The sequence below is a fragment of the Nicotiana tabacum genome, chromosome 22 (assembly GCF_000715075.1).
Source record: "Nicotiana tabacum cultivar K326 chromosome 22, ASM71507v2, whole genome shotgun sequence".
NCBI lineage: Eukaryota > Viridiplantae > Streptophyta > Magnoliopsida > Solanales > Solanaceae > Nicotiana > Nicotiana tabacum.
Genome location: NC_134101.1, coordinates 213,112,857 through 213,184,243, shown reverse-complemented (window position 1 = coordinate 213,184,243; position 71,387 = coordinate 213,112,857). Strand labels below are relative to the sequence as shown.

The 71,387-nt window shown below is 37.4% G+C and overlaps 1 protein-coding gene across 1 annotated transcript; it reads right to left on the bottom strand.

Annotated features, from left to right (window-relative positions):
* Positions 1-32,382: 32,382 nt before the first annotated feature.
* On the bottom strand, positions 32,383-69,778 carry LOC142176255 (uncharacterized). Its single transcript, XM_075243384.1, has 4 exons — positions 69,644-69,778; positions 69,207-69,602; positions 69,023-69,104; positions 32,383-32,477 (listed from the first exon to the last, which is right to left on the bottom strand). The coding sequence occupies exons 1-4, from the start codon at positions 69,776-69,778 to the stop codon at positions 32,383-32,385; spliced, it is 708 nt and encodes a 235-aa protein (XP_075099485.1).
* Between the last annotated feature and the right edge of the window lie 1,609 nt (positions 69,779-71,387).

The following is a 71,387-nucleotide window of genomic DNA, read 5'->3' as shown; positions in this document are numbered from 1 at the left end:
AATCAAAGAAAATTTTGTTAGTTTAAATACATGGTGAGCGGTCATGCCACTCCTGCTGGGGATGGTTTCCTCTTTCTCCTTTCCCCGCTTTGTGTTCCATTATGCTATCAAAACTTGCTGGGGATGATATTAATTGCTGACATTGGCCCATCCCTTTTATCAATCTCATCTTGATGAGGATACCCTTCTTGACGCGGGCTTTGCGCCTGTTCCTTCCTGACTTATACCACTTGGGTGTACTAGTAAGATCCCATCTTGCATAATTGGAAAGCTGATGGCAAATTTTGAAGTCATTTCTCACTTGTTTTGACCAAACAGACTCTACTAGGGAATTTTTCTACGAAAGAAGAAAGATAAAAAGGAACAGAATAAAAGACAAAGTAAAAAGATGACTCTTTAACAAAAGAAACTATAAATAAAAATCTATCAAACGCATATACCGACTCTAATGGTCATGACATGCATATGTGGCCTATCCTCCGCCGTCAATCGACTTTCAAGACCTTCCCTTGACGATTCCCCATATGATTCCCAATCTTATTCGACTTGTAGTGCCCGAAGGGTTTTCACTATCAAGCCTCTCTCATTTTGGTTTTTCTCTTAGCTTTCATCGCCTTATGGTGCCTGTGAAGGTTTTCACCGATAAGACTCTCTCATTTGTAACACTTTCCAGCTGGGGATTTGGAGTGTTGCCGGTATGACTCTTTCTGCTGGGGATTAGAGTCCTTTCTGCTGTGGAACAGAATGTTATGTTCACCGGTAAGACTCTCATTTGTCTGACTTGGCATCTTTTGAAGACTGATCAGAAGGTCTTTCTTTAGACCGTAATGTGGGTTTTGGATAGGCTAGAAAGAAAGGGTATTTAAGGCTCAAAAACAAAATAAATTTGGGGTTTAAAATTACAACCTTCAGAATCATATTCGTTTACAACAAACGCAACTCTTGCCCCAATTTCTTGCTTGGGGATTATTTATTTATCTATTTATTTATTTTATTATTTTTTAATTTTTTAACACCATGACCGAGCCGTAAGGCGCCTACGTATCCTCTTTGAGGAATCAGGTCGAACGTAGTTCCCACTTCCTCTTTTTCATTCTGACTTTTTTTTTTTATCATTTTTCTTTTTTTTTTTTTTTTCTTCTTTCATTTTTTTTCTCTTTTTTTTCGTTTTGTTGTTTTCTTTTCTTTCTTTTTTCTTTCTTTTGTTTTCATGCCATGCTTGCGTTTTCTAGTCGTTTTTACTGATTCTGAACGAGGGATACGAAAGACAAACAATAAGGCTCAAAAGGGGTTAACGAAGGATAAAGTGTTTAGGTAGCAGAATAAAATGCCTTCGTCATTCCAGTCTTCAAAACATGCCCAGTGCAAACAACACATTTAAACAAAGATTTGTAGCCTCTTCCGATGGTGCTGGACCTGACAATTATATTCACACATTTGCTTTTTCATTTGTCATTTCCAAAGCACCGTTGGGCGACATTCTCACTTCCGACCCTCATGCCAATTTGGCGAACCTTGCATTTAACAGTTTTCTTTATGTTTTACTTGCCCCTGTTCCACATGACTCAGGCATCAAATAATCTCAAACCGTTCTTATTTCCTTTAAACGCTTTGATCACCTTCCCAGGGTTTTATGATTAACTTTTAAGATTAGGCCCAAACTGTGTGCGCATGTCATGTCACTAGAATCGGCGTTGAATAACAATGATAAAAGGACTAAACAAAAGAAAACTGGAAATAAAAAGGACCGGATTTTGCATTAGATTACCGGTGAAATGGTTTGAATGACAAGACAAACAAAACAAACCAGAATAAAATCCTAAAACAAACTGGACAAAACTTAAACAGACCGCTATGACGACATGGAAAGATAAGAAGGTTTGACACGAGACAATATCCGGATTACAATCCTAAGAATAATCCAGACAACAGAAATGACAACAAAATAAACCATCAAAGATCCTCTCCGGCTAACCCAAAATGGAGTGTCTTTCCAACTATCCAAGCACGGCATCTCCGGCCGACCCAAAATGGAGTATCTTTCCAACTGCCAAGCATGGCATTTTAGCCATTGAGCTCTATATCAACATTGCCAAGACCATCACCAACTTCAGTATCATCAACATCAGTCAACAAGTTCTCAAGAGGATTCGCGCGCTCTCTGCCACTGTCATCGATCATAATTGCCCCCTCCTGAATCATTCTTATTTCCTTTTTCAAAGAACGACAGTCTTCAATGCTATGTCCTTGGACATTAGAGTGGTACATGCATCGTACAGCAGGATCGAATCCTTTTGCATATGGGTCTGGAGTATAGCCAAGGAGCGGCTCAATCAGGCCTGAAAGCTTTAGCTTTTCAAACAAACTTGTGTAGGACTCCCCAATTGGCGTGAAATTGTTTCTTTGCCTTTGTTCCCCCCCCCATGCCCCTGTTTTCTAGAGTCTTTGGGTGCTTGAAAACGTTGTGAAGGCAAGAATGCATTATGTGGCGCTGGATCTCGCCATCGGGGGTGACCTGATGATTGACCCTACGACCGGACCTTGTACGGAGGATAATACTGAGGCGGATTATATGGAGCTCGGGGGCAGGTTTGGGCATGATGGGCTGAAAAGAGTGGCTTTGATGGTGGGTAGTAGGGTTGTGGAAGGTTGTATGGAGTGTGTGGATAATTTGGATGACGGGGTCTGGGATGGTAGTGAGGGGAAGGACCTCTAAATTGGGACCTAGTACCTGCTTCGACTGTTGCGACCTCGAGCGCACCTCCCGCGCCGCTCTGAATGGCCTGGGTCGTTGCCTTGAGCGCTGAGTAATTTAGGATTTTGTCAGACCTTAGACCCTCCTCTATCATGACCCCTATCTTTACCACTTCATTGAAGGATTTCCCAATCGTCGTCACCAAGTGACCAAAGTAAGTTGGATCCAGTGTTTGCAAGAAGTAGTCCACCATTTCTCCCTCTCTCATGAGAGGATCAACTCTGGCTACTTGTTCTCTCTAGCTGAAACCAAACTCACGAAAAATTTCCCCAGGCTTCTTTCCGGTCCTCAGCAACGTGAGACGGTCAGGGACTATCTCGAGGTTGTATTGAAAGTGACCTGCGAAAGCCTGCGCCAGGTCATCCCAAGTGTACCATCTGCTGGAATCCTGCCTGGTATACCATTCTAGTGCCGATCCACTCAGACTTTGGCCTAAATAAGCTATCAGTAGCTCATCTTTGTCGCCTGCCCCTCTCATTTTGCTACAAAAGCCCCGCAAATGTGCCATGGGATCACTGTGCCCTTCATATAAATCAAACTTAGGCATCTTGAACCCAGCCGGGAGTTGGACGTTCGGGAAAGGGCATAGATCCTTGTAGGCCACGCTGACCTGGCTGCCCAATCCGTGCAGGTTCCTGAAGGATTGCTCCAGGCTTTTGAACTTCCTCATCACCTCATCTTGTTTTGGGACCTTAACCGACTTCTCAATCTCTGCTGGTACCTCCAAGTGCGGATTATAGGTATGGGGTTCTGGTGCATTGAATGTGGGCTCAGGGGGATAGTATTGCGTATCATGAGCCTGAAACAATGGCTCGCTGGTTGATCTTTGCAGGGTGGCTGATGTGGGTCCCACAAAAGTGGGAAAATTTGGTGTCGGAAGAGGTTGATGGGATGGTGGAGCTTGGAATCATGGGGGCTTCTCTCCTGAAGACAACGGTGATTTGGGAGGCTTGTTGAAGGGCCGGAGTGGGGGTATTCGGGCATGTGCCCCAATGGCTCAGGGCTCTTTTGCGCTTTGGCTAGTGCTAACTATATTGCATTCATTTCTAGTACCATTCTTTCTATCTTCTCCATCGCTTCTTTCAACAACTGGCTCAACGGCCTTTCTTCCTCGGTACTATTTTCTGAAGTAGTCATGCTCGTTGCTACCGGTCCTTTAGAGCTGGTTTGGTAAGAGTGTGTTGCCAGAATGCTTTAACAACTAACTGTTTGTATTTTTGTGGAAAAAAACAAACTTGTTAGCGTTAGAGTTTAATAGATTTGATAACAACACATTGGGGATGCAATGCTCCTAGGCAGTTAACCGTTTCTAACATGCTTTGCTTCAAACAACATGCGTCATCCCCGCTTGCTTATTTGTCCCTTTAAAGTACTTTGGGAACCCCTGTATTTTTTTTTCTTTTCCTTTTTTTTTTCCTTTTTTATTAATGGCGGTCGAATCTTATGGAGATTGCCTACGTATCATGACCCCGCATGAATCAGACCTTGCGTAGTTCGGACCAATAAAAGATAAACAATAATAAACATTTTTTTCAATTTTCATATTAAAACAAACTGGGTTTCAAATGTTTGAAGATGACCAACAGACTCAAAAATCAAATAACCCACATATTCTAATCAAAAGATTTACAAACTTCAAAATAAATGGCCAACTTCCTTCCTCCGTTTGCTAATTTTAACCAAATGGTTGTTTTTGCAAACGTGGCCCCTTCCAACTTTCACATGAATTTTGAGGCCGAGGAGGATTATTTTGATACTTTACAAACTTGTCCATTCTTTTACGAAAATAACCTTTCGACAATTGAAAGATACTCTAAGGCTATTTCGGCAAGAACGGTTTAAGACCCTGCCGAAGCTGGCTCGACTTATTTTTGACTAAAATCCAAACGGTATTCACCTGACCGCTGACACTTTGATTTTTTATTTCAAATTACAATAAAAACTTGGTGTTGCAAACACGGCCCTTCAGCGCCTCGGGGACGAAGCGTTTTAAGGCTGTGTGGGTCAACTGGATCAAAATCCCTAAAAAAATGACCCAAAGGTGGCTGTTTATGCAAAGTTAGCCTTTCGGGAACATTTGGCTATTTATGACAAAACAACATCACCTGACTTATTCATGATTCTTTTTATCGTTTTTCAAAAATAGAAAACTCAACATTGCAAACACGGTCTTTCAACGCCTCGGGGACGAAGATTTTTTAGGCTGTGGGGGTCAACTGGACCAAATCTTAAACATGACCCAAAAAGCAGCTGTTTATGCAAAGTCAGTCTTCCGGCGTCCCTTTCGGGAACATTCGGCTATTTTTGACAAAACAACATCACCCGACTTATTTATGACCCTTTTTTAAAATTTTGACATGTTTTTTTTTTGTTTATTAGTTTTTGGCTATTTTAGCAAAAGGTGGGGTTGGACCCGATGAGGGTTGCCTACGTATCTCACATCCGGTGAGAATCAAACCCGCGTAGTTCGGGTAAATAAACTATTTTTGAGAAGACCCTTTTCCATTTTCTATTTTTTTTTCCACAACAATCAAACAAACTATTATTTTTCATTCATAATAAACAAACAAACTAACAAAAAACATAAAACATTCCTTCTTTTTTCTTTTTTTTTTCAAAATTTCGGCAGAGTTTCGACACTACTTGGACATTGGTTTTTTTTTCTAAAAATAAGTAGTTATATCTCTACACTGTTATTTTCTCCTCTTTTGCACGATTTTCTAATTTGTGGAGAATGATGACAACATACAAAATCTTTTTGAATTTTCAATGCTCCTTTTTATTCATTATTATTTTTGTTATTATTTTCAAAAGTGTGGCATGGGGGGACATAGGGAATTCCAAGACTTCTTGGATTCCACAAATGTTCCCCACGTGCTTTTTCCCAAAAATGAAGCGTGGGGGACATAGGGAATTCCAAGACTTCTTGGATTCCACAAATGTTCCATGTGCTTTTCCCAAAAATGAAGCATGGGAGACATAGGGGATTCCAAGACTTCTTGGATTCCACAAATGTTCTCCATGTGCTTTTCCCAAAAATGAAGTGTGGGGGACATATGGAATACCAAGGCTTCTTGAATTCCACAAATGTTCTCCATGTGTTTAATTAACATAATAGCATGCTTATCTAAAAAAAAAATCGTGCAACTTTCTTATTTAACGTGATCAGCATGATAAGGAGTGCCATTTGTCCTCAACTATCATTGGTCCGCCGAATGACCCATTCACCCTTGAACAAATACACCATGTAGCACATAGGATGCCAAAAGATGGTCCATTATTTTCAGGTTGCTTGTCCTAGACGGACCCAACCCCTGTGTTGAGTCTCCTAAGTCAAATGCACATGATGCAAATAAACGTTCCTACTAGGGATCCGGCATGAAGCTGAGTTATTCTAGGTTCAAACCTGGGTATGTGTTCTAGACAGTGTACCCGAGCAGACAACTCGAATCGAGGAGGGGGCTACGTACCGGGGACCCGCGGGGTCGTCCGGCTTTGTAACTTGTCCGACCTCTTTCTTATTTCAAGGTATGACACTAACAGAATAGGGAGTCTCGACCAGCGAGCTTCTCCCCGGAGGTAAGAAGAGAAGGGTTTCGGCACAGTTTATATACAGTTCAAATAATATCAAAGCGGTAAAAGCATCATTTAGCACATTGAGCCCAAACATATAACAAAATCAGATAAAACCAAATATAACAATTTATCTAAGCTCGAATTTCTAACCCTGAACCAATGGTTCTGGGCCAGGACTCCCCAGCAGAGTAGCCAGAGCTGTCACACTTCCTTTTTCCGCCCCCGCAAGGGGCGTGGGAGTTTTTTCCAATTAAAGGACACTCGAAATGGGATTTATTTATTTATTTCAGAGTCGCCACTTGAGAGATTTAGGGTGTCCCAAGTCACCAATTTTAATCCCGAATCGAGGAAAAGAATGACTCCATGTTACAGTCTACGCACCAGAAATTCGGATAAGAATTCTGTTAACCCGGGAGAAGGTGTTAGGCATTCACGAGTTCCGTGGTTCTAGCACGGTCGCTCAACTGTCATATTCGGCTTGATTATCTGATTTTATACAAATATGAACTTATGTGCAAATTTTAACTCTTGACCGCTTTTATTATTATATTTTATGAGAATTGCAACGTCGTGGAAACATATCTAGAACCACGTTACATCAATGCGCCCGTGGTTGTTGACATATCTCGACTCAGTTGAGATTTGGATTTGGGTCACATAAATGTGCACCCGAGTTAAGGAAAATAAATTATTAGAGGGCGCGCCTAAAGCAACTAGCGTATTGTTATTTTGGGGAAGGCCGTAAAATTCGCTAAACGGCCTGTCTCGAATTCTAAGTATTTTAATATATACCTTTAGAGGGCCCCGCAGCTTGTGCATTTTTTGTTTGTCGAGGCTCGTCTCATTTTTATTATTTAAAAAAAAGGATAAGGCTAAAATAACTACGTTTTGCTACTTTGCGAGGTCATGAGTTGTAGATTGAACTTATTTGATGAAACGAGTATTTTTCCGCGGAATTAAAATTACTACTATAATTTTAACATTACTACTACATGTATAAACAACTATTAAGACAAACTAAACTAATTAACACCTTTCAGAATGTGTACAAACCCCTATTATGACAAATATTTGGATAACAACAATCTAAACATGAAGAAACAAAATGCCAAATAGCTACTTAAAGTAACGAAACAAAGGAAAAGACGTTCACGGCCAAATTTCAATACCATACGGAGTTAATTAACAAAAATAGCAATTCGAACATCATGTATGTATGTCTCGTTCAATTCGCGTACTATCCGCATGAACTAGGATTGTATTTCAAACATCACATATACATATTACTAACAACAAACATGAAGGACATGGGCCGAGGTGACCTACTTGTGATTAACGTCTGATGCGTTGGAACTACGACGAAACCTCGGACAACAACCTCGACGTACCGGACCTCGACGAACCAAGGACGACCTCAACGGACTGCGCTACGTCAGTGAAGAAACAACGGTAACGGGGCTGATTGGTTAGAGACCTGGGGGGGCTGGTGTTATGGTGTTCGAAGGAGAAGAACCTGAAGCAACATCAGAGCTGCTCAACAACGCAGCAACGCAGCAACTGGACATGCGAGTGGCGATTGGATAATCGCCTGGTATGGCGCACTGGTTCGTTGCTGGGGAAAGAGGCGAGCTGGGGTTGGTTGATTGGTTGTCGACTGGTGGTATTTGACGACGGGGGAGTTGGGGAAGCTGGACGGGATGGAGGGAGCTGGTGGCGCGATGCAGCAGCGCAGTCACAGCTACTGCTCGAAGGGAGATGGTGAAACTGCTGGTTTTTTCCGGTGGTGTTCGCTGGTTGATTGGTTGTCGACTGGAAAGTGACGACGAGGGGGAGGGGGGCTGCTGACGGGCCTGTATGGTGGTGGCGTTTGGACGTGAGGGAGTGGGGTCGAGGGACAGTGATGACGCAGCAGCAACAGCTGCTGCTCGACGGGGCTCCGGTGGTCGTTTGTCTTGAGGAAGAAGCAGCTATGGAGGGTCGTTTGGGCAGTAGTCGACGATGGAGGGAGCTGGTGGTTTTGGGTAAGGGTTTTCCTTCTAGGGTTTTCTTTTAGGAAGAAGAAGCCAAGTCAAAAAATGTTTTTTCTAAAAAATCCACCCCCTCCTGTGTTTTTCCCGTGCATTTTGTAGCTCTTGCCAAGAAAAATGGACCCCACGTGTGTAGGGGTCCAAGGCATATGTCCCCCATGCGTGGTGGGGTTACCCGTGTGTAGGGTTCCGTCCGTGTTCCCCACGCGTGTCCCCCATGTATGGTGGGCTCGGATTATTATGGGCTAGGTCCGAAAATTAGGCCTAAAAGACGGGTAGTTTGAACCCAAATATTATTCTTTTGCCCGGACCTGAGAATAAGAACACGACGTTGCTCAACTAATCCTATGTAAGCAAAATAACTACCGAAATATAAATAAAACTATTTTTGTCATTTTCGTTTTTATATAAAGATAAAATATAAAGTACTATTTTTTGTATTTTTCAAGATTAAGATGGCTACAAAACGTTAATAACTTTTTTTTTTGTAATTTTCGAAATTATACAACGATAAAAACATAAAGTACTATTTTTATATTTTTAAGTTAAAATGACTACAAAACATTAATAAAACTATATTTTTTATAATTTTCGAAATTATATAAAGTACAAAAATAAAGTACATTTTTTTGTATTTTTTTCAAATTTATGAGAAATACATAAACTAAAATTTATATATATATTTTTGTAATTTTTCTTTTGCGACGGAATAAAGTTAAAATAGTCAAAATAGCTATAATAGCTATATTTAGAACTAAATTAAATATTTACGCTAAAAATGTGAAAATTCTCGGGGAGGGTCAAAAATCACGCGTCTACAGGTATCAATGGGTTTCTTACTGTGAGTAAGTACAAAGAGAGGCGATAATATTGGGGTTCAGTGGCTTTCTTACGGTGATGATTTTGGGTAAGTACAAAGAGAGCTGATGATTTTGGGTAAGTACAAAGACAAATATAGTTTTCCTTAGAAAAAGGAAGAGTATCTTAAATGTAGGGGATTATGTGTAACAGATACCCAATATTTAAGGTGTGTTTTATTTCCTCCTTTTTATGATTTTATATAAAACTAGTAAATATAGGTATATAAAGTAATTAATAAGGAACCTAAATAAAGGTAGTAAATAGGTTTTTATTATAGTATAGCTAGGTAAAAATCTCTAACTGACACAAGGTAAGAGTCTGAAACCTAAATAATGGTATTTTGGACTCAAAATACCTTTATACAGTTAAAAAAAAGTTACATTTCTAACTAAAACGCAATATTATAATGTGCTTTAGTTTAACGGAAAGTTAGCCGTTAAAGAAAAACATAGTATAATACTGCGTTTTAATGAATAAATCATTTTTTTAATGTAAAACGCATTATAATACAACGTTTTAGTAAAATATTGTATTATAATACGTTTTACTTCAAAGTCAAAGTTTGTTCAGAACTTTAGCGAAATAGTCATTTGATTTTAGAACTTTTTCATAACTTTCCATGATGGACTCAAAGTATAATTGCTAATTTTTTTTTTGTATTTTATGTAGCACTTTTAAATTGTGTGAATCGATTTGTAATATTTTGAGAAAATCTTTGGCTAAATATACAAAAGTTACACAGTATTATTTTGAGAAAATCTTTGGCTAGTTATCATTTTATGAAACACACAATTGGTCATTGTTGGTAATTATGACATGCCATATTCAACTTATATATCTATCTATACTATATTAAAAGCACGAAGGCTTTTAGCGAAATATGAGTATTTTTTTAGAAGAAATTTATTTACTTCAATTAGTATTTGCGACAAATTTTAAAGATTTATTTACCACGTAATTACTGTAAATTAATATACTTTGCGACAAATTTCAATGAATTTTTAGGTCCTAAATATTAGGATAATCAAATGACTATTTTGTCTAATATGAATTATATTTTAAAGGAGTAAAAAATGAGAACGATATTTCGCTAAAGGCCTTCGTGCTTTTAGTATAGTATAGATAGATTATAAGTTGAATATGACATGTTGTAATTACTGACAATGATCAATTGTGCGTTTCATAAAATGATAACTAGCCAAAGATTTTCTCAAAATAATATTGTGTAAATTTTGTATATTTAGCCAAATATTTTCTCAAAGTATTACAAATCGATTCACACAATTTAAAAGTGCTACATAAAATACAGAAAAGAAAATTAGCAAAATTATACTTCGAGTCCATCATGGAAAGTTCTGAAAATCAAATGACTATTTCGCTAAAGTTCTGAATGATGGCACTTTGACTTTGAAGTAAAACGTATTATAATACAACGTTTTACTAAAATATTGTATTATAATACGTTTTACATTAAAAAAATAATTTATTCATTAAAATGCAGTATTATATTACGTTTTTCTTTAACGGCTAACTTTCCGTTAAACTAAAACGCAGTATAATATTGCGGTTTAGTTAGAAATGTAACTTTTTTTAACTGTATAAAGGTATTTTGAGTCCAACATACCATTATTTAGGTTTTGAACTCCACAAGATAAAAATAAGGTATGCCTACACTCTATCCTTGACAAGAAGCCACATATAAAATCGCACTGGGTAAGCTTATGAACACACAACCAAACAATACAAGTATAAAAAATTGAAAGAATCACGTTTCCATTTGAGTCAAAACCCTTTGAAGCTACCAACAAATTCCACAATTTTTATGATATCGTGAAGTTTCATAAAAAATAATCAAAACATTATTAATTTGGGTGACTACGACTGAAGATTGGGTCGTACCAAATTTTGTGGTCTCCTAAAATTCACCTAACTTCTGTTAACAAACCTGGTTCATTGCTTCGTTTAATCTAGACAACTAAAACTTTAAATTGCAAAATAATAAAGAACACAAAATTTTTAGATAGAAAATCACCCGAACAAAAGTCCTAAAAATTATGACCTACCCCAGAAAGATTTAACTCCCTAACTTCACTAAAATGAGCCAAAAATTCAGATTACATCACTTGTAATTTAAGAGTCTAAGCCTTAACCCCAACAATCCCACAACTGTTGTACTCTTAGCAAGTAAACTCTGATTTGAAACAAATATTTCCACAAAACAAGAGCAACCTATGAGTATTTCTGAATATGCAAAAATAATTACCACTCGATAGCCTATGACAATAGATCCCTTTTTACAACTTAAAGAGTTAGGAATTTTTTTTTGTGTAACTATAATATTATTCGCATTAACTAGCAGATACACAATGATTTCTTACTAAAACATCTCAGCACAAACGTGTCTATGACCATGCTTACCTGTACACTCCTACTTTACACTTGCATCTTAAGTACTTGATTCTTAACACATTCAGTCCAACAACACATAAGCCCAGTAATTTCTTATGTTGGGAACTATGAACCAAATCCATGTTATATACTTTTTGTGGACAAAAATTATCTTACACATTCAACCTTTTAAAAGTGTGTCTAAGACACACTACTTTTAAGAGTTGGCGGGCGCGTGTTTTATACATAAAAGAGGCGAGTGGAATTAAATCTTTTGGGTCTGAACCATTATCTAAATGCCACATATCCAGCCTTCTTTATTTTTTAAATTTTTTAGAGTCATTTGGATGACGTTTATTCTTAATATTCTTAATATTCCTTACCTTCTCCTATTTATACCACACTAATGATGATTAATACATATAATATTACACTAATTTGTCCGCAAATTAACAATTGGCAGATTGTTAAAGAATGAATTTGTTCAAGTTGGAGATGTAAGCAAAGTATTATGTGAAGATCTCAGTTGATAACATAAGCAAGTCGGCAATCGCCGGAGCTCCGATGGTAAGGCAACCATGAAACAAACAAACGACATCAAAACTATGGGTCATCAGAGTCTTTAATTTTCCAACCAATATTCAGATGAAACAAAAAAAGTGAGAAGAAGAGACACAAAAATAAAATAAAAAACGATAGAGAAGTTCCGTCTCTTGTCAAAATTTGGCAGAACTAGCAAAGATCTGACCATTCTTCGGCGAGTTTCCTCCAGATCCGATTATCTGGAATCGAGTTGTTTGGTGGCTAATAGTTGTGGCAGAGGAGTTGGCCAACTATTGGGTGTGAATTGAGAAGATGATGGAGGAAAATGGAGGACATGTGATTTGGAGGGATTATTCCAGTGGATTCTAACGGAGGAACAAATTTTAATGGAGAAGTAGACTATGAGTAGGGTAGGGAAAGATGAGAGCCGGGTTGGGGAGGGGGGGGGGGTCTTTTGATTATTTTTATTTTTTAAAGAAAAGATATTAATTAGGGTGGAAATGAATATTTTTTTTTGAGTTATGACATGTGTCAAGACTTAATTGGTGCGTGATATCACACATAATCTGACAAACTCGTGAAGAAAAAAGTAGTGTGTCTTAGACACACTTTTAAAAGGTTGAGTGTGTAAGATGATTTTTATCCACAAAAAGTGTGTAACAGGGATTTGGTTCATAGTTCAGGGGGTAACTTATGTATTTTGCCTTGGGAATATAGTAGATATGGGGAGAAATTTAAAAATTGCCACATTTACAACTGGTCGTTCAAAAATAGCCCAGTTTTAAAAGTAATTGAAATTTAGCCACTTTTCATGTAAAGATAAATCTGAGCGAAAACACTGTTCAAAACCCGAAAAATACGCCAGTATATTATACTGGAGTTCCAGCATAAGTATGCTTGAACTCCAACATATTATACTGGAGTTCCAGGATAAGTATGCTGGAACTCCAGCATAATATGATGGAGTTCCAACATAAGTACACTAAAACTCCAGCATAATATACTGGAGTTCCAGCAAGTATAATTGTCCAGTATAATATACTGGAGTTTGGAGCACCGGTGCTCCAGTCTCCAGTATATTATACTGGAGTTAGCAAAGTATACCGGTCTAGCATAATATGCTGGAGTTCATACACAGGTGCACCGAACTCCGGTATATTATGCTGGACCGGTCTCTGTTGTAGCAAAATAGTGGCTATTTTTCATTGACTTCGTAAATGCTGGCAATTTTTGAATGACCAGTGTCACGACCCCAAATACCGATCGTGATGGCGCCTATCATATTTCTAGGCAAGCCAACTGATCAATTAACCACAAAGCTTTTTCCTTTAACATTAAGCCATTTTCTAACACAAGTTTTAGGTACCAAATTCATTATAAGCGTTTAGACAACAAAAGATATGTGGAAGTCAAAATAACAATAAACTACACAGCCCCAACAATCTGGTGTCACGAGTCTAGAGCCTCTAATATAAGTTTGAATACCTAATACATCAATAGTCTAGGAAATGCGGAAAAGTAATAAGATAGGAGGGAGAGAATAGGGCTGCGGACGCCATGCAGCTACCTCGAAGTCTCCGTCAAATACTGGAACAGCTGAAAGCCCTCATTCGGCCGCTCGGGCACCTGGATCTGCACACAAGGTGCAGGGAGTAACGTGAGTACGCCAACTCAATAAGTAACTAGAGTAAATAAGGGTTGAAAGTAGTGACGAGCAGTTCAAAAATACATAACTGAATAATCAACAGAATATCAGGTCATCTTTACGGTTTAAAATTAGTTTTTTATTATAAAATCATATCTCCGGTTTAAACGTTTGGAATCAAATACTTAGCGGTATATCAAACAGAGGCTTATTTAAAACAAGAGTGAAATCAGTGAAAACATCATAGCAAGGTCTCTCGGGCAAGGAATCACTCAGAATATGGCCCCTCGGGCAGCCTCTCAGTCACTCGTGACTCAACCCTCGTCACACAATACTCACTCTCATCACTCGGCTAATTAGTATCTCATAATAATAGGAATCATAGTAATCGCTGCGGCGTGCAGCCCGATCTATAATTTATAGTCGGCTATGCTCACTGAGGGTGTACAGGCTCCGGAGGGGCTCCTACAACCCAAGCGTCATATCGTTGGGCGTGCAGCCCGATCCAATATATATATATATATATCGTTGTGGCGTGCATCCCGATCCATACAAGTATTGTTGCGGCGTGCAGCCTGATCTATAACTCACATATATAAATATCCTCACATTTGGGTTCTCAACCACTCTCGGTCTTTAACCTCACAGCCTCTCGGTCACAACAATGAAAATTAGGAAACTCAGCCCAAACAGTCCTCACAATTGGGAGTAGAGTAATAAAGCCAGTTTTAAACATTTAAGCACGTAAAACATGACTGAGGATTTGCTTCTAGCAAGTAAAGTGAGGAAAAATAGTAAAAATGCCCCTAAGAGTTTCTACAGGTCGGCACAAGGCCCCAAACATGGTATACAACCCATAATACAGTATAAATATCCAAAATACTGAATAACATAATATTTCCAAATCAAATACGCAGCTTAATGGTCGCTACGGGATGGACCAAGTCACAATCCCTATCGGTGCACACCCACACGCTCGTCACCTAGCATGTGGGTCACCGTATTTATTAAAACAAGTCAAATACCGGGGTTTTGTACCCTCAGTTCCAGATTTACAATGGTTACTTACCTCAAACCGATGAAAATACTACTCTGCGACGCCTTTGCCCCTCCAATCGGGCGTCGAATCTATCCAAAATCAGAACGAGGACGTCAAAATATGCCAAGGGAACGAAGCCCAAGCGAAAATAATCGAAAAATACCAAAAATCCCGAAATTGGCCAAACCCGACCCCCGGGACCACGTCTCGAAATTTAAATTTTTTTACATCAATGGATTCCTCGTCTCCCCACGAGTTCATACATATAAAAAGTTCTCAAATCCGACCCCAAATGTTCCTTCAAATCCACAATTAAAGGCCTAAGTTCTTAAGCCCTAGTTTCCCCAATTTTCACCCTTAATTTTCCATGATTTCTAGTTCTAATCCATGAAATAATAGCATAGGAACGAGTTTTAGGTCCAAAATCTTTACCTCAATGAAGTCTCCTTGAATTCCCTCTCTCAAATCGCCCCAAAATCTCCCAAGCCAGAGTAAAAATGGTGAAAAATAGCTCAAAATCGCGAAGAAGACAATTTATATGTTCTGCCCAGGGGTGCCTGCATATGCGGTACCGCATTTGCGGTCCACCTTCCGCTTCTGCGGAAATAACTTAACGGACCAAATACCGCATCTACGGTCCACTCGCCGCATCTGCGACTCCGCAGGTGCGGTCCCTCTACCGCATCTGCGGTTCCTGACTCTCTCTTCCAAAACCGCTTCTGCGGTTCATCTTCCGCACGTGCGGCGCTGCACCTGCGGTCACCGCAGGTGCGAAAACACCAGAAGCAGCAAAACTTCAGCAGCTGCAATAATTTTCCAACTTCTCCTTAACTATCCGAAATCACTCCGAGGCCCCCGGAACCTCAACCAAAAGCACAAACATATCCCAATTCCTTATTCAAACTTGTTCCAATCATCAAAACACCTCAAACAACATTAAATCACCCAAAACACATCGGATTCAAGCCAAACTTTCTAAAATCTTCCAAATTACGTTTTCGATCAAAAACCCAACCAAACCACGTCTGAATGACCTGAAATTTTGCACACACATCCCAAATGACACAACGGAACTACTGGAACTCTCGGAATTCCATTCCGACCACTATATCAAAATCTCGCCTATCAACTGGAAATCGCCAAAATATCAACTTCGCCAATTCAAGCCTAAATCAACTACAAACCTCCAAAATTCATTCTGATCGCGCTCCTAAGCCACAAATCACCTCCCAAAGCTAACCAAACCATCAAAACTCATATCCGAGCCCTCTAACACATAAGTCAACATCCAATTGACTTTTTCAACTTAAACTTCCTTAAAAGAGACTAGGTGTCTCAAACCCTTCCAAATTCCTTCGAGATTCAATCTGACTAACCCGATATCACATAACACGGGTAAACAAAGCATAAAGAAGCAGAAATGGGAAAAATTGAGCAGTAACTCATGAGACGATTGGCCGGGTCGTCACAACTAGTCTGATCAATTTACTACCGACTTAGTATTGAACCTATGGGGTCGCACACTAACGAGTGTTCTGATCTTTGCTAAATGATTAATTACTTTATTATTTGATAATTAAATTAAAGAATTTAATTAGTCAAATAAATTTAGTTATTAGTCCAAATAAAATATTATTATATTCTTTGCTAGTATAGAGGATATAATTAATATTGCTAGCACAGAGGATATAATTAATATTGTGAACAAATTAAAAATTTCTATTTTGAATATAAAATCAAATTATTTCTTGGTTGAAATATATATATAAGGTATGTATATAATATATTATTAAAACTTATTTGGAAATCCAATTTAGAATTGGACGGACACAACATGAGATTAGTTAAAACCCATTTAGAATGGGATTGCTTTTTTAAAATATAAAATATTAGTTAATTCTCATAATCCAATCCAATTTGGAATTGAACTGGAACGTCCTTAAAGGACAAGCTGAGGACGGCGCACGTATCCTATTAGGAATGGTATATACGTTTCTCCAATGGAAAATTCCATAAGTTTATTTTGGAATAAACTTTTACCCTAACTAAATCATTACCTCAACCAAATAGGAAAAGGGTTTATAGGTGATGCTATATAAAGGATGATGGAAAAAATTTGTTGTATTGTCAATTCTTGAGAAGAAAAACCACTTTGTGAAAGTAAGAGTATAATACAAAGCCAAGAGAGAAAATACAATTTCAAGAAAAGTGTTTCTTGTTCTTCTAATTTGAGTTGAGAATTTTGAGAAAAATTTCAGCACAAGTTTTTCGTTCAGTTTGTTCGTGGGTTTCATTGATCAAAGAATTGATAGCAAGGATTGGTCTCGGTGTGGATACGCATAAAGTCTTCGCATTATCGAAGAATTCTTGAAACGGGACTCTCTTCACCAGGTACGTCTCAGATCTGATCTTTGACATGTAAATAAATTGTAAACACGAAAAGATCTTCCTAGGATTGCTATTGTCTTCCGCTGCGTGTTACGAACATCTATACGCAATCCTTCAGTGGTATCGGAGTCGTGGTTTATTGTGTCTAAAATTTATTTATGAAATATTTTAAGATTATATTTGAATAGTTCAAACCATAATACATGTGTCTTGTACAATAATCAAATTGTTCGAATGCATACAGATTGATATAACTTTATTGTGAATAAAATATATATATATATATATATATATATATATATATATATATATTGAGATAGTTCGCAACTTGTATTTGAAATTTTTGTATTAGATACGACGGATATCTATAATAGGTTATTGGATTCTGCTGCTATTTTAATTATTATTAGTTCATGATATGTTAATTAATAATAGTTTTCTGGCATGAATTATTTTATATGTGATATATAAGGTAAACATGTTAGAAGATGTTGAATTTCATTTTTGTTGTCACGTGCTTCTTCATTACATAATTTTGAATTTTTATTACATGTGATGTAAATTAATTTAGGACTAAGCATGTAGACAACTTGAACTAAATTCACATGCTATAAAAGATTTGATCTTCATGTTATTAAAAACTGTTTTAGTAACAATTCCCTCTTACTAAAATTTGAGTTCTTAAATAATAAAATATAAGATATTTTATTATAGAGTTATCCATCAAAGTAAATAATTTTACTTATTTCTTGTTTATAAGGAGTGACCTGACTACCAGGAGACTTATAGTTCGAGAATATGTTAAAATTATTAATTGCATTAGATGCATGGATTGAAAGAATTATTTAATTTTTTACTAGACGCCTGAACTAACCGGGGAGTATAAAATTAAATAAATTCTTTGCTGTCATGATGGTTGAACTCAACTATGCCAACAGGATCGACCTGACTACTAGAGGACTATTTGACATAGAGCTATTTAAGGAAATTGTATGGGGATACAATTGGTAAGAGTACCTACCTTTAAAATATATGTGAGAAACGACTTGACTTCCAAGGGCCTCATACATATTGTTAAAGGATTTCTTTACTCCACTAACAGAAATAAAGATTTCATAAACTATAATGAGGGTAAATAGTTTAAAATAATTAGTGAAAATATCATTTAGATAAAAGTCCATGTCTTTATGATATATGCAAATATATTCTTATATCATTGTCTTTTCTTTTCTATATTTTAGATTTCTCAATATGTTTGTTATATCACTACGTGAAATACTTGAGACCAACAAGTTGGTAGGACCAAATTTTGATGACTATTATAGAAATTTGAGAATTGTTCTCATGCATGAAAAACTCATTGATGTGATCGATAAGCCTGCAAAGATAATTCCGCCAGAGAATGATGTTCAAGGCACCAAGGTTTATCAGAAACACTTGGAAGAATACGTTGCTATTAAACACATCATTCTCGCTTCTATGAGTTCTGAACTCTAGAGGAAACATCAGAATATAGATCCAACTGCAATCATTGAATATCTTAAGAAGATGGTTGATACACAGTTGGACCCCTTGTCAATCATATGATTGTTCTTACCGAAGAACATGAGAAGTTGGGGTACAAGCTTGGTAAAGAGCTTTCTGAAGATTTGATCTTGCAGTCAGTATATGATGCTGAATGTTTTCACTGTAAGAAGAAAGGGCATTGGAAGAGAAACTACAAGGAGTATCTTGCAACTCTAAAGGACAAGAAACAAGGTGAGACATTAATGAAAAATATTTTCAAGGTTTCTTTAGCTACTACTAATTCTTCACTATGGGTATTAGATACTGGCAGTGGTTATAACATCTTTAATATGTTGCAAGGATTCAAGATAAGTAGGAGGTTAAAGAAAGGAGAAGTTAATCTACAAGTTGAAAATGGTGCAAAAGTTGCGGTCGTAGCTGTAGGATCAATTTCTTTAATAATGCCTACGGAAAAAATACTTATGATGGATGATTGTTATTACGTTCCTAAATTTGTTTCGAACCAAATTTCAGCTTCTATGTTAGACAAACGTGGTTTTTGCATTAATATAGGCAATGGTAATTGCTCTATTTATTATAATGATAAATTTATATGTGAATGGCTATCTCCAACATGACATTTATGTCTTACCTAATGTCAATGCTAATTCGATTATGCACGTTTCAAGTCTTAAGAGGAAAAGAGATGATCAAGTAAATTATACATACCTTTGGCATTGTAGGCTTGGTCATATTAGAGAAAAAAGAATTAACAAGTTGTACAAGGAAGGGTACATTGACAGGTATGATTTTGAATCATATCCAACTTGTGAATCTTGTCTCACAGGAAAAATGACCAAATCTCCATTTACTGGAAGTAGAGAAAGAGCTTCTGAATTATTGGGACCAATTCATACAAATGTTTGTAGGCCCATGAAAATTCAAGCTAGAGGTGGATATTCTTACTTCATCACCTTCACTGATGATATGTCAAGATATGGATTTGTGTATCTTATGAAACACAAGTCTGAATCTTTTGAAATGTTCAAAAAGTTCCGTAGTGAAATTGAGAAGCAGACGGGTAAAAGTATCAAAGTACTAAGGTCTAATAGAGGTGGAGAATATTAGTGAAGACTTTACCATATATCTCAAAGAGAATGGGATTCTCTCACAGTGGACACCTCCAGGAACACCACAACACAATGGTGTGTCTGAAAGGAGAAATCGAACCTTATTAGATATGGTGAGATCTATGATGGGGTTCATTGATCTTCCAATAAATTTATGGGGATATGCTTTGGAAGCAGCAACGTACTTACTTACAAAATTTCTCACTAAGTCAGTCTCTACAACACCATATGAGATATGGAAAGGATGTAAGCCTAACCTTAAACATATTAAAGTTTGGGGTTGTCCAGCTTATGTTAAGAGAGTACAGTATGATAAACTTGACTCAAGATCTGATAAGTATAGGTTCATTGGGTATCCCAAGGAAACAATGGGATATTACTTCTATCACCCTTCTGACCATAAAGTGTTTGTGGCCAGAGGAGCAACCTTTTTGGAACAGGAATTTCTTTTAGAAGGAAATTATAATGGAGAAATAGAACTTGATGAAGTTCAAGAACTAATAAATCAACACAATACAAAGATCATGAGACCCAAGTTGAAGAACCTTTATTGGATGTTTTGAAGTTGCCAAGGAAGTTGCTATATTCAACGGTTGAAGTTCAAGAACAGGTTAATGAACCAGTTCCAAACCAAATTGAACAACAACTAAATTTAGCACAAGGTGAACAGGTTGTACAAGTACCTCTTAGAAGGTCTACACGATAACGTCATATACCAACTAGATTAAATTTAATGGTACAAAATGATGTGTCAAATGAGGTTGATCATAATGATGATGACCCTAAGACCTATGAAGAGGCTATATAAAGTTCTGATTATGAGAAGTGGCAAAAGGCCATGGAATCCGAAATGGAATCAATGAAGAAAAATAAAGTATGGACTTCAGTTGAACCTTTAAAGGATATAAAACCTATAGGTTGTTAATGGGTTTATAAGAAAAAGATTGTAGCAGACGAAAACGTGGAGACCTACAAAGCCCGTCTTGTTGCCAAGGGATATCGTCAGAAAGAAGGAGTCGACTACGACGAGACGTTCTCTCCCGTGGAAATGCTCAAATCTATTCGATTTTTGCTTGCTATAGCAGCATACTATGATTATGAAATATGACAAATGGATGTGAAAATAGCTTTCCTTAATGGTGAGCTAGAAGATGATGTGTACATGACACAACCTGAAGGTTTCACATCTTTGTCTGATCATAATAAAATTTGCAAGCTACAAAGATCCATTTATGGACTAAAGCAAGCTTCTCGAAGTTGGAATATTCGCTTTAACAAGATAGTTGAAAAGTTTAAATTTGTTAGATGCGAAGAAGAACCTTGTGTGTACAAAAAGGTTAGTGGGAGCACAATTATATTCTTAGTGTTGTATATTTATGATATATTGCTCATAAGGAATGACATACCGGCATTGCAAAGTACCAAAATTTGGCTATCTGAACAGTTCTCCATGAAAGACTTGGGAGAAGCAGCTTATATATTAGGAATAAAGATCTATAAAGATAGATCGAGGAAGCTGCTTGGACTTTCCCGGTCTTTGTACATTGATACCATCTTAAAGAGGTATAATATGGATAATTCCAAAAGAGGCTATCTACCGATAAGTACTGGAATTACTCTCAATAGGGAGGATTGTCCTAAAACACCTGAAGAAAGAGAACGCATGAGTAGGATCCCATATGCTAGTGCAGTAGGAGCTATCATGTATACCATGACATGTACACGTCCTTATGTGGCTTATGCACTTAGAGTGACCATCCGATATCAGGCAAATCCTGATGAGGAACATTGGAAGGTGGTGAAGACCATTCTTAAGTACTTAAGAAGGACTAAAAACTAATTCCTCATCTATGGAGATTTTGAGTTGAAACTTGAAGGTTATACTGATGCAAGTTTCTATTCAAATAGAGATGATAGCAAATCTAAGTCTGGTTATGTATTCACCTTAAATGGTGGTGCGGTGAGTTGGAAAAGTTCCAAACAAGCTACAGTAGCCGATTCAGTGGCTGAAGTAGAATATATAGCAGCTAGTGAAGCTGCTAAGGAAGTTGTATGGATGAAAAAGTTCTTAACTGAACTTGGTGTGGTTCCTCAATAGAAGGTGTGGTTCCACTGTTGTGTGACAATACCGGAGTCATTGCTCAAGCAAAAGAACCAAGATCACATCAAAAATCCAAACACGTTCTGCGAAAGTATCACTTGATAAAAGAGATCATTGAAAGTGGAGACGTCGAGATTCAAAAGGTTGATGGAAAAGATAATGTTGCAGACCCATTCACTAAAGCTCTTGGCGCAAAGGAGTTTAACAAGCACAAGTGAAAATTGGGAATGAAGTACAAGAGCGATTGGCTCTAGTGCAAGTGGGAGATTGTTGGGGATATAGTAGATATGCCTTAGATCCAATATCATATTTGATGATTTGAACATATTTTTGTGAACGTTATTTGATATAAAATATATATGGCATTTGATATTTTTTTTATCATTGTTATTAATTGCTTGATTAATTTGATAAGGTCGTTGATTAAATTTGAAGACTTGACATTGTGATGGAGATCATGATAATGAGAGTAAAGTTTCTTATAATTTAACCTAAATTTGTTCTTGATAGTAGGATTATTAATTTGGACATTAGTAATCCGGTTAGATCAATATTTATGTGATCATGTTTATGGGATAAAGATTAGTTGATCTCATTAACTAAATTACATAGATAGATGATGCATATAGAGATATGATCATTGAACCGACTCATTGGATAATTCCTAATGGTTAAAATTACCATAAACTGTCAATAAGAGACTCTCTTGAAGAATGTGATGTAAAAGTTTCCTTTGACCTGAGATCGTCATAGTAATTGACAAGTTATTTATTGTGCTTTGATATCAGACAACAATGGCCCTAGGGCGATAGTTGAAAGGATATTGGGTATGATTAAATGCTTGTAGAATTAGTGATTGATCAAGATGGAATCTGTCAACTCTTGGTAATGAGTTTAAGCTCCATGTTGTCATGAATTATAAACGACCAAATTAAGACCATGACAAGGACAATTGAATGAAAAGAAGAAAAGAGTTTCTTAGGTCATTCAATGGTCGATTATATTTGACATGAATACATAGTTGGTCGCCTATTAGGATTGACAGTTGAACCATATCCTAGGGTGACCCAGAGAAATAAGGACAGAAGGAATTACTACATTATTCTTCTACGGGTTCTTGATAGTAGATTGTATACTTCATGTTATCCGGCTGTTAAGGAGTGTTGCTAGACGCCACCCTTGATTAGTATTTTGATGTGATCAATTTACTACCGACTTAGTATTGAACCTATGGGGTCACACACTAACGAGTGTTCTGATCTTTGCTAAATGATTAATTACTTTGTTATTTGATAATTAAATTAAAGAATTTAATTAGTCAAATAAATTTAGTTATTAGTCCAAATAAAATATTATTATATTCTTTGCTAGTACAGAGGATATAATTAATATTGTGAACAAATTGAAGATTTCTATTTTGAATAGAAAATTAAATTATCTCTTCGTTGAAATATATATATGTGATATATATACATAAAATCAAATTATTTCTTGGTTGAAATATATATATAAGGTATGTATATAATATATTATTAAAACTTATTTGGAAATCCAATTTAGAATTGGACGGACACGACGTGAGATTAGTTAAAACCTATTAAGAATGGGATTGATTTTTTAAAATATAAAATATTAGTTAATTCTCATAATCCAATCCAATTTGGAATTGAATTGGAAAGGACAAGGTGACGACGGCACACGTATCCTATTAGAAATGGTATATACGTTTCTCCAATGGAAAATTTCATAAGTTTATTTTGGAATAAATTTTTACCTAAGTAAATCATTACCTCAATCAAATAGGAAAATAGTTTATATGTGATGCTATATAAAGGATGATGGGGAAAATTTGCCGTATTTTTAATTCTTGAGAAGAAAAACCTCTTTGTGAAAGTAAGAGTATAATACAAATCCAAAAGAGAAAATACAATCACAAGAAAAATGTTTCTTGTTCTTCTAATTTGAGTTGAGATTTTTGAGAAAAATTTCAGCACAAGTTTTTTGTTCAGTGGGTTTCATTGATCAAAGAGTTGATAGCAAGGATCGGTCTCGGTGTGGATACGCATAGAGTCTTCGCACTATCGAAGAATTCTTGAAACGGGACTCTCTTCACCAGGTATGTCTCAGATCTGATCTTTGACATGTAAATAAATTTTAAACACGAAAAGATCTTCCTAGGATTGTTATTGTCTTCCGCTGCGTGTTACGAACACCTATACGCAATCCTTCATCTTACCCATTAAATAATACTTTAGGACTTAATCCAGACACGCACAAACTCACACTTCATTTGTTAATCATCAAAACACATCAGTACTCAATAAATTTCTCTATTTTTGATAATGCCAAATAGATGTGTTTGTTCACCATATTATTGGCATGTGAGTTGTCTGTGCGGTACGTGAATTGTCTGTGTAGCATGTGGATATGAATCCATCCCCCTAGGATCATTCTCTCATATTTATCTTTTGATGGTGTACACGCGGTATGAGAAAAGTTGATCAGTGGTTTGGGTCGGTTACGGTATTTCTGAGAAAAACTGGCCAGTGGTTGTTTTGGTTATTGCATTTCTTCTCTACTTGCAATTTCCTTAGATGTATACGTGATTTTACTACATCTCTTCTCTGTTAGCTAGTTTCGGAGTGTATAAATGCATTTATGCATATCTTCTTTATATGCCACCTTACTTGATTAGATGAGACACGGTTCATATCTTCTCTATATGTAAATCCATGTGACTTGATTTGTTTATCACGCATATCTTCTCTATATGCAAGTTGGATGATTTAAAAATATTTGGACACATATCTTCTTTATATGCTGAATTATTAACTGGAAAGGAGCACGTTACATTATCTTTGGGCATCAAGGAGTCTTTATCTGTGATTTATGACTTGATAATATTTTTGCTATATACTTGTGAGATATATGACACTACAAGAAATCCGGTAAATACCGACCACAAAAAAACGATCAAAATTGGACTAAATATGCTTGGATGGTCCCATTCTCGAGACTGCCTGGTCCCATTCACATTCCGAAGCTCACTAGCTCTTTTTAGCTTCGGAGGACTCAAAGGTAGTTGTCGCAGTCTCTCTCGAGGCGTTTCTCCCTCTCAACCTACTGTTTTGGTAGCTTGAGTATATTCTTGACTCAAAGGTACTTCCTTCTGAGCACTTCTTGGAAATTTTATATGTTAATGTGGACTTTTAAGCATTTTGCCAAAGTAATAAATAAAGTGTGTGATAGTATTTGTGATCTTTTTATTTCTCAGATTAAGGTCGTTAATGATTTCTCTGTAAGCTTGTTAATGAGCATACTATAAACATAAATCTCATATAAAGAGGAGAATATTTGAAGGTAAGATTATAAAATATTGATAGTAATTGATTGTTGAACAATTATATGGTGCTTATTGGTCGTCAGATATTTCGAAATTTCACCCTTGTATTTATGTTGCAAGGGATATCATCTGTCAAAAAGTAATTTTTGTGACAATATTAGAAATGGAACATTACCGGTAGGAGCAGAAATGGAAAACATTGTGGATACATTATTGATACATAATTATACATGTTTATAGATAGTTATGCATAGTAATATATATATACATTTTTATACATCATATTATATAAATTTTAAAAATAAGAAAATAAAAAAGTAAAGAGCATTCTATAATAGCTCGAGGGAGACACTAAAATATTGAAAGAGATTTGGCTTCATAAATTTCAATGCAAACATATATGTTGGCTATCTGATTAAAATTTATTTGGCGATGCTAAATATAAACTACTTATTTGCGTTGTACATATGAGTAAGAATTTCTTTTTTTGTTAAGCCAATGATCTATGTAGGTCAATCATGACATGCATGATGACAACAACAAAAATGGATATCGATGTGAATTACAACTCTAGGAATGATTCTGCTCATATGTTAAACGAAAAAAAAATTATTCTTAACAGTGTATTAAACAATGAATGTTAATATATTTTTTATAAATTAACTTATATATAAATTATTAGGTTTGTATATAGCTTGTGTTAGTTCGAATGTTTCCATTTACCAGACCAAATTAATTGTGTTACTTTTTAAAATTTATAAACTAAATCAAACCAACACGACGAGTTTTTCAATCTTAGATTTTTTTGATTTTTTTTTCCAAGTAAAATCTTCATAGCACAAATCATGTAGCCCATGCAATAAATATTTAGTTCTAGTAAGATACAATAATTATAAGGTATTTTTCAAGAAAATAACACAAAATAAGATATAAGCCATGGCACTGTACCAAAATATAGTGTCACCAACAATAAAGATAATAAAATTTCAGAAAAAAAATATTGCTACTAAGACATAATAAAAATGAACATAGTCAAAAAATATTAAGCCATGCAAAAATAAATGCTGCTAATAAATATTAATTACATATCTAAACACTAAAGAAAAAAAGTAAAACTAAGTTATGCATTTCACTATCAAAATCAAAAAAGGATATCCTAACAGTATTGATATTCTTAATTTTTTATTAGCATTAGTACTAATTTAATTTTAGTTTGAGCTTTATTTGACTTACTAATATCTATGAGGCATAAAACTTATTGGACCATTCTTTTAAGTTCATATTTGAATTAATATGTTAAAACACAAAAAAGTTTAAAAATATTTATAAATTACATAAAATACTTTCAAAAAAAATACCCTCGGAGCCACTTAAACTTGCACCAGTTTATCATCCCGGTAAACAAACTTGCACATTTCTCATTTGAACACTTTAACCCATATATTTGTGAATTAAATTAAATCCCTTTGACCATTGACCATGCACATACATCAACCATAGTGTTAGTGTGGCCGAAATGTGTACATAAGAAGCGTGCATTTGATGATTGTAACGACCCGGCCGGTCGTGAGTTATACCTCAGATCCCCTATTTACTGCGTTTTCCGTATCTGTTTCAGCTTATGTGACTTGTCGGGAGGTTTCGTTTTTGGTTTTGGAGTGTTTTGGGACACTTAGTCCCTAAACGGAAGCATAAGTCTTAGAATTTTGACCATAGTTAGAACTATGTGAAGACGACTTCGGAATAGAGTTTCGTCGGTTCCGTTAGCTCCGCAAGTGATTTTGGACTTAGGGCGTGTCCGGATTGTGTTTTGGTAGTCCGTAGCTTATTTAGGCTTGAAATGGCGAAAGTCGAATTTTTGGAGATTTTGACCGGCAGTGGACTTTTTGATATCGGGGTTAGATTTTAATTCTGGGAGTTGGAATAGGTCCGTAATATTGAATATAACTTGTATGCAAAATTTGGGGTCAATAGGATGTGGTTTGATAGGTTTCAACATCGGTTAGAAATTGAAAGTTTCAAGTTCATTAAGTTTGAATTGGAGGATGATTCGTGTTTTTAGCGTTGTTTGATGAGATTTGAGGACTCGACTAAGTTCGTATGGTATTTTAGGATTTGTTGGCATATTTGGTTGAGGTCCGGGGGGCGTCGGGTGTGTTTCGGATGCTTAACGGACTGAATTTTGGACTTATGCAATTGCTGAAGCTATCTGAGTTCTGGTGTTTTCGCATCTGCGGTGGGGAGACCGCAGGTGCGTGATCGCATGTGCGGAGAGGCAAGCGTAGAAGCGGAAAGGAGAGGAGCTGCCTGGGGTCGTAGGTGCGAGGGAAGTGTTGCATCTGCGATGCCCGCAGAAGCGATCAACGACCCGCATGAGTGAAAGAAGACCGCAGAAGCGGACCAGGTTCCGCAGGGGCTCACTCGCAGGTGCGGCCCTTTTCTTTGCAGATGCGGACCCAGCCCTTTAAGTCATTTTCGCACCTGCGAGGGGAATTCCGTAGGTGCGGCGTCACAAGTGCGATTCCTGGCCCGCAGATGCGAAATCGCTGGGCAGAAAAGGGCGATGTTTTCATGGATTTCTAGGATGATTCTTCAATAAAATCATGTATTTAACTCATAAAACTTACCTCCAATCGATCTTAGTTGAAACTCCCTTCAATCCCCGTCCAAAAGCTCTCAAAATGACTAAAAATGATGGAGAAATTGGGTGTTTTTCTCGAATGAAATGTAAACATTCTGCCCAGAATTTTTTGAAATTACTGTTCACCCCGTGTACTGTTCACCCCGTGTTACTATTCACGGATACTGTTACATGGTACTGTTCACGGCACTATTCAAGGATACTGTTACGGGGTACTGTTTACGGTACTATTCACGGATACCGTTATGGGGTACTGTTCACTGCATTATTCACGGATACTGTTACGGGGCACTGTTCATGGGTACTGTTCATAACTACTGTTCACAGTGTTGTAAAAAATGTAGCAACTTTATTTTTTTCGTGCCTAAATCGATCCATTAACCTTCCGAAATACACCTGAGGCCCCCGAGACCTTAACTAAAAGCACCAACATGTCTTAAAACATTATCCAAACTTGCTCCAATCGGCAAAACACCTCAACTAACGCCAAAATCATCAAATTATATCGAATTCAAGCCTAAGTTCTTTTAAAACTTCTAAAACACACATTCGATCAAAAACCCGACCAAACGATGTCCGAATGACCTGAAATTTTGCACACATATCCCAAATGATACAATGAAGCTACAGCAACTCTCGGAATTTCATTCCGACACCCGGATCAAAATCTCACCTATCAACCGGAATTCGCCAAAATACTAACTTCGCCAATTCAAGCCTAATTCAACATCGGACCTCCAAAATTACTTTCGGTCCTGCTCCTAAGTCACAAATCACCTCCCGGAACTAACCGAACCGTCGAAATTCACATCCAAGCCCTTTAACTCATAAGTCAACGTCCGGTTGACTTTTCCAACTTAAACCTTCTTAAAAGAGACTAAATGTCTCATTTCTTATCAAAATCGCTCCAAATAAATTCTAATGCACCTAGTACCGATAATGAAACATGAGGAAGCAGAAAATGGGACGAACGAGACAGTAACTCATGAGACGACGGGTCGGGTCATCACAGAAGGAGCAGCGCACGATAGACGTATATTTGGTGAAGCCCTTCGTAGACCGAAACTTAACTTTCCACGTCCAATTGGAAATAAGTATTATCTAGTTGATGCAGGATATCCTCACATGAAGGGATATATGCCTCCATACAAAGGAGATAGTGTGAGATATCACCTAGCACAATTCCGCCGCGGTGCAACAAGACAATTGCGAGAACCAACAGGGCGAATTGAAAAATTTAACTATTTGCATTCTTCTTGTAGAAATATTGCAGAGTGCACATTTGAGGTTTGGAAAGCAAAATGGTCTATTTTGCGAGACATGCCTTTCTATCACATTGACACTCAAAGAGACATCGTACTTGCTACTATGGCCATTCATAACTATATTAGAAAGAAATGCAATATGGATGATGCATTCCGAGCAGCTGAGAATGAGAGATATGTTCCATCTGTTGATCCTGATGTTGGTACATCTTTGAGAGCTAATAACAATATAAATGCGAAAAATGTGGAAGAGCAAAGTGATCTTGTTTGGATGGGTCTTCGCGATTTGATTGCTAATGAAATTTGTGAAGCTTGATACTTGTAGTTGTATGAATCTTTTAAAACACTAATATTTATTATTTTACATTCCAATTGAGAAATGTTATTTTGTTTCGTTCTCTTGAAATATGCATATAATGATCTAACTTTTTATATAATTTGAGAAATCAGTGTATAACTTCAATTTGATTAGCATGATGTATAAAATGGCTTTTTAAGTTTGTGATTGACTTCTGTCGCAGCACTTTCTGAGCCAAGGGAAGAAAAAAAAAGCAATTGATCAATTAGATTCTCATACAGATATATACAAAGCAAAAACTATTCTTTTTATTTTCTTGGCAAACAAATAAAAAAAATATCTTAAGTAATTATTTAAATTAAAATTAAATTAAAATATAAATTATTTTTTGTTTGCATTGCTTATGAATCAAATATATTGTAGTAATCAGCTCCTTTTATAATGTTAACAACTTTAAGGATATTTCTGTCTTTTTAACAGAAAAAAGTTCTTACCAGCACTTGTTTACCAAACACTTCAACAGATTTTTTTAAGTTTCAACACTTTTATTCAAACAGGTAACTGCTTATTTATAAAATAAGTTTCAGCACTTAAAGCTACTTTTTTTCCGCTAATCCAAGCGGCCACTAAGAACTAATAAACACATATGAATGTGGATATGTCTCAATCGCGTTGACTTGGATTACAGGTCATATGCTTTGCCTTTTATTACTTGACACATGTAATTGTGTGGCCCACCTTTTTTAAAAACTAATTTTGCAAACTTTATTTAGTCAATCTTGAGTTCCTCTTCACCGTATTTCTAGTCTTCTCCCACCACTGTCTCATTTCTTCTACCTCCCTCTCTACTTCTTTTTTCTTACTTCAAAATCTATAGCAGCTTCACCACGCCACAACCGTATTTTATCCATCTTTATGGATAGAATTTACCAAATCCCTTTCAGTGAGGATCTCTCTGCTGTTTAATCATCATCTTTATTTTCCTTCCATTATTCTTTTTTTAAAAAAATCTTTCTCAAAAAACTCATATCATTAAACAAAAAAGTCCCAAATCGAAAATCACTGGAGCCGTCAATGCTACCAAAGAATCAACCTCAACTCCACCAATTGTTGCCACCACATAATCGATTGTAAACAACCCCACCAACTACAAGACAAGATAGTCCCTTCGTAATTTATGGCTTCAAGAATATTAAAATATTCCATGAAATCTTTATGAGATTTGTAAAAGAGAACAAAAAAATGGTAAGTAATGATGTTCATGAAAACTTAAACGAGGAGGAGGAGAAATTTAAAAAAAAAGAAAAAGAAAAAGAAGAAGAACATTTTTTCGGGAGGGGGAGGGGTAGGAATGGGGATGGGGACAGACAAGGGGGACGAAGAGTGAGGCAAAGCTTTCTTTTTTTCTTTAATTATTTGGTCTCTCTTTTTCATTTATTTTTCCTTTTTTAGTTACAATAATTGTTGTCACACCTCCTTTTTCCGCACCCGAGGGGGTGCGAGGGAGTTTTTCCAATTAAAGGACAATCGAAACGGGATTTATTTATTTATTTCAGAGTCGCCACTTGGGAGATTTTAGGGTGTCCCAAGTCACCAATTTTAATCCCGAATCGAGGAAAAGAATGACTACATACTATAGTCTGCGTACCAGAAATCCGGATAAGGAATTCTGTTAACCCGGGAGAAGGTGTTAGGCATTCCCGAGTTTTGTGGTTCTAGCACGGTCGCTCAACTGTTATATTCGGCTTATTTATCTGATTTTAAATACAATTATGAACCATATGCAAATTTTATCTTTTACCGCTTTATTATCATTATTTTAAGGAATGTGAACATAGCTTAAAACATGTCTTTGGACTGCGTCACATGAAATGCACCCACAATCCGGAACATATTTTATTTGACGTTTTGGGATTTTGATTTGGGTCGCATGAAATGCACACCCAAGTTTAAGAAAGTGGATTATTAAACACGCACCTAGAGAGACTATCGTGTTATTATTTTGGGAAGGCCGTGAAATTCGCTGAACGGCCCTCCTGAATTCTAAGTAATTGAAAACAAGTATTTACTGAGGGCCCCGCAATTTTGTATTTTTATTTGGCGAGGCTCATCTCATTCTTATTTTTTTTTTAAAAAAAGGAATTTGCAACGTCATGGAAATGCATCTCCAACCACGTCACAATCAATGTACCCGTGATTAGAGACACATTTCGACTCCGTTGAGATTTGGATTTGGGTCACATAAATGTGCACCCGAGTTTAAGAAAATTAAATTATTAAAGGCGCGCCTAAAGCAACTAGCGCATTATTATTTTGGGTAGGGCCGTGAAATTCGCTAAACGGCTCGACCCGGAATCTAAGTATTTAATACATATATTGTGTGAGGGCTCCGCAATCTGTACATTTATTATGTGGCGAAGCTCGTCTCGTTTTTATTATTTGAGGGCAAACTTAAGGCAACTACGATTTTCTACCAATGAAACCATCCGAGGTTAAACAAAAAAAAAATAATGATTCTAACAGGTAATAATATCCATGGTAAAAATGAAAAATAGAATAACCTCGTTCATATGCTCACATTTACTTTAAGCATGCAGTAACTAAACATAGAATAAACATTTTTAACACAACAACAAAAAATTGCATTGTTGACATTCATAAATATCGAATATTCTCATTTTTTGCCTTGAACCATAATATGCAAAACGAATGAAATGAAACAAAGGACGAAGAACACCAACCTTCGAACCTCGACAATCCTAGAACGACAAACAGTGCCTCCTACGGAACTCGAACCGGACCTCACTCGACGAGGAACAATGATGAAACCTCGGACAAACACCTCGACGTACCGGACTTCGACGAGCAAAACAACCTCACCGGACTGAAGCAACGGCTGAGCTGCTCAATGACGCAGCAACGCAGCAACTGGACATGCGAGTGGCGATTGGATAATCGCTTGGCTTGGCACCTACAACAAAAATAAGACTAATATTTAAACAAAACTATATCTATTTTTTAAGTATATTTTCCAAGATTTAAAATAGCTACAAAATATTAATAAAACTATTTTTGTAATTTTCGTTTTTTATACAAAGATAAAATATAAAGTAATATTTTTTGTATTTTTCAAAAATTATAATGACTACAAAACATTAATAGAACTATATTTTTTGGTTATTTTCGAAATTATATAAAGTACAAAAATAAAGTGCAATTTTTGTATTTTTTTCAAGTTTATGAAAAATACATAAACTAAAATTTATATATATATTTTTTGTAATTTTTCCTTTTGCAACGAAATAAAGTAAAAATAGTTAAAATGGCTATATTAGACCCAATTTCACATATTCACGCTAAAAATGTGAAAATTCTCGGGGAGGGTCAAAAATCAGGTGTCTACAGCTGCCCCTCTTTGACTGGAAACACGAAGAGTTTTCCGACAAAGAACGATTAGACATGTTTTTAACCCGACCATTACTTGGACGGACTACACTAAGGAGAGGAAGGGAATGTGACCGAGCCTTGGTATCTGAGCTGCCTACATATCCTTGGTTTTACAGGAATCAGGCCACGTGTAGTTCGGAAATGAGAGAGATGGTAGAGTGTACCGAGGTGAAGAGCCGATCGAGGTGTCGTTCCGTTGAGGTTCCGGTCCGCGGTCCTGTCATTACAACAAAAATGAAAACTGAAAAAGACTAACTAAGCCTATCAACTACTAGTTACAAGGATTCCTATCTTTAAGTCTTCTGAAACTTGATCTTAAGTCTTGAATGGTGCTTCATACAGACTTTGGATTTGAACCTTGATACTTGCTAGTTGTAGGTGCTAGTCCTTGAGCAGACCACCTCTGTTCTCCACTTCCGTGCTTTGGATTCATTTTTCTCTTTTTTTCTTTTTTTGTTCTTTTTGTTGTGTCCAGCTTTTGTCGACCATCTCAGAATGTTGACTCGCATTCTTGAGGCGAGCTTCTGCTATTTATAACTTGGTTGAATGTTGGTGATTTTAGTTGTAGCCTTCTGCTTCCCGGTGCTGGGGATTTTTATTGTTTCCTGCTGGGGATTCCAATTGTAACCTTCTACCTTCCGGTGGGGTTACTGATTTCCAAAATCTGCAGTATAAGACTAAAAGTATTCCTCTTGTTATACAGGTGGGCGCCTGAAACATGAAATGTAAAGACTGAAATGTATTCCTCTCGTTATACAGGTGGACGCCTGACATGAAATGTAAAGACTGAAAAGTATTCCTCTCGTTATACAGGTGGGCGTCTGGCTTCAACACTAGAAATCTAAAGACTGAATGTATGCCTCTGTTATATGGGCGGGCTCCCAACTTCAACACTTGAAAGTAAAGACTGAATGTATTCCTCTGTTATTATGGGCGGGCTCCCAATTTCAACACTTGAAAAGTAAAGACTGGAATGTATTCCTCTGTTATTATGGGCGGGCTCCCAATTTCAACACTTGAAAAGTAAAGACTGGAATGTATTCCTCTCATTATACAGGTGGGCACCTGACATGAAATTTAAAGACTGAAATGTATTTCACTCGTTATGTAGGTGGGCGCCTGACAAGAAATTTAAAGACTGAAAAGTATTCCACTCGTTATGTAGGTGGGCGCCTGATTTCAACAACTTTTAAAATAAACGTCATTCCTCTCTTCAGGCGGGCTCCTGATTTCAACAACAACTTTTAAAATAAACGCCACTCCTCTCTTCAGGCGGGCTCCTGATTTTCACAACAACTTTAAAAATAAACGTCATTCCTCTCTTCAGGCGGGCTCCTGATTTCAACACTTCTGAAAATAAAATGCCATTCCTCTTTTTAGGTTGGCGAGATTTAAACAACTTTAAAAATAAACGCCACTCCTCTTTTCAGGCGGGCTCCTGATTTCAACAACAACTTTTAAAATAAACGCCACTCCTCTCTTCAGGCGGGCTCCTGATTTTAACAACAACTTTTAGAATAAACGTCACTCCTCTCTTCAGGCGGGCTCCTGATTTTCACAACAACTTTTAAAAATAAACGCCACTCCTCTCTTCAGGCGGGCTCCTGATTTCAACAACTTTGAAAATTAAATGCCATTCCTCTTTTTAGGTTGGCGAGATTTAAACAACTTTAAAAATAAACGCCACTCCTCTCTTCAGGCGGGCTCCTGATTTCAACAACAACTTTTAAAATAAACGTCACTCCTCTCTTCAGGCGGGCTCCTGGTTTTAACAACAACTTTTAGAATAAACGCCACTCCTCTCTTCAGGCGGGCTCCTGATTTTCACAACAACATTTAAAAATAAACGCCACTCCTCTCTTCAGGCGGGCTCCTGATTTCAACAACTTTGAAAATAAAATGCCATTCCTCTTTTTAGGTTGGCGAGATTTAAACAACTTTAAAAATAAATGCCACTCCTCTCTTCAGGCGGGCTCCTGATTTCAACAACAACTTTTAGAATAAACGCCACTCCTCTCTTCAGGCGGGCTCCTGATTTTCACAACAACTTTAAAAATAAACGCCACTCCTCTCTTCAGGCGGGCTCCTGATTTCAACAACTTTGAAAATAAAATGCCATTCCTTTCTTTAGGTTGGCGAGATTTAAAAAAATAAACGCCACTCCTCTCTTCAGGCGGGCTCCTGAATTTAACAACAACTTTTAAAATAAACGCCATTCCTCTCTTCAGGCGGGCTCCTGATTTTAACAACTTTGAAAATAAAATGTCATTCCTCTTTTTAGGTTGGCGAGATTTAAACAACTTCAAAAATAAACGCCACTCCTCTCTTAAGGCGGGCTCCTGATTTCAACAACTTTTAAAATAAACGTCACTCCTCTCTTTAGGCGGGCTCCTGATTTTAGGAAAACTAAACATTGATAATTTTAAGAAAACTAAAAATGACTCTTTTTTTTCTTTTCTTTTTCAATCGTTGTTTTTTTTTTCAAATTCAAACGTTTTTTTTTGTATCTTAGGAGAAAGATTCATCGGACTAAGATTTTGATCCTAGGAGAAAGTTCGTCAGACTAGGTCTCTATTTTTTGGTATCTTAGGAGAAAGATTCATCAGACTAAGATTTGGATCCTAGGAGAAGGTTCATCAGACTAGGTCTCTATCTTAGGAGAAAAATTCGTCAGACTAAGATTTTGATCCTAGGAGAAGGTTCATCGGACTAGGTCTCTTCTTTTTGGTATCTTAGGAGAAAGATTCATCGGACTAAGATTTTGATCCTAGGAGAAGGTTCATCAGACTAGGTCTCTATCTTAGGAGAAAAATTCGTAAGACTAAGATTTTGATCCTAGGAGAAGGTTCATCAGACTAGGTCTTTTTTTTGGTATCTTAGGAGAAAGATTCATCAGACTAAGATTTGGATCCTAGGAGAAGGTTCATCAGACTAGGTCTCTATCTTAGGAGAAAAATTCGTCAGACTAAGATTTTGATCCTAGGAGAAGGTTCATCGGACTAGGTCTCTTCTTTTTGGTATCTTAGGAGAAAGATTCATCGGACTAAGATTTTGATCCTAGGAGAAGGTTCATCAGACTAGGTCTCTATCTTAGGAGAAAAATTCGTCAAACTAAGATTTGGATCCTAGGAGAAGGTTCGTCAGACTAGGTCTTGTTTTTTGGTATCTTAGGAGAAAGATTCATCAGACTAAGATTTTGATCCTAGGAGAAGGTTCATCAGACTAGGTCTTTTTTTTTAATCTTTAACAACCACTTAGGAGTAAATGCATCTCCTACGGGTGAAACTAAAAAGGAAATGCATCTCCTATGGGTGCAACTAAAACAAACTTAGGAGGAAATGCATCTCTTATGGGTGAAACTAAAACAAACTTAGGAGGAAATGCATCTCCTATGGGTGAAACTAAAACAAACTTAGGAGGAAATGCATCTCCTATGGGTGAAACCAAAACAAACTTAGGAGGAAATGCATCTCCTATAGGTGAAACCAAAACAAACTTAGGAGGAAATACGTCTTCTATGGGTAAAACTTAAACTTAGGAGGAAATGCATCTCCTATGGGTAGAACTCTAATGATTTCAAACTAGGAAGTGCGTCTCCTATTAATGAAACCTTCGCTTTTTTTTTTGAATTATTTACTTACCTGTGTTGTCTTCCCTCGAAACTGTTGGGGATTATTTAGATGGGGATGATTTTTCCCCCTTTTTTTTCATTATTATCTTTTTATTCTTCTTTTTTTTTTATTCTTTTTTTTTATTTATTTTTGCATAGCTTCTTCCTTCGAAGACTACCTCCCTTGAGAGTCGTTTTGCCTTTCCCCGAAAGGAACCGCTGAGGATACCGACTTTCCAACCTTGTGTTGGACTCCTCGCAACTGCTAGGGATAACACTGTTGGGGAATTATTTACTTACCTGTTGGGGGATAAAATGTTATCAGCTGGGGGTACCTGACTTCCAGAAAATTTTTTAAATGGAAGGAAAATTTTCTGCCCTAGTTTGATAATATCCCTTGTGGCATGCGTTTCTGCATCAATGCCATTTCCTTTACCTGTTTCAAATCAAACAAAATGTGTTAGTTTAAAATATGGTGGTTGATTGTGATACTCCTACTGGGATGGCTTTCCCTTTCTCCTTCCTTGCTCTGCGTTCAACAACTTGTTGGGAATGATATTATGTGCTGGGGATAATCCCTTCCTGCTGGGGATATCCCTCTTCTTTTGTGGCATAGCTCAGAAACTGGCATTTTCCCGACCTTTTAGTCTAGTATGGATTTCGCCAAATCATGCTCACTGCTCTCCTTGCTCTGTTCATGGGCCTTGGCCTTGAGGTTTATAACCTTGGTTTTTGGCAAGGATATCCCTCTGGACGCTCGTCAATCCTTTTGTCAATTCCCCTTTGCTGGGGATATCTTTTTTGACACTGGACTCGCGCTTGTTCCTCGCTGACTATACCATTTGGATGTACTAGTCAGATCTCATCTTGGAAAGCTGATGGCATATTTGAAGTCATTTCATACTTGTTCTGACCAGACAGACTCTATTGGGGAATTTTTCTATGAAAGGAGAAAGATAAAAGAAACAAAATAAAAGACAAAGGAAACGATGACTCTTTTACAAAAGAAACTATAAATAAAAATCTATGAAACGCAGATACCGACTCTAATGGCCATGACATGCGTATGTGGCCTATCCTTTACCGTCAATCATCTTTCAAGATCTTCAATTGGCGATTCCCCATCTGATTCTCAATCTTATTCGACTTGTAGTGCCCGAAGGGTTTTCACTATCAAGTCTCTCTCATTTTTGGTTCTTCTCTCAACTTTCATCGCCTTATGGTGCCGGTGAAGGTTTTCACCAATAAGACTCTCTCGTTTTATATCTCTCTCCAGCTGGGGATTTGGAGTGTTGCCGGTATGACTCTCTCTGCTGGAGATTAGAGTCCTTTCTGCTGTGGAACAGAATGTTATGTTCGCCGCTAAGACTCTCATTTGTCTGACTTGGCATCTTTTGAAGACTGGTTAGAAGGTCTTTCTTTGGACCGTAATGTGGGTTTTGGATAGGCTAGAAAGAAAGGGTATAAAAGGCTCAAAAATATATTAATTTTGGGTTATTAGTTACAACCTTCGGAATTAGATTTATTTACAACAAACGCAACTTTTGCCCCAGTTTCTTGCTTGGGGATATTTTATTTGATTTTTTTTTCATTTTTCAAAACTATGACCGAGCCGTGAAGCGCCTACGTATCCTCTTTGAGGAATCAGGTCAAACGTAGTTCCCAATTCCTCTTTTCATTCCGACTTTCTTTTGTTTTTTTTTTGTTATCATTTTTCTTTTCTTTTTTTTTCCTCCTTCATTTTCTCTTTTTTCGTTTTGTTGTTGTTTTTTTTCCCATGCCATATGCTTGTGTTTTCTAGTCATTTTTACTGATTCCGAACGAGGGGTACGAAAGAAAACAATAAGGCTCAAAAGGGGTTAACGAAGGATAAAGTGTTTAGGTAGCAGAACAAAATGCCTTCGTCATTCCAGTCTTCAAAACATGCCAAGTGCAAACAACACAATTGACCATAGGTTTATAGTCTCTTCGATGGTGTTGGTCTTGACAATCATATTCATATTTGCTTTTTCCATTTGTCAATTTCTAAAGCCGTTGGGCGACACTCTCACTTTATTATCTTGAACGACTCTCATGCCAATTTGGTGAATCTTTACTTTTAACGGTTTTCTTTGTGTTTAACTTGCCCTAGTTCCACATGACTCGAGCTCCGAATAATCTCAAACCGTCCTTTTTTCTGTAAATGCTTTGATCACCTTCTTGGGGTTTTATGATTAACTTTTAAGATTAGGCCCAAACTGTGTGTGCATGTCATGTCACTAGAATCGGCATTGAACAAAATGGTAAAAGAACTAAACAAAAAGACGACTGGAAATAACAAAAGACCGGCTTTGTATTAGACTACCGACGAAATGGTAAAAAAAACAAACCGGAATAAAATCCTAGACAACCTGGACAAAATTTACACAACCTGCTATGACAAAATGGAAAGATAAGCGGAAAGATATTGACACAAAATAATATTGGATTATAACTTCTAAGAATAATCCGGACAACAGGAATGACAACAAAATAAGCCACCACCAGCTTCTCTTTTGCTAACCAAGGAACGGAGCGTCCTCCCACTTTAGCGAAACTGGCGTCTTAGCCACTGAGCTTTGCATCAGTATTGCAAGACCATTGCCAACTTCAATATCATCAACCTCCGTCAACAAGTTCCCAATAGGATTTGAGTGCTTCTGTTATCAGGTCTGATCCTCGCAGAGTGTGTATCATGAGACGCAAGTAAAGGATTCCGGGTGCCATTGTCCGGCTTACCACAAACCAACCACCTTAACTTTCTTTGCAAAAACAACAGGTTGGAATGGACTCAGTCAGTCCTCATTATTAACAACATTTTCCCCTTTTTTCTTTTTTTTTCTCGATTTTTTCTTTTTTTTAATTCATTTTTTCCTTTTTTTTCATTCTCTTTTTTCATTTCTTTTTTTTTGTTGTGCTTTTTTGCTTTTTTTTTTGTTGTGGTCGAATCTTATGGAGATTGCCTACGTATCATGACCCCGCATGAATCAGACCTTGCGTAGTTCGGACCAATAAAAGATAAACAATAATAAACACACATTTTTTTTTATTTTTTTTATTTTTTTTTTGGAATTTCCAACTTTCAAATTAAAACAAACTTGATTCCAAAAGTTTAAAAACTAACCATACTAACAGACCTTTGACAAGAGGCAACAAACGTCCTCGAAAATCAAACTCAAAACAAACGGCCAGTTCCTTTCCCCGTTTGTCAAATGCAACCAAACGGTTATTTTTGCAAATGCGGCCCCTTCCAAATTTCATATAAATTTTGATGCCGGGGAGGATTATTTTATGACACTTTACAAACTTGTCCGTTCTTTTACGAAAACAGCCTTTCGACAACTGAAAGATACTCTAAGGCTATTTCGGCAAGAACGGTTTAAGACGCGGCCGAAGCTGGCTCGGCTTATTATGACAAAAGACGGTATTCACCTGACCGCTGACTCTTTGTTTTTTTTTCAACTTACAATAAAAGATTTGGTGTTGTAAACACGGCCCTTCAGCGCCTCGGGGACGAAGATTTATAAGGCTGTGTGGGTCAACTAAACCAACAATCCTAAACATGACCTAAAGGTGGTTGTTTATGCATAGTCAGCCTTCCGGCGTCCCTTTCGGGAACATTCGGCTATTTATGACAAAGCAGAATCACCTGGCTAATTTATGACTCTTTTTATCGTTTTTTTTTAATTTAGAAAAGTCAATATTGCAAACACGGTCTTTTAACGTCTCGGGGACGAAGATTTTTAAGGCTGTGTGGGTCAATTGGACCAAGTCTTAAAAAATGACCCAAAGGTGGCTGTTTATGCAAAGTCAGCCTTCCGGCGTCCCTTTCGGGAACATTCGGCTATGTCTTGATAAAACAGCGTCACCCAACTTCTTTATGACGAAACTAAAATTTGTCATATATTTTTTTTGTTTATTATTATTTATTTGTTTTTTTTGGCTTTTTAGCAAAAGGTGGGGTTGGACATCACCCGACTTACTTATGACATGTTTTTTTTATTATTTATTTATTTGTTTGTTTTTGGCTTTTTAGCAAAAGGGGGTTGGACCCGATGAGGGTTGCCTACGTATCTCACATCCGGTGAGAATCAAACCCGCGTAGTTCGGGCAGATCATGAATAAGTAAATGAACTAATACATTTTTTTTAATTGGAATTTGTGAAAGAACTGCTTCGAAATAAGAAAGAAAGTATTTTTTGGTAAGCATATTATCGTATTTTTTTTCAAAATAAGCGTTCCTACTAGGGATCCAGCATGAAGTCACGTTATTCTATGTTCAAAACCTGGGTCGGTATTCTAGATAGTGTACCCGAGCGGACAACTCGAGCTGAGGAAGGAGCTCCTTTCCGGGAACCAAAAGGCCAGCCGGCTTAGAAACTTTCCGAGCCTCTTTTATTTAGGGTACGACACTAATAGAATAAGGGAGTCTCACCCAGTAAGCACATCCCCGGAGGTAAGAAGAGAAAGGTTTCGGCACAGTTTATATACAGTTCAAATAATATCAAAGCGGTAAAAGCATCATTTAGCACATTGAGCCCAAACATATAATAATCAGATAATAAATAAAGCCAAATAATAACAATTATTCTAAGCTCGAATTCTTAACCCTGAACCAGTGGTTCTGGGGGTAAATATCCCCAGCAGAGTCGCCAGAGCTGTCACACCTCCTTTTTCCGCACCCGAGGGGGTGCGAGGGAGTTTTTCCAATTAAAGGACAATCGAAACGGGATTTATTTATTTATTTCAGAGTCGCCACTTGGGAGATTTTAGGGTGTCCCAAGTCACCAATTTTAATCCCGAATCGAGGAAAAGAATGACTCCATACTATAGTCTGCGTACCAGAAATCCGGATAAGGAATTCTGTTAACCCGGGAGAAGGTGTTAGGCATTCCCGAGTTTCGTGGTTCTAGCACGGTCGCTCAACTGTTATATTCGGCTTATTTATCTGATTTTAAATACAATTATGAACCATGTGCAAATTTTATCTTTTACCGCTTTATTATCATTATTTTAAGGAATGTGAACATCGCTTAAAACATGTCTTTGGACTGCGTCACATGAAATGCACCCACAATCCGGAACATATTTTATTTGACGTTTTGGGATTTTGATTTAGGTCGCATGAAATGCACACCCAAGTTTAAGAAAGTGGATTATTAAACACGCACCTAGAGAGACTATCGTGTTATTATTTTGGGAAGGCCGTGAAATTCGCTGAACGGCCCTCCTGAATTCTAAGTAATTGAAAACAAGTATTTACTGAGGGCCCCGCAATTTTGTATTTTTATTTGGGGAGGCTCATCTCATTCTTATTTTTTTTAAAAAAAAAAAGGAATTTGCAACGTCATGGAAATGCATCTCCAACCACGTCACAATCAATATACCCGTGATTAGAGACACATTTCGACTCCGTTGAGATTTGGATTTGGGTCACATAAATGTGCACCCGAGTTTAAGAAAATTAAATTATTAAAGGCGCGCCTAAAGCAACTAGCGCATTATTATTTTGGGTAGGGTCGTGAAATTCGCTAAACGGCTCGACCCGGAATCTAAGTATTGTCACACCTCCTTTTTCCGCACCCGCGAGGGTGCAAGGGAGTTTTTCCAATTAAAGGACAATCGAGACGGGATTGGTTTATTTATTTCAGGGTCGGCACCTGGGAATTTTAAGGCGTACCAAGTCACCAATTTTAATCCGTGAATCGAGGAGATTATGACTCTGTTTATTATTCTGCGAACCAGAAATCCTGAGTAAGGAATTCTGTTAATCCGGAAGAAGGTGTTAGGCATTTCCGAATTCCGTGGTTCTAGCACGGTCGCTTAACTGTTTTTATTATTGGCTTAATTATCTTGATTTTACTAAATACGTTTTTATTGCATGATTTTACTACCGCTTTTTACTTATTGTTTACAATTATATGGACGAATTACGCGTACGTATATTCGTATTATATATTTTTTATAAGTACCAGGGATTGTGCCACGCGTACGTGTACACAATAAAATTATCCATGTTATAGTTTTTTTTTTATAAAAAAAAATATATATTCGAAAATCAAAAATAAAATCAGGAACATCATCACCCCTTTTATTTAGATAATGAACTGCACACCTCGGGTTAAATGAAATTATTTTAACACCTTTGGAAAAATCCTTTTCTTAAATATTCGCTCGAAATTGCGCGTACGCATAATCCGAATTTGCTTTTAAAAATATAATCAGGGTACGCGAACGCATCCCTAATTGCGCAAAATACTTGTAATGGTATTATGGATTTTCCACAAATTGTTTATTATATTCATATATTTTTTATGTGAAAATCATGAGAATTCCCATTTTAGAGGCCTTTAAATTCTTTGAAAAGAATTCACAATCTATTAAAAGTTGCCCGTCGATTATAATTTCCGAGTATAAATTATATTCATTCCAACTATTCAAATTCAAAGAACAGAATAAAAATATGATTAATACTATTTTTAACAAATATAACATATATATATATATATATATGCCAAAGAATGAATTGTATATGAAACTGAAAATGAATTATAAAGGAAAGAATATTTTTCAAGAACTTTTATTATTTTTATTTAGTGCAAGTTCTATTCATAATTGCCATTGATATAAAGTTTTGCAATTTGTGTTCGTACATCTCATCTTATTCTCATATACTTGTTTTAATCTTAATAGACGAAATTAATTTAATTAATTATGCCTATGATTGAGTTAGGATAGATATATATATATAATCAAACCAATTTGATTCTCAATCTATGTGAATTATTACTAACTATTAACTTTCACATTGTATAAGTTCCTAAGCCCTTTATTATTAAGAAAGAGAACAAGTCTAGTTGACTTAATAAAATGATATTGCATACAATATTACTTACCATATTTGACATCGTGAACATAACGGATTATACTAACGCGTCTTTAAACTATAGATTATGAACACAACCAATGTTATGCCAAAAGATAGCAAATTGCAACCAATCATCATCTAGCTTTAAACAACAACTAATTAACTAACAAAATAAACTAATAGCATATTTTCCTTGATATTTCCATATTATGCTATACCTATCCAACAATACCGTAAAGTGTAAATAAAAGCCAACTTTCTGCCATGCTTCCTATTTACACAACTCAAAGATAACTAAACTAATGAAATTTCAACATGGATAACATTATTACAAAGTTTTTATATGAATTTAAAAAATAAGATAATTAACTTGTAGCCGTCAAGTCGAACTCACTACTGGTTATCCAACATGAAACCAAAGCTGAAATTTAAATGTTTAAACTTAAACGATAGAAGGCAGTATTACAATTTAAAATTCATTTATTTGTCATGTTGAATCTCTTTCCAACATAGAATTTAAGAGATATGTACCTGAAAACGAAGGTAGAAGGAGTAAATTTCAGCAGTTGCAACAGTAACAAAGTCAGCAGAATAGCAGTATTTAGCAAGTCTGAACCAAACCCGTTAATCCAGATGAACAGTGACAGTAACTTGAGGAAAATTTCAGATTCAGACTGAATAGTATCCACAAAAACAAACAACGGACAGATTCTAGAAGGATAACATTTTTTCAGATTTTCAGTTTCTTCCTGTTTCGGATTCCTATTTCTGATTTTTCTGTTTCTGTTTTCTTCAATCTCACACTCTCTTTTTCTTCTTAGAATCTCCTGTTAAAATCTGATTTCTTTTTCTTTTCAAATCAGATTTTTTTCTTCCTATTTTTTTTGTCTTTCCAAAACTCTCTCTAAGCTCTCAAAAACTCTGTCTGAAAACTTATCAATCAGATTTTTTTTTTCTTTCAAAATCTGAGTCTCTCCACCTTTTTCAAGTCAGTCCCCATTCCCCCCTCTTATACAGATCTGCCTGGACTTTTATCTTTTAAAAAACAGAAAATCTCCATTAAAAATCTGTTTTTCCACTTTAAATCCCATTAAGCTAACTTTTCCCTGATTTTTAGCAACCCATTACCCTTTGTTTCCCATTACCCCATTAAATTAAAAGCCACTAACACTCCACTATCAGCACACTACTATCCTCACTGTTTCATTACCAGTAGTACCCCTGAAAGCTTACTGTTATTACTGCCCTCAAGGAAATCAGAATCTGATACAAAATAGATTTTAAAATTTGTTCAAAATCGATTATCCTTCTGAATTAAACAGCTATAACCAATCCTATCAAGTTCTGGACTGAATCTTGACTGAGAATGCACTTTTCTAACACAATGGTATCTAACCAACATTTGTGAAATTGAAATTAAACCTAATATCACAACAAATTATACTGAATTCAACATAGCAAGTCAAACTGAATTTCAGCATTGAACTAAGATTAAACATACACAGGAGCATTGTCAATATACTGACAATGCCCTGTTCAGAAAACAACATATACAGCATACATTTGAATTCACTGATTCGCAAACAGACATGATTTAATTGACGAGTATTAATCAGTTGACTATTTATGACATTTGTCCATAATCAGTCTAAAACAAAAAAAAACAGACTGTTTCAATCAGCATTATCATAAATGAGAATTCATAATATAACTAATCGACGAACTTAATCGAGTCGATTACTTACATTGTGAATAATCACAACCAACAGAAACAGTTTCATATTTTGATCATATAGACGAGTATGATACAGTATAACAACAAAAGATGGGAAAATTACAGACTAATGAAACAAACATAAAATACACGTAGAATACACAAAAGAAATAGAAAAAAATACCTCTGAATCTTCAAATTCATTCAGGCACAGACTCAACTTGAATTCGGACATTTTTTAGGCTGACCAGACTTTATTCGAAGTATTCTCAGTTGAGAATACCTCGATTAAAGTCTATTAGACCTCAATCCTTCACTCGAATCAGAAAAATTCCAAGATTGGAAAATTTTAGGGTTTCAGGTTCTTGGATCTTAAATCCGAACATTTCCGGGCTGATTCGAAGGGAACCAAAGATGACACAAGGGTGAGGGGAGCCTAGGGGTCATTTGGTGTCATTTTAGAACAAGTCTGAGTTTGTTCTTGTTTGGTCTGAATCTTCAAAAGAAGATTCGAGAAGCTCGGAAGTGATTCGAGCCAAACAAGCAACAGATCCATACCTAGGGTGGTTAGGGGAAGTTATGGTGTCGATTTGGGGCTGTTAGGTTTAGATCTGAGTTTGGCTCGAATCTTCAAATGAAGATTCGAGAACCTTCAAATGAAGATTCGAGAACCTTCAGGAAGATTCGAGCCAAGAGGCTAACATATTCGGATAGAGGGTGTTCAGGGGGTTCTAGGGTGTTATTTTGGTGACCGGCGGCGTTGATGCCGTCGGGTTTCAGGCAGTGGGGAATAAGGGAGGCTAGGGTTAGGGGGGTCTGAGGAAGGTGATGATGAACAGTGGAGAGGGGGGTTTAGTTAGGGGGCCGGGGTGAGGATTATGGGCTTATATAGGGACGGGGTGGGTTGATGCTGACCGTTAGATCTAGTAGGATGAGTGGTCAGGATTTATTCACTTAACCAAACGATGTCGTTTGGCTTAAGTTTGGGGGAAAGGGGTCAGCCCGGGGGTGATATGGATCGGGTTTGGATGAGTTCCTGAGGCCGTTGGATCAAGATAGATGAACGGTTCAGATCTGACAGCGTAAAACGTCGTCGTTTCGTTTAAGCAATGGCTGAACTGGACCGTTTGATTGAAACAAATCAAAGGCCCAGATTTGAAGTGCCCATACGACGTCGTTTGGATTTGGTGGTATTGGATCGGACCTGGGGTTTGTTTGGACTGGGCTGTGGAGGGTTAACTTGATTTGGGCCTGGAATTTAATCCAGGTCCGATTTTGTATATATATATATATATATTTTTTCATTTTTTCTAATTTAAATTTCTAATAAAACAATTTTAACTTCACAAAAATATATTAATTACTCTATAACAATTATTTAACACATAGACAAAACATCAAACACATAGTGGAAAATAGAACTATTGCATATTTTTTGTGATTTTATTTAAATTATCTTTTAAATGCATAATTAAATCTTATATGCATGCAACATGTATTTTATTTTATTTTTCATTTTATTATGACAAAGTAAATATTTATGGACATAACACAAATATTTAACACCACGCAAATTCAAAAATTACGCAGTAAAAGAAATTTATTTATTTTTTTGATTTATTTTGGAGTAGTTTTCGTAAAGGCAAAAATCACGTGCTCACAGCTGCCCCTCTTTGTGCGGAAACTCGAAGAGTTTTCGTGCAAAGATAAAGTGAGCGGATACGAGCGATTTTTGCCCGTTCAAATACTCCGTGGGAAGCATTTTTTTGAAAGATTTGACCGAACCTCTGCTTCAAAGGTTTCCTACATATCCTTGGCTATAAAGGAATCAGGTCAATGTAGTTCGGGAAATTTTTTTTTTTTTTTAGCTGGGACTACCGTGGGACTGTGATGTTACTGCTGCTTCGTGCTGTTTTTACTGCTTGCTGACCTCCTTATTACACCTTACTTCAAAGGTAATACAAAAAACTAAACTAGATTATGGTACAGGAATTATAAAAATCTTATCTGGATCATGCCCTTGCGTTTCTTGTTGTCTTGATATCTTGGTGACTCTTGGGCATTTGGCTTATTCCGTATTCCTTTTCATTGTGTCCCGTATTTTCTTTTTGAACTCTTGTTGTTTCTTGCTGGGGATTTTGTTGGACTCCTCTGTTTTATTGAATCTAAATGTGCTCCTTTATCATACGAGCGGCTTTTGATTTCAACATTTCCATTGCATTCCCTCGTTCTCCAGGTGAGTGCCTTGACTGCTTCTTTTCTTTCTTTATCCTCATTCTCCAGGTGGACGCCTAACTTCTTTGATTCTCATCCTCATTCTCCAGGTGGACGCCTGACTTCTTCAATTCTCATCCTCATTCTCCAGGTGGACACCTGACTTCTTTAATTCTTCATCCTCATTCTCCAGGTGGACGCCTGACTTCTTTAATTCTCATCCTCATTCTCCAAGTGGACGCCTGACTTCTTTAATTCTTCTTCATCCTCATTCTCCAGGTGGATGCCTGACTTCTTCTTTCTTCATCCTCATTCTCCAGGTGGACGCCTGACTTCTTCTTTTCTCATCCTCATTCTCCAGGTGGACGCCTGACTTTCTTTTTAACTTCTTCATCCTCATTCTCCAGGTGGATGCCTGACTTTTTTTAATTCTTCATCCTCATTCTCCAGGTGGACGCCTGACTTCTTCTTTTTCTCATCCTCATTCTCCAGGTGGTCGCATGACTTCTTCTTTTTCTCATCCTCATTCTCCAGGTGGACGCCTGACTTCTTCTTAACTTCTTCATCCTCATTCTCCAGGTGGACGCCTGACTTTTTTAATTCTTCATCCTCATTCTCCAGGTGGACGCCTGACTTCTTTTTTTCTCATCCTCATTCTCCAGGTGGACGCCTGACTTCTTCTTTTCTCATCCTCATTCTCCAGGTGGACGCCTGACTTCTTCTTTTTCTCATCCTCATTCTCCAGGTGGACGCCTGACTTCTTCTTTTTCTCATCCTCATTCTCCAGGTGGACGCCTGACTTCTTCTTTTTCTCATCCTCATTCTCCAGGTGGACGCCTGACTTCTTTAATTCTTCATCCTCATTCTCCAGGTGGACTCCTGACTTCTTTAATTCTCATCCTCATTCTCCAGGTGGACGCCTGACTTCTTCAATTCTTTACCAGGTATTTCCTGACACAAATATTGTATTTGCCCCTGTTTTAAATCAAAGAAAACTTCGTTAGTTTAAAGTAGGGTGGTTGACTGGGGTATTCTTGCCGATGGTGATGCTTCTCTTCGTCTCTCTTTATTGCCTTGGAATGGTTGAAAAGACTGTTTTGTCCTTGTAATTGATCCTTGACTATAGGATTCCCCTCTGTATGTTTTCCTTCAAACCCTTTTAACTGTAATCATATGTCCCTTCTGACTTTGCTGATCCACTTTTGATTTCACCTTTCTTACACCCATATCTTTTATCTCCCACCTTTCGTGGCTGTATTTTGTAACCTTGAATCTTGGTAGTATACCTTGACATTCTTTCTTATTTGTTTGGAATAAAACTTATCTCAAAGCTTTTAGAAAAGTAAGATTATTAGTGACGAAACACGCTGATTTCGACAATTATAGAATGAAAAGAAAAATCCAAGTTTGGATGACTGGTTAGAGAAAGAATAAAAACTTATATGATTGGAGTTACTGGCACCAATGATCAGGGTATGCATTTCGGATTAATCAACCCAGTCTTTTAATCAATCTCCTTTCAATTGTCTCATTTTTGTTTTCGCCAAAATTTCCATAATCCAACTTCATTTTTCATTTCACAGACCTGTTGGACTTGCAATGTCTCAAAGAGTTTTCACCGATAAACTTTCCTCATTTTTTCACTTCCTTTTCGCCTTATGGTGCCTACGAAGGTTTTTACCAATAAGACTCTCTCATTTTACTTTTCTCTCAACTTCCGTCGCCTTATGGTGCCCGTGTGGGTTTTCACCTATAAGACTCTCTCATTTTTACTTTCTTTTCTTGTTTGTACCAGAGTGTTATGAACCACCTTCATTTGCTTGACTCAACATTTTTCTAAGATTGATCGAAAGGTCTTTTTGGTATGGAGTTAGAAATGGAAAAGGTATTAAAAGCTAAATAGCTTTGGTATGGGTTTAAAATTACAACTCTTGGAATCTTTCTTGTTTCCAATACAATTCCTGCCCCAGTCTCTTGATTGGGGTCTCTTAATGTTTCTTTTCGTGCACATTGTATATGTCGTGCACCCTATGACCGAGCCGTGAGGCGCCTACGTATCCTTCTTTGAGGAATCAGGTCAAACGTAGTTCACTACGTATCCTTCTTTGAGGAATCAGATCAAACGTAGTTCACTAAATAATAGTGATGTTCTTTCTTTTTTTTTATTTGATTTTCATTGCTTCCAAGAGGGGGTAGGAAAGAAACAAGTATGGCTCAAAGGGGGAAACAAAGGGTATAGTGTTTGGATAGCAGAATAAATTGCCTTTGTCATTCCAATCTTCGAAATAATGCTAAATACAAACATTCAAAATTTTATGCATAATATCTCTTTACCGCGTCAGAATTGATCGCCATGTCTATGCATTTGCCTTCAATATCTGTTAAACATAGTGCACCATTCGATAATACTCTGGTCACAATGAATGGTCCTTGCCAATTCGGGGCAAATTTGCCTTTTGCCTCAACCTGATGTGGAAGAATATGTTTCAGCACATGCTGACCTACTTCAAACTTCCGGGGACGCACATTTTTGTTGTATGCTCTTTCTATTCTTCTTTGATATAATTGACCATGGCATACTGCGGTCAATCGTTTTTCATCAATCAAGTTTAACTGTTTTAAACGGGTTTTGACCCATTCATCATCATCAATCTTTGCTTCGGCGATGATCCGAAGGGAAGGAATCTCAACTTCTGCAGGAATTACTGCTCCAGTGCCGTATACCAACAAATAAGGAGTTGCTCCTACTGAAGTGCGAACAGTAGTGCGGTATCCCAATAATGCAAATGGTAATTTTTCATGCCATTGTTTTGAACCTTCTACCATTTTCCGAAGTATCTTTTTTATGTTTTTGTTGGCTGCTTCTACTGCTCCATTCGCCTTGGGCCGATATGGGGTAGAGTTGCGATGCGTAATCTTAAACTGTTGACATACTTCCTTCATTAAGTTGCTGTTAAGATTAGCACCGTTATCTGTGATGATCACCTTCGGGATTCCGAATCGACATATGATATTTGAGTGGACAAAATCGACCACAGCTTTCTTGGTCACTGATTTGAATGTCTTGGCCTCAACCCATTTGGTAAAATAATCAATAGCTACCAGAATGAACCTGTGCCCATTGGATGCTACCGGCTCAATTGGTCCAATCACATCCATGCCCCAGGCAACGAAGGGCCATGGTGCCGACATTGTGTGCAACTCGGATGGTGGAGAATGAATCAAATCTCCGTGTATTTGGCATTGATGACACTTGCGCACAAAACTGATACAATCTCGCTCCATGGTAAGCCAATAGTAACCGGCTCGGAGGATTTTCTTTGCCAACACATATCCACTCATGTGGGGTCCGCAAACTCCTGAATGTACTTCAGACATGACAGTTGTAGCTTGTCTGGCATCTATGCATCTTAATAATCCAAGATCTGGTGTTCTTTTATACAAAACTCCTCCGCTTAAGAAGAATCCATTTGCCAATCGCCTAATGGTCCTCTTTTGATCTCCTGTGGCTTGTGTGGGATATATCCCCATTCTGATATACTCCTTGATGTCGTGGAACCATGGTTCACCATCAAATTCTTCTTCAACCATATTGCAATGAACGTGCTGATCGTGGACTTGAATATGTATTGGATCTACATAAGCTTTGTCCGGATGATGCAACATTGATGCCAGGGTAGCCAATGCATCGGCAACCTCATTATGGATTCTTGGAATATGTTGGAATTCCACTGATTGAAACCGCTGACAAAGATCATGTAGACATTATCGGTATGGTATGAGCTTCAAGTCTCGGGTTTCCCATTCTCCTTGAATTTGATGTACCAAAAGATCTGAATCTCCCATGACTAAGATTTCTCGGATACCCATGTCTGCGGCTAGCCTTAACCCCAAAATACAAGCTTCATATTCAGCCATATTATTGGTGCAATAAAATCGCAATTGAGCCGTAACAGGATAGTGATGCCCTGTTTCAGAAATGATTACAGCTCCTATTCTGACTCCTTTCATGTTAGCGGCTCCATCAAAGAAAGGTTTCCAGCCAGGCTTTTCAATTCGCTCCACCTCGTCGATATGCATTGTTTCTTCATCAGGAAAATAAGTTTTCAATGGCTCATATTCCTCATCGACCGGGTTTTCGGCTAAATGATCGGCCAGTGCTAGAGCCTTCATTGCAGTTCGAGTCACATAGATGATGTCGAATTCTGTGAGCAATATCTGCCACTTTGCAAGTCTTCCCGTTGGCATTGGCTTTTGAAAAATGTATTTCAATGGATCCAACCGAGAAATGAGGTAAGTAGTGTAAGATGACAAATAGTGTTTCAATTTTTGAGCTACCCATGTTAGGGCGCAACATGTCTTTTCCAGATGAGTATACTTAACCTCATAAGCTGTGAACTTCTTTCTAAGGTAGTAGATGGCCTGTTCTTTTTTGCCAGTGAGGTCATGTTGCCCCAATACACAACCAAATGAATTTTCTAAAACCGTCAAGTAAAGAATCAAAGGTCTTCCTGGCTCTGGCGGGACCAACACGGGTGGGTCTGACAAGTACCCTTTTATTTTATCGAACGCTTCTTGACACTCATCGGTCCATTTGACCGCATCATCCTTTTTTAACAATTTGAAAATTGGCTCACAGGTTGTTGTGAGCTGAGCAATAAACCTGCTGATGTAATTTAACCTTCCCAACAAACTCATTACTTCAGTTTTGTTTCTTGGAGGTGGCATTTCTTGGATGGCTTTGATCTTTGACGGGTCTAGCTCGATGCCTCGTCGACTGACTATGAATCCCAGCAACTTTCCAGATGGAACTCCAAATACGCACTTGGCAGGGTTAAGCTTGAGGTTGTACCTGCGAAGTCTTAAGAAGAACTTCCTCAAATCCCCAACGTGGTTGGCCTGATGCTTTGATTTTATGATCACATCGTCCACGTATACCTCAATCTCCTTGTGTATCATATCATGAAACATTGTGGTCATTGCTCTCATATAGGTTGCTCCGGCGTTCTTTAAACCGAATGGCATTACCCGGTAGCAATAAGTTCCCCATGGTGTGATGAATGCCGTCTTTTCTGCATCTTCTTCATCCATTAGAATTTGATGATACCCGGCATAACAATCCACGAAAGACCCTATATCATGCTTGGCACAATTGTCGATCAAAATATGGATATTGGGTAATGGGAAATTATCCTTTGGACTTGCTTTGTTGAGATTGCGATAGTCGACGCATACTCTAATTTTGCCGTCTTTCTTTGGCACAGGAACGACATTAGCTAACCAAACAGGATATCGAGTGACTCGAATGACCTTTGCTTCCAATTGTTTGGTGATTTCTTCCTTAATTCTCACACTCATGTCGGGCTTGAATTTTCTCAACCTCTGCTTGACAGGAGGCACCGTTGGATCGGTGGGCAATTTGTGAACCACTAAATCAGTGCTCAGTCCCGCCATGTCGTCATACGACCATGCAAAAACATCTTTGAATTCTATGAGTGCTTTAATTAACTCCTCTCGGATCTTTGGTTCCAGATGGACACTTATTTTAGTTTCTCGGATATTACTCGTGTCCCCTATATTGATGTCCTCGGTATCACTTAAGTTAGGTTTGACTTTTTCCTCAAAGTGAATTAACTCTTTACTAATCTCTTCAAAAACCTCATCTTCATCATATTCTGATTCATAATCACAATATATTTCTTGAATTATTACTTCGGAACCAGATTGATTTTTAAGACTGGGCTGAGGATTCCTCATGCATGCCATATCACTAGAGCCAGCGTAAAAGGAACTGTACAGGAAAGAAGAAAAAGAAAAGAAAACTATCAGGAATGATAATAAAAAGGGGAACTGCTTTTTATTGGATGATGAAAGATAACAAGGTTTTGCACACTTCAAACAAACTATAAGATAAGCTTTGGGATTACAACCCTGAAGTAACCCAAACAAACTGAAAGAAAATCAAAATAAACTACCAAGACTCCTTTCGAATTGGGAGAGGAGTGGCTTTCCAATTACTGAGCTTTGTTTCTGGCCCAACGAATTGAACTTCTGCGTTGCTACACCCTTCTCCGCTTTCCAACATATTCACATCACTAAACAATTTCTCGAATCTTTCAATTAATTCCTCCTCAGGATTGACCTGGGATTTAGGAATTGTTGTTATCGGGCGATTTTTAGCACCGGTCTTGACGAAAGACTTTGATAGATGTGGGACTGGTTTTGGAAGAACCCATGCTTGGTGTTTCAGCTTCCTAGCCCTTATCACGTCATTGGCAGTGGGTATGAACCCCAAACCGAATGTTCCCCAGTTCTCGGGGAGAGATACTGGTTGTATAATTCCTTGCAAAGATAAACCCAGACCTTTGCCGGGTATAAAGCCATTCTTTAACATTTCATAAGCTACCATGACTGATGCAGAGGATATCTTTGGATTTGGAAGGTATTTCCCCTCTGGAATTTTCTCTATCGACACTGTGTCGGTCATTTGGTATACCCATGGTCCCTGGTCATTTTCTGTTCCCTCGACCGGTACAATGGTACTGCTGTGAGCATTTAAACTTTCTTCTCCATGCACGACTACTTCTTGATGATCCCATTCAAACTTGACAGCCTGATGTAGTGTTGACGGGACTGCTTTAGCAGCATGGATCCATGGCCAACCCAACAACAAGTTGTAAGAAACAGTTATGTCCAACACTTGGAATTCCATTGTGAATTCAACTGGCCCTATAGTTAGTTCCAACACTATGTCGCCAAAAGAATCTCTGCTTCCACCGTCAAACCCCCGTACACAGATATTATTCTTCTGGATCCTTTCCTCTTTAATTTTTAATTTGCTTAAAGTGGAGAGAGGGCATATGTTTGCACTTGACCCATTGTCAACCAATACCCGGGTTACTACGGAGTTTTCACATTTCACGGTGAGGTAAAGAGCTCTGTTGTGCTCGGTACCTTTCACAGGTAATTCATCATCAACAAATGTAATTCTGTTTGTCTCAAAGATTCTGTTGGCTATTTTTCCCAAATGATTTACAGAGATCTTTTCAGGAACATGAGCCTCATTCAGGATTTTCATCAAAGCCAGACGGTGCTCCTCTGAATGGATCAGTAATGACAACAATGAAATTTGAGCGGGGTTTTCTTTAATTGATCCACAACAGAATAATCATGGAGTTTCATTTTTCTTAAAAACTCTTCTGCCTCTTCTTCCGTCACAGCTCTCTTTGTTGGGGTTGTATTATTTTTAGTTTTTCTTAACTCTTCGGGAGTAAAACATCTTCCCGAACGAGTCAAGCCTTGCACCTCACACACTTCTTCCTTAATTTCTTTTCCCTTGTACATTATAGTCACCTGTTCATAGTTCCATGGGATGGCTTTGTTGTTGATGACCGGTAGCTGGATTACAGGTGCAATAATAACCCGATCTGTACGGGCTCCTTTCACGAATACAATGGGTTTGTTAGCAACCCCTGGTACTATCACTTTCGGCCTTTCTTGTTTTGCGGCAACTTTGCTCGATGATCCCTCCTCGATTATCATAGATGGTCCATCACCATTTCTGTTTTGCTTAGATACCGGCTTCTCCTCTATTAACTGCTTATCTGGCTTGTCTTCATGAGACTTGATCATCATGACAGTTTGTGACGGCTTCTTTGTCTCCCCATCAGCTTGTATGATTTCTATCATATTAGCCTCTTGATGGGCTGGCATTGGATTTCTATTGATATTTGGGGCTTCGGGGGTTTGAACCTCGATTTTATTAGTATCAATCAGCTCTTGTATTGCATTTTTCAAATGCCAGCATTTCTCCGTATCATGGCCTGGTGCACCGGAGCAATAATTCACAGCTAATGGTGTAATCCAGATTCTTTGGAAGAGGATTGGGTAGCTTGGATTGTATTGGTCTCAGCATGTCTAGCTGTCTCAGCCTGTGGAACAGACTAGTGTAAGACTCTCCCAATGGAGTGTAAGTTTTCTTTTTCTGTTCCCTTTCTCCCCTGAATGCTGGCCTAGGCCTGAAACCTGGTCCGGGATAGGCTCGTGGGTAAGTATTTGGTGTGAGAGGAGCACGCCAATTGGTGTGAACAGGTGGCTGATTGTATGCTTGAGCATGGTTAATGGAAAAATGAGGCTCTAAAGGGTGATAGTAGTGTTGGGATGAATCATGGTGGTAAGCTGATTGGCGAGGTCGTTGTTGATTATAGTAAAGCGGTGAACCTTCTGGGTCCCGACCAAATTCCTGAATCAACTATTGCTGCTTCCTCCCTCTTCTTTCTTCCGATTCCTCCTACCCCGCCTTGAATAGCTTGAGTAGTTGCCTTAATTGCTGAATAGCTCATGATTTTATTTGTCTTGAGGCCTTCTTCCACCATACCTCCCATCTTCACTACTTCGTTGAATGATTTCCCAACCGCTGAAACCAAGTGGGCATAGTAAGTCGGTTCCAAGGCTTGGAGGAAGTAGTCTACCATTTCGCTCTCCTTCATAGGAGGATCCACTCTTGCTGCCTGTTCTCTCCACCGAAAACCATATTCTCTGAAACTTTCATTGTGTTTCTTCTCGAATTTTGTCAAGGATAATCGATCTGGGATGATTTCCAGATTGTATTGAAAATGGTATGCGAATGTCTGTGCCAGGTCATCTCAGGTGTACCATCTCCCATGGTCCTGGCGTGTATACCACTCCAAAGCTGATCCGTTTAGACTTTGACTGAAATAAGCCATCAATAATTCATCCTTTCCCCCAGCTCCTCGCATCTTGCTACAGAAACCTCTTAAGTGGACTACTGGGTCGCCGTGCCCGTTGTATAAGTCAAATTTGGGCATCTTGAAGCCAACTGGTAATTGTACGTTTGGGAACAAGCACAAATCCTTGTAGGCTACACTGACTTGCCCACCTAATCCCCGCATGTCTCGGAACGATTGTTCTAGACTTTTGACCTTCCTGAACATCTCTTCTTGTTCAGCATTTTTGGTTGGCTTGTCAATTTCGGTTGGGAGATCAAAACGAGGAGCAGTTGAATTAATTTCGGAGGCTTTGAGAGTGGGCTCCGGGGGGTAATATTGGTTGTCTTGGGCCTGGAATGTAGGCTCACTGGGAGATTTGTGAAATGTAGCAGGGGGAGGTGCTACGAAAACAGGAGTCATAGGTGGAGGAAAGTACGGAACTGGTTTCGGGGGTGGAGACTGTGGTGTCTGAGAGGTGGTGCCTCGGTAGTGCTGGTAAATGGGGAAATTTGGGGATAATTCAGTGGTAATATTATCCTGTGTTTGGGTCATTGATGGAGCAGGGTTATTTGGGTAAGATGGGGGTAGCTGTCCTGTAGACCAAGCTTGGTACATCTCAGCCATTTGCTGCTTGAGTTTAAACATCTCTTCTTTCATTTTCCCGACATCCATCTCCTCTAGCTCCATACCTGTGTCAACATCTGGGATAGACATACTTTCGGGTATTGGTCCTTTTGATCTTGTGTGATAGTGATAATATGCCAGTATACTCTTTAGAGAAACTAACTGCTTGAACTCTGAAAACGAACAATCTTGTTAGTTTTGAGAGTTTAACACATATATAATCACACGTTGAGATGCAATGTTCCTAGATAAATAATCCCTACGTATCATGCCTTACATGAATCAGACCTTGCGTAGTTCGGACTAAAGGCAATCACTTTTATTCATTACACAAAGATGGAATTACATTTGAAAACTTTAAGAAAATGGCTTGAAACACACACACTTAAATCAAAATAAAAGATACAATTCTTAACATCTCACAACGTGCCCCACTTTCCACTTGTGTTGTATATTATTAGACTATTTGTTCAATGTGGAGCTTGACCTGGATGACCTCCCAGCGTACGATACATCCTTTCCAATTCCAATGCTAGATGACGGGCAAAAGTGGGTGCATGTTTTGTAAACCTTTCATAGTCCATTCCCTGACAGTTTACATAACTCTGAGAAGTGTAGACTGCCAGGTCGTGGATTTGTGCCCTGAAATCTTGGAGACGTTGGTCTTGGTTCTGTAATTGCTGCTGACGAGTGGTGGCTATATCTCTGACACGATTTTCTCGATCTAGAGCTGATTCTAATAGAGCTCGGAGTCTGGCCTGCTCTAATCTTGCTTGCGCTCTTTCCCTGTCGAGGTCTGCTTGTTGATGTTCTCTGTTGCATCTTCTCGCCTCTTCTAGTTGTGCACGAAGCTGGTCTTCTGATTGCATCCAATAGTCTTTTTCCTTCTTGAATTGTGCCTTGTCTTTTTCGGATTGCCTATCTTGGCGTTCTTTGTTAGATCTGGCTTCCTCGTTTAATTGTTGGATCCTTTCTTTTGCTTTGCTCAATGCCCTTTCGTTTTCCGCAAGAATGGAATCATAATCTTGCATTTTTTCAAAGAGATTGGCGATGGTTTTTTGATCCTTCCAGCTCCTTTTTGGCGTTTCAGAAACTCTTTTCATTTTTTGGAAACGAGCATGAAGATTTTCATTCTCACAAGCTAGACTTTTCTTCTCGCCTTCGGCTTCTTGTGCTTGCAAATCTTTCTCCAAACTGAGGCTTCTCAGATTTTCTTTTAGGGCATGGATAGTTGCTTTGTACCCTTTTTCTTTTTCTCCCCAGATCAACCGCTCTTGGATTTTATCATTGAAGTTTTGAACATGGGGTCTTTTTGTTGGCCTTATTAGCTCAGGTTCTGGTACATCATCCACGCGAGACCGTTTTTCGAACCAGCTTGCATATCCAGGATTTATCTCACCCTTTGTAGCGTCTAGGACTTGAGTATCACTTTTCAAGTATCGGCACCCATTCTACATCTGCTGAAGTAGAACCTCGGGAATAGTGGCTTCTGGGTGTAATTCGATTACTTGCACACTCAAATCTTCATCATCAGGAACTATTTGATATCTCCCTAGTTGCCTTAGGACTCTTAGTGGCGCATATGGCTGAATGTTTCTCAATCCCAATAGTAGTAGATAACTATTTGAGGTTGACATGTGTATTACTTCCCTCATCGGGAGCCATCCCAGAGTCCAGTCAATTTGATTTGCCGTTAAAGCCTTTAGATGAGATACCCATGCTTCTATTCCTTCTGGAGCTTGATAATTTTTTGTTCTTTCCTCATAGCTCTCGATGCAATTATCATTGTTTGACCCATATTGTATGATCTTGGGTTGTTGTTGGAGATGCTCCATCACCCACATTTGCAACAAAATTTTGCATCCTTCGAAGACCTTTGCTCCTGATTTACATAAAGTCAAAGCCCGATAAATGTCTGACAGAATGATGGGGACAAGGGTGTGATTTTCTTTGGTGAGGATTTGCACAACTTTCGCGGTACGAATATCAATTGTTCGCTCTTTGTTCGGGAAGACCGTGACTCCTAGAAAAGCCACCATGAAGGCAAAGCGACGGTGAATCTGCCAAGTGTCTTTGTTTTGCTTGTTAGTAAGACCTTTCTCATGAATTTCGAACCCATCTGACTTTCCGAACCTTGAATACAAAAAGTTGAAGGAACAACATCCATTGATGACATTGCTTTTCCTGATTTGACTGCTGAAGTTCAGAAGACCGAAGAATCGAAGTACCGAAGGAGCCTTTGTGAATATCAGGCTTTGATTTCTCAGACTTCCATCAAAACCGGCATAGCCAGCTATCTCCTCTAATGTAGGAGTAAGCTCGAAGTCAGAGAAACGAAAGACATTGTGAACAGGGTCCCAAAAAGTTACTAACGCTGCAATCAGATCATCACGGGGTTTAACTTTCATAATGTCCGTGAGATTTCCCAAATGCTTGACGACCCATTTTTGACCGTCTTTGCCTCAATCATACCACCATGTTTGAAGCTGAAATAGAAATTCTTCTGTACTCGTGGATGAGGGGCTTTGTGTGGTGCTCATTTTGTATCTAAAATTTATTTAATAAAGTCAAAACTTATTTTGAAAATTTACACTAAAAAAAATCATTTTATATTAAATATCCTTATTTCAAGATTTAAAGCTGTTTTTTTTTAATTTTTTTTTTTTAAAAATAATAATAAAACAACCCATTTTAATCCGAATTTGCTTTTAAAAATATAATCAGGGTACGCGAACGCATCCCTAATTGCGCAAAATACTTGTAATGGTATTATGGATTTTCCACAAATTGTTCATTATATTCATATATTTTTTATGTGAAAATCATGAGAATTCCCATTTTAGAGGCCTTTAAATTCTTTGAAAAGAATTCACAATCTATTAAAAGTTGCCCGTCGATTATAATTTTCGAGTATAAATTATATTCATTCCAACTATTCAAATTCAAAGAACAGAATAAAAATATGATTAATACTATTTTTAACAAATATAACATATATATATATATATGCCAAAGAATGAATTGTATATGAAACTGAAAATGAATTATAAAGGAAAGAATATTTTTCAAGAACTTTTATTATTTTTATTTAGTGCAAGTTCTATTCATAATTGCCATTGATATAAAGTTTTGCAATTTGTGTTCGTACATCTCATCTTATTCTCATATACTTGTTTTAATCTTAATAGACGAAATTAATTTAATTAATTATGCCTATGATTGAGTTAGGATAGATATATATATATAATCAAACCAATTTGATTCTCAATCTATGTGAATTATTACTAACTATTAACTTTCACATTGTATAAGTTCCTAAGCCCTTTATTATTAAGAAAGAGAACAAGTCTAGTTGACTTAATAAAATGATATTGCATACAATATTACTTACCATATTTGACATCGTGAACATAACGGATTATACTAACGCGTCTTTAAACTATAGATTATGAACACAACCAATGTTATGCCAAAAGATAGCAAATTGCAACCAATCATCATCTAGCTTTAAACAACAACTAATTAACTAACAAAATAAACTAATAGCATATTTTCCTTGATATTTCCATATTATGCTATACCTATCCAACAATACCGTAAAGTGTAAATAAAAGCCAACTTTCTGCCATGCTTCCTATTTACACAACTCAAAGATAACTAAACTAATGAAATTTCAACATGGATAACATTATTACAAAGTTTTTATATGAATTTAAAAAATAAGATAATTAACTTGTAGCCGTCAAGTCGAACTCACTACTGGTTATCCAACATGAAACCAAAGCTGAAATTTAAATGTTTAAACTTAAACGATAGAAGGCAGTATTACAATTTAAAATTCATTTATTTGTCATGTTGAATCTCTTTCCAACATAGAATTTAAGAGATATGTACCTGAAAACGAAGGTAGAAGGAGTAAATTTCAGCAGTTGCAACAGTAACAAAGTCAGCAGAATAGCAGTATTTAGCAAGTCTGAACCAAACTCGTTAACCCAGATGAACAGTGACAGTAACTTGAGGAAAATTTCAGATTCAGACTGAATAGTATCCACAAAAACAAACAACGGACAGATTCTAGAAGGATAACATTTTTTCAGATTTTCAGTTTCTTCTTGTTTCGGATTCCTATTTCTGATTTTTCTGTTTCTGTTTTCTTCAATCTCACACTCTCTTTTTCTTCTTAGAATCTCCTGTTAAAATCTGATTTCTTTTTCTTTTCAAATCAGATTTTTCTCTTCCTATTTTTTTTGTCTTTCCAAAACTCTCTCTAAGCTCTCAAAAACTCTGTCTGAAAACTGATCAATCAGATTTTTTTTTTCTTTCAAAATCTGAGTCTCTCCACCTTTTTCAAGTCAGTCCCCATTCCCCCCTCTTATACAGATCTGCCTGGACTTTTATCTTTTAAAAAACAGAAAATTTCCATTAAAAATCTGTTTTCCACTTTAAATCCCATTAAGCTAACTTTTCCCTGATTTTCAGCAACCCATTACCCTTTGTTTCCCATTACCCCATTAAATTAAAAGCCACTAACACTCCACTATCAGCACACTACTATCCTCACTGTTTCATTACCACTAGTACCCCTGAAAGCTTACTGTTATTACTGCCCTCAAGGAAATCAGAATCTGATACAAAATAGATTTTAAAATTTGTTCAAAATCGATTATCCTTATGAATTAAACAGCTATAACCAATCCTATCAAGTTCTGGACTGAATCTTGACTGAGAATGCACTTTTCTAACACAATGGTATCTAACCAACATTTGTGAAATTGAAATTAAACCTAATATCACAATAAATTATACTGAATTCAACATAGCAAGTCAAATTGAATTTCAGCATTGAACTAAGATTAAACATACACAGGAGCATTGTCAATATACTGACAATGCCCTGTTCAGAAAACAACATATACAACATACATTTGAATTCAGTGATTCGCAAACAGACATGATTTAATTGACGAGTATTAATCAGTTGACTATTTACAACATTTGTCCATAATCAGTCTAAAACAAAAAAAAAATAGACTGTTTCAATCAGCATTATCATAAATGAGAATTCATAATATAACTAATCGACGAACTTAATCGAGTCGATTACTTACATTGTGAATAATCACAACCAACAGAAACAGTTTCATATTTTGATCATATAGACGAGTATGATACAGTATAACAACAAAAGATGGGAAAATTACAGACTAATGAAACAAACATAAAATACACAAAAGAAATAGAAAAAAATACCTCTGAATCTTCAAATTTATTCAGGCACAGACTCAACTTGAATTCGGACATTTTTTAGGCTGAGCAGACTTTATTCGAAGTATTCTCAGTTGAGAATACCTCGATTAAAGTCTATTAGACCTCAATCCTTCACTCGAATCAGAAAAATTCCAAGATTGGAAAATTTTAGGGTTTCAGGTTCTTGGATCTTAAATCCGAACATTTCCGGGCTGATTCGAAGGGAACCAAAGATGACACAAGGGTGAGGGGAGCCTAGGGGTCATTTGGTGTCATTTTAGAACAAGTCTGAGTTTGTTCTTGTTTGGTCCGAATTTTCAAAAGAAGATTCGAGAAGCTCGGAAGTGATTCGAGCCAAACAAGCAACAGATCCATACCTAGGGTGGTTAGGGGAAGTTATGGTGTCGATTTGGGGCTGTTAGGTTTAGATCTGAGTTTGGCTCGAATCTTCAAATGAAGATTCGAGAACCTTCAGGAAGATTCGAGCCAAGAGGCTAACATATTCGGATAGAGGGTGTTCAGGGGGTTCTAGGGTGTTATTTTGGTGACCGGCGGCGTTGATGCCGCCGGGTTTCAGGCGGTGGGGAATAAGGGCGGCTAGGGTTAGGGGGGGGGGGTCTGAGGAAGGTGATGATGAACAGTGGAGAGGGGGGGTTTAGTTAGGGGGGTCGGGGTGAGGATTATGGGCTTATATAGGGACGGGGTGGGTTGATGCTGACCGTTAGATCTAGTAGGATGAGTGGTCAGGATTTATTCACTTAACCAAACGATGTTGTTTGGCTTAAGTTTGGGGGAAAGGGGTCAGCCCGGGGGTGATATGGATCGGGTTTGGATGAGTTCCTGAGGCCGTTGGATCAAGATAGATGAACGGTTCAGATCTGACAGCGTAAAACGTCGTCGTTTCGTTTAAGCAATGGCTGAACTGGACCGTTTGATTGAAACAAATCAAAGGCCCAGATTTGAAGTGCCCATACAGCGTCGTTTGGATTTGGTGGTATTGGATCGAACCTGGGGTTTGTTTGGACTGGGCTGTGGAGGGTTAACTTGATTTGGGCCTGGAATTTAATCCAGGTCCGATTTTGTATATATATATATATATATTTTTTTTCATTTTTTCTAATTTAAATTTCTAATAAAACAATTTTAACTTCACAAAAATATATTAATTACTCTATAACAATTATTTAACACATAGACAAAACATCAAACACACAGTGGAAAATAGAACTATTGCATATTTTTTGTGATTTTATTTAAATTATCTTTTAAATGCATAATTAAATCTTATATGCATGCAACATGTATTTTATTTTATTTTTCATTTTATTATGACAAAGTAAACATTTATGGACATAACACAAATATTTAACACCACGCAAATTCAAAAATTACGCAGTAAAAGAAATTTATTTTATTTTTTGATTTATTTTGGAGTAGTTTTCGTAAAGGCAAAAATCACGTGCTCACAAGTATTTAATACATATATTGTGTGAGGGCTCCACAATCTGTACATTTATTATGTGGCGAAGCTCGTCTCGTTTTTATTATTTGAGGGCAAACTTAAGGCAACTACGATTTTCTACCAATGAAACCATCCGAGGTTAAACAAAAAAAAACAATGATTCTAACAGGTAATAATATCCATGGTAAAAATGAAAAATAGAATAACCTCGTTCATATGCTCACATTTACTTTAAGCATGCAGTAACTAAACATAGAATAAACATTTTTAACACAACAACAAAAAATTGCATTGTTGACATTCATAAATATCGAATATTCTCATTTTTTGCCTTGAACCATAATATGCAAAACGAATGAAATGAAACAAAGGACGAAGAACACCAACCTTCGAACCTCGACAATCCTAGAACAACAAACAGTGCCTCCTACGGAACTCGAACCGGACCTCACTCGACGAGGAACAATGATGAAACCTCGGACAAACACCTCGACGTACCAGACTTCGACGAGCAAAAGAACCTCACCGGACTGAAGCAACGGCTGAGCTGCTCAACGACGCAGCAACGCAGCAACTGGACATGCGAGTGGCGATTGGATAATCGCTTGGCATGGCGTGCTGGTTCGTCGCTGGGGAAGGAGGCGAGCTGGGTTTGGTTGATTGGTTGACGGACTGGTTGCGAGACGACGAGGGAGATGGTGTCGTCGGAGCAGGTGGTCGTTTGGACATGGTGTTCAGGTGACGACAGTTATGGCGTTGGAGTTTTGGAGGGGACGGGTGGTCGTTTGGTGGGGGTTTGAGGCAGAGAGGGAGCTGGTGTTTGGACGAGATGGTGATGCGAGGAGGATGACGAATGAAGCAGCAAGGGTGGACTGCCGGTGGTTGTAGGCTTATGGTCGCTGGGTAGTGACGACGATGGGCAGTGACGGGTTGACGACGGGAGGAGCTGGTGGGTTTTCGTCGAAGGTGGGTGGTTATGGCATCGGGGCAGGTGGTCGACGGTAGGGTCGACGGGCCTGTTTGGTGGTGGTGTTTGGGTGGTGTTTGGGGCAGTGGTCGACGGGCTTGGGTTGTAGGGTTCTAGGGTTTTTTTGCCTTGGTTCTCCTTCAGGAAGAAGGAGATAAATAGTGCAGTGCTCTCCTTTCAAATTTTCCAAAAGTCCCCCCTTTTGCCTTGGCCTTGTCCGTGTATTTGATACACAATGCCAAGAAAAATGAGCCCCACGCGTGGTGGGGTTCAAGGTTTGTGTCCCCCACGCGTGGTGGGGTTCCCCATGTGTCGTGGACTCGGTTTATTATGGGCTAGGTCCGAAAATTAGGCCTAAAACCGGGTAGTTTGAACCCGAATATTATTCTTTTGCCCGGACCCGAGAAATAGGAACACGACGTTGCTCAACTAGTCCTATGTAAGCAAAATAACTAACAAAAATAAGACTAATATTTAAACAAAACTATATCTATTTTTTAAGTATATTTTCCAAGATTTAAAATAGCTACAAAATATTAATAAAACTATTTTTGTAATTTTCGTTTTTTATACAAAGATAAAATATAAAGTAATATTTTTTGTATTTTTCAAAAATTATAATGACTACAAAACATTAATAGAACTATATTTTTTGGTTATTTTCGAAATTATATAAAGTACAAAAATAAAGTGCAATTTTTGTATTTTTTCAAGTTTATGAGAAATACATAAACTAAAATTTATATATATATTTTTTGTAATTTTTCCTTTTGCAACGAAATAAAGTAAAAATAGTTAAAATGACTATATTAGACCCAATTTCACATATTCACGCTGAAAATGTGAAAATTCTCGGGGAGGGTCAAAAATCAAGTGCCTACAATTGTCACGACCCAAACATCCCTATGAAATATGTCATGACGGCACATAATTTCTACGACTAAGTAAGCCTAACAGATTGCGAAAATATCAATAAATGGAAGCAAAACTAAACAACTAACTATATTAGATACTGAATAACCAATAACAATGGCGCTCGACATGTACAATAACCAAAATACTAGACGTACACAGTTTTCCCAAAATTCGGAACATCATGAGTCACAAGCTACAAAAAGAAAATAGTGTCTCTATACTCCAGAGTCTAAAAGGAAATACAGGAAGTGTTTGACATGGGGAAGAGTAGAAAGGGACTCCGAGGTCTGCGGACGAGGCAGATATATCTTAAAGTCTCCAAAGCTGTCTTGACTCACTAATAATGCGGCTGATAACGAGCACCTGAATCCGCACACAAAAATCTGTGCGGAAGAGTAGCATGAGTACGCCACAATTGGTACCCAGTAAGTGCCAAGCCTAACCTCGGTCAAGTAGTGACGAGGTCAGGTCAGGCCCACCGGTATATAATAAATAAAGCATGAGAATATAACAATATAATAAACGACCTGAGTTCACAAAGGAAACACAATGAAATAATAGTACAACACATGGAAATAAACAACAGAGGATCTCCCGAGATACCGTCTCGTAGATATGCAGGGAGAACTTCCGAGGTACCGCCTCGTAATCTCAAAAGTAAATATGCGGGGGAATCTCTCGGGATACCGTCCCGTAGTCCCAAAAGTAAATATACAAGGGGATCTCCCCAGATACCGTCATGTAGTCCCAAAGTAAATACACAGCTCAGACAATTGCAGATGAAAGGTACAACAAGAGAATCTACAGTTTAGACTAAGGGCAAATCAAGAAAAGAAGCAGGATTCACTAAACATGCTGCAAAGAGTTCAAATAAGCAATCAAGACACATAGTCATGCTATTCTAGGCTAATATGATAACTACACATGCTAATATACTCAGATAAGATGAAAACAGGCTATTACTCTGTAAAAATCAGGTTTTTCAACAAATAGCCCGTGTACGCACTCGTCACCTCGCGTACACGGCGCTCACATATCATAACAACACCAAATCCTAAGGGGATTTCCCCCGCAAAAGGGTAGACAAGCTACTTACCGCGAACCAAGCTCAAATCAATCTGTAACAATACTTTTTCCACGAATATCCTACTCCGAATGGCCAAAATCTAGCCAAAATCAATTAAATATCATAAATATAACTATAAGAAACTAATCTAGTTAATGAAATCAAAGCTAAAGCGAGAATTTAGAAAATCACACTAAAAAGTCTCCCCGGGTCCATATCTCGAAATCGGGTAAAAATCACAAAGTACGAATACTCATTCACTCACGAGTCCAACCATACAAGAATTTCTTGAATCCGACCTCAAATTACCTTTCAAATCTCAAAAACTTAGTCTAGGAAGTTTCTATCATTTCCCCCCAATTTCCAACTCAAATCCCTAACTAAAGGGTGGAATCATCTATAGATTAATGAGATATAACCACAAAAGAGATAAGAATCATTACCCACAAGTTTCCTCTAAAAAAAACCTCGAAATTTTGCTTCAATCCGAGCTCTCTAGGTCTAACAATGGGGAATGAAATCAAACCCTCGAACTTTTGTATTCTAAATTTGGGATTTGAGATTGAAATTCTAAATTTGGGATTTGAGGGGTCAAATGGACTCCGATTCTTGTGAATTTGGTATGTATAGACTCGTGGCGAGATAAGGAACATTTTGATGTAAAAATTTCTGGATTTCAAGACGTGGGCCCGGGGCTCGGGTTTTGCAAATTTCATGATTTTTGATATTTTTCGAGTCTTTTCGATTGGGTTATATTCCATTAGCCTATTGTGATGTATTCGTTGTGGTTTTGGCCAGATTCGATGCGCGAGGAGGTCGATACGAAAGGAAAGGGCATCACGGAGTAGTATTTGGTCGGCTAGTGGTAAGTAATAGATGTAAATGATGTCCTGAGGGTTTGAAACCCCGGAATTTCACATCGTAACGCTATATTGAGGTGACTTGCACGCCGGATAACGGGCCTGGGGTAGAGCACCATTGGGGATTGTGACTTGGTCCGTCCCGAGAGATATTTTACTACATTTTTGGTTGAGACGTATACTTTATTATTGTGAATTGGGCTTGTTGCCATGCTTGGGGCCTTGTGCCGACCTGTAGAACCCTTAGGGGATTTTTGACTGGTTTTCCTCACTTATTTTGTTAAAGAATTTATATCCTCAATCATGTTTCTAATTGTAGGCTTCTTGCCAATTATTTGAATCCTTCAGGGATTGATATCACTGCTTTCGCATATTTTGCATATCATTTGACCTCAGTCCAAGGTTTTAAATACTGTTTTGCAAACTCAGCCATCTTTCTAAGATTTGAAAACTTAAATGATATTTCGGGCTGAGAATTACTGTTTTACAAATGCCCAAGGGGCTTATGATGATTTCTGGATTGAGCATGGATCGGGTTGCGCGCCGCAACAGTGTTATATTGATATTGAGGCCGAGAGCCTGGTTGATTACATTGATATTGAGGCCGAGAGCCTGGTTGATTACATTGATATTGAGGCTGAGAGCCTGGGTGATTATACTGAGATTGATATGAGGTCGAGTGCCTAGATTTGATGTCACGAGATGGCTTGATATTGCGCTTGGGCTATAGGAGCCCCTCCGAAGTCTGTACACACCCCCAGTGAGCGTCGTCGACAATAAATAAATATGGATGGCTCGGGCTGCACGCCGCAGTGGGTACCAGAGGGTACCGTCATATGCATTGCATTGCACTCATGCATTTATTCTTTACCTGCATTATCTGCCATAATAATTATGTGCTCTTATTTCATTGACTGATTGCTTTATACTGTTCTGAGCCTGATGGGCTGATACTGTTCTGAGATACTGAGCCCGAGGGGCAAATTTCTACTTATTATTTTGATACTGAGCCCGAGGGGCAGATTTCTACTTATTATATTGATACTGAGCCCGAGTGGCAGATTTCTATTATTATTTTGATACTGAGCCAGAGGGGCAGAATTCTACTTGTCATTTTACTGCCAAATTACCTGTTTTACTGGTTTAAAAGAAATTTCACATGATATTTCACTGAATTGTTATTTTAAATGATTTTCACTGTTTCTGTATAGAATATTGTGTGTCTTAATGTGTTTTCTTACCTTCAGTCATTATTTATATTTATTACTCACTGGGTCAGAGTACTCATATTACTCCCTGCACCATGTGTGTAGGTACAGGTATTCCTGAGGCATAGAGCGAGTTTTTTGCTGGTCAGTTTTCATCGGAATTATCGAGGTAGTTGCATGGCGTTCGCAGACCCGTTTTCTCCCTTATCTTATGTTATTTATGATATCTTCAGACTTTGTTCCTAATTCCATACTTTGTAGAATTTTAGTAAACTCTGTAGTAGCTCATGACTTGTGACACCCCGGTTAGGGCTGAGTTGGGTTGGATTTCCGTATTTTATCTATACTTTTCGCTATTGGATATTATTAAACCATGTTTATACTATAATTGTGTTAATTAATTGTCTTAAAAGGATGAATTAGGTTGAATGACTGGCCCTGTCTTCATGAGAGGCGCCATCACGACCAGGTTCGGGAATTGGGTCGTGACACCTTCCCACCCAGCCCATGCAAATGTAAAACACATATTAAAATCTACGACAGCAAAAATATTTTGAGTCGGATAACCTTTACGGCCAATATATGGTATCTCTTGACCTTGCGGTAATCTTGATTTAACATGTGTGCCATCAAGTGCTCCAACACAATCCTACATACATTTACAAGTATAAATTCAACTTAAGTTAGTAATACTTATAAAAGTTAACTTATAAGATTAATAAAAAAATAATTATGTAAAAATATTGCTTACTCTAAAGAAAGGGAGATATCGACCAGTACATGGCTTGTGAGCTCCTGCACCATCATTATAATTTTGATGTGGTCTAATTATATCTCTTGCAAGCTGACAAACGGCCTTTAAGACACTATGAAAGTGTCTATGAATTGTTTCTCCTGAATGTTGAAAGATTTCCTGTATCAATCGATTTCCAGCTCCATGTGCACAAGTCATCAAGAACATGCCTAACATCTCGTGTATAGACATTCCACGTGTGGGTTTAAGCCCATACTTTTCAGTTAAGTCATTCGATAGATCAACAAATACCGACTTCCTCAGTCGAAAATTTTCATAACAACGAGTCTCGTTTCCTCTTAATATCTCTTGAATAAATACATTTCCAGAGCGACTAGATGTACGATAAGGTTCCTTGCATAGGTATTTTTCGTAATACATCAAAATCAATTTACCTGCAATTTGACATAAGGCCGTCCATTCCTTCTCATCTTGCTCCCTCTGTATCTCATCCAGTACTTCTTCATCTTCATCCTCTGACGAATAACTTGGATAAGGATTACTATGTCACTAGAGTCCGAACTCTCCATTTTACTGAAAATGAAAACATAAAGTTTAGCAATATGCTTTCTAAATAGTACTGAAGAGGCTTTCAAACATAAGCTTTCTTCAGTTCTTTTTTATGTACTGAAGAGACCTTCAAACGTAAAGTTTACCAAAGCTTAACAATAGAAGCAATATAAGCTTACCACAAACAAAACCAAACAAAAGTTTAACAATATAAGCTTAACAATAAAACCAAGGCTTTCAAACATAAAGTTTACCACAAATAGAAACTTTAATTTAATAAAAGTTTAGTGATATAATCCTAATGTCTAAACAAGAAGCAATATAAAGTTTACACATAAAACCATAATAACATCTACATATACAATCATAATATTCAAACATGGAATAATAAAAATACTCAACCACAACGATACACTATTCATTTTTCTTGAGGTATAACTGATAGTTAAACTCCAACCAATCCTTGCGAGCTTCATTAGTAGGCATCCCCAAAAATATCTATCGGTTATTTTTTTTGCGGAACATATTCATAGTAAAACAGTAAATTTCACTCCTAGCTAGAATATCATGAATTTGTTCCAACGTGCCAATACACTTCTCGATGGATGTCTCATCAATTGCAGGAGATGTAGCAGCGCTTTTGCTAGACATAAACTCTATGAGAGAGTGTATATCCTTTTTTATTAATGTTGCAGCTGCTATTTTCTTACTCTTTCTTACTTGACTGCTAGTGCTAACACCATCAATTGATTTTTGTCTTTTTAGTGATGGCTCTGGAAACATAACAGAATTTATATTCTGTAGATCACCACTTTCATCGCTCATTTCATCATTAAGATGAGTAAAGTGTTCGTTGTCACAATCATCAATGACATTTATTCCTTCTTCATCAAGATTAAGTCCAATGCCCGATGATTGTTCTTGATTTGTTGCACGTGCTCTTTCTCCTGTGGCAACAACATCAGCAAACAATGCATCGTAGCGAAACCATATGAGCGAAAGATCTTTGTTCCTAAATTTCTTATATTTTGCATTCTCCTTTAAAAAGAGAAAATAAAAACTACTTTAATCAAACTGATAAAATTAATAATGACAAAAATAAAAATTACACATATGATAATGTGAGAGATGTACCTTAATTTTTCGCTCCCACCAAACATCATCTGCCATAATCGTATTTTTCGTGGCATCCCATCCTAACCCCGTCTCCCCTCTCATCAACTGCTTAAAAAGTGTCAATTCTCCTTTCATATAATCCCAATAATTTTTTATTTATCATAGTCTTTTCCCGTCTTCTTACAGAACTCATCAACAAGATTTTTCCACCCATCTTTATTTAAGTAAGTGTTTGGTCTATTTTCTTTTCTAAACTCTTGCTCACACAACTCAATAAATATAATATGTGTATCATCGTCCCACTTAGGATTGTCCGGCATAACTGAATGTAAATAATTTGAAGAAAGCAGAGCAACCAAGAAGCTAAAACTGAAGTTGCATAATAGTAATACTAGTACTTTTGTATGTTAACTCAGATCAAGCATTAAGAATATTGCATAATGAATAAGTTGGTTTATTTAACTAAGAATATGTTCTGTACCATCTGGAAGTTAAGTTTTTGTTGTAATTGGT

Excerpts from the sequence above, each read along its gene's own strand:
- LOC142176255 (XM_075243384.1), bottom strand. The coding sequence starts at position 69,778 with ATGGAGAGTTCGGACTCTAGTGACATAGTAATCCTTATCCAAGTTATT. Across the intron at positions 69,105-69,206 it reads GATATCTCCCTTTCTTTAGA|GATTGTGTTGGAGCACTTGA; the intron begins GTAAGCAATATT and ends AAATGTATGTAG. Across the intron at positions 32,478-69,022 it reads ACCATATATTGGCCGTAAAG|GTGCCAAGCCAAGCGATTAT; the intron begins GTTATCCGACTC and ends TTTTTGTTGTAG.